We start from the raw sequence: 70,492 nt of genomic DNA, 5'->3' as shown, positions 1-70,492 counted from the left end.
GTTACCGCGTAGGCTGGTCCATCTTCCAGATGGCTGATGTCCAGTGATGAGCTCACAGACCAGTAAAGATGGAAGAGCTCTCACCACGTCCCACGCTGAACGGGACATTCCCCGCGCTTCAACATGTCCAGGACGTGTCCTATTGTTTGACGGGTCATGTCCACAGACGGCTCTTCCACTGGTTTGTCTTGATGTGAAAAGACCTGAACTCCTTCCTTCCCTGTTTATGATCAGAACCCCCCGATGCCCGGTTATTTAACACTAAACTCCAAAAACCATTTTCTGTACATCATGACCCAGGTTTGACCTCTGACGTTTTGACAGCAGTGATACTGTCCCAGTGTGGGTGAGGAGGTCCTGCAGGGTCTGAAGTCCCCCCTTTTGCCTTCTGCCCATCTTCAGCTCAGATTTTCACATTATTCCGTCCTCTTGGTGATGCTGATCCAGACCCCTGCTAAGTGCTAAACGGTCTGTGTTCTTGGTCTGCGTCTGGTGTCCGGCTGGTAGACCTCCCTGTGCTTCTGTTGGGAACAGAACATGTAGGTGTTGGCTGCTCCTTCGGCGAATTCATCCCTTCATGGCAGTTTCTCTTTTTTCTGCTCTTTAAAGTTTATTCTTTGCAGTTTTTTCTCCTGAAAATCCTTTTTCAGACATGTTTGAGGTGATGAGTTTCACTACACTCTTCCCAAACTGTCCATGATCGTTCACCGTTAATTCCACGTTGATGCAGAAGCAGAGGATCCAGATTCTGATGTGACTGAAGTTCAAACGGGCTTTAATTACCTCTGAAAAACTGCAGGTCTGTGTCAAACCCCTCTGCTGGGCTGAAGGCTGCAAAAGGCTCTGTGACTAGCACTGAGCACATACTCATGTGACGTCACGTAATTCTGTTAAATACTCATTTGTTTATAAGTTTCATTCTTAAACTAATCTTGTCACAAATTTTTTATAGTAGCAACATTAAGAATTAATACATTACAAAAGACAGTTTGACCCAAAAATGTATGAAACTGTCAAAAATTACTTCTCTTTTTTTCCAATTTCTATTTTTTAGGTAAAGAAAAATCTACTATTTAATTGTCTTTTGGTTTTTACCATAAATGTTAATTATGAATGAGCAGAGCACATGTTGGTTTATCAGGCGGTTGGTCAGACGGACTGATGGGAAGTTTTTCTCATGAACTGACTTGTTCATGTTTTCCTCTTTTCTCTGTAATAATCAGACTTTACAAAGAGAACAAAAATGAACAACTTTAACAAAAAATCTCAAGGTGAAGTTGGAGCACATAAAACTATACTCTCACTTTTTTAGTTCATAACAGTAAAGTACAGCATGTATCACTCCACCAGGCTCTGACCACAGTACCCACAATGCACCAACAATCCATCAAGCAGTGCAGCTTTGTAGTTTGCCAAAGTCATACAGAAATATTTTCTGTTCCACAGAAAAGCGGTTCCAGGTCAGAGAAGCGACCTTTAAACATGAGGAGCTCCGTGGATTTGAAATGTTCCTTCAAATACGGAAAAACATTTCCATTTGTCTTGGTTTACTGCACTCAACGTTTTTGGGAAAATCCTTTCACTCTTTACCGTCTTGTCATGTTAAGCACTTCCATTTTTTATGTAAGGTGCTATGCAAATGGATTGCCTGACCTTTGACCCCTGCAGGTTAGATGCAACTCCTACAGACCAGAAGCAGCACGTGAGCAGATCCAAAATGGAGCTCACAGTCCACCAAAGTACAGGTGAGCACACGCCAACCCGAACACGCGGGGCCTCCATCCGGCCTCCTGTAAACCGCCGCTGCTGCTGCCTGCAGGGTCATAGGAGCCATGAGTAACTACGAGGAGTTCCAGAAGGCCTTCAGATGTCCAGAGTCTTCTGTGATGAACCGCGGGTCGCAGTCCTGCAGGGTGTGGTGATCCCTCATCCCATCATGAACCAGAACGGGACCGGAGCTGCTGCCAGGATCCTCAAAGATGGAGATGCTGGACACAGATGAGGTTTCAATCCTGGGGGGTGTAAACATGTGTTCCCTTGGAAACCTTCTGGTCTCCAACCTGCAGCTGGAAGTTTAAAATGTTTCCATGGTTGTCCATGCAGTATTCCTGCATGTGTAGCAGCTAGTGGATAAAATGAATCCGTGTGAAGGACTACAGTTTAGAAACACTATTAAAAACAGTTTTCAGCTGTTTTTCTTTAAAAAACCTTCTGCAACATGTTCACCAAATTCCAATATTTAAGAACTTGTACAAACGTAACACTTGAAAATATCTGTTGCTATATTCAACATGGCTGTTAAAGGTGCATTTCAGACTTATATGCAAGTATAAAGAGGATCCAGGCATGAGGAAGAACTGTAGTCTTTACTTTGTGTAGTATTTTCAGTTACTGTGAAAATTCAACATTGATTCAGTACAATAACCTGCTGGATGAACTTCTGAGAATAAAACTTTTAAACAGACTAAACTGGCATCCCTGTTCTTAGACCCCCCCCCCCCCCCCCCCCCCCCCCGCGGTAAGGAAAAACTCCCCAAAAATAACGGATTTTGGAAAAAATGAAGAAACCTCGGGTTTCCACATGGAGGGATCCTCCCCCAGGAAGGAAGGATCTCTGCTCTTCCTGCTGATCAGCCGGTCTGTTCATTTTGGACCAGAACACCTCAGATCTTTTTTCAAATACCTAAACATTTATAAAAATCAAAGTTTTGTATCAAGCTTTCAATCAACAGTTTGCATCTTTGGAAACCGTTTCTCTGTTTGTCGTTGGTACATTTTTGCTTTAGTTCAGCATCTGACTGCTTTGGATCCTGACATCTGTTCTTGTTGGACGTCAAAGACCAGCAGTCAGTTCTTTTGGGTTGACTCTGGGGATTACCCATAATCCTCCTTTGTGACGGGCCTTGTCCTGATGTCGGGGCTCATCTGTTCCATTTAGATTCTACTCCCGACAGATTCCGTTCATGGGGGGGGGCAGAGTTGACATTAGTTTGGTCGAAGGTAAAACTTGGTGCAGACAAAGGTTCGCTTCATGTTTTGTTGGACCCTTTGTGTGCCGCGACTGTGGGATGTGATGCGTTCCATGTGTTCTGCAGAAGTTAGCATGTTTTATTAAGAACGTGTTCTTTAAAAATGTTCCTTTAGACATTTATGGCTCAAACACACATCACTGATTCACAGATGCAGTTACCATGGCAACTTGTTCTGTGGTGAAGGAGCCCCTGGAGTTGGGCGTGTGCGCTTGTAGGCATGATTCCAGGTCCTCTTACAGGTTGGGGGAGGGGGTATATTTGTGGAACCCTCCCCCCCAGCAGTTAGTCTTATTGATTCCAGAATGTGCTCTGGCCTAATATGCAGAAGAGACGGCGTTCCTTTAAGTTAAAAGAACTACAGATATACGATTGAGAGCCATCAGCTGGGGGTTCTTTAGTCCCGCCAGCCTTCACTGTGACAGGTGAACCTGCTGAAGAGGAGGGCTCCTCCCATCTGTACCTGTGATGTCACAAGGCCCTGAACATCAAACTGATCCTCCAGAGCTCCTCCAACCAGCACCAGACTGGAAGACTCAATCTGCAACAGGTAAGCAGCTCGGTGTGAAGAAATCATCACCTGTGGGGGCAATTATTAGGGGCAATTATTAGGAAATATAAGACCCGCAAGACCACTGAGAATTTCCCTCCACCTGGCCTCCCCTTAAGATCTCACTTCGTGGGGTCAGAATGATCACAAGAACGGTGAGCAAAGATCCCAGAACCCCACGGGGGACCTAGTGAATGACCTGCAGAGAGCTGGGACCAAAGCAACAAAGGCTACCATCAGTAACTCACTACACCACCAGGGACTCAAACCCTGCAGGGCCAGACGTGTCCCCCTGCTAAAGCCGGTACATGTGCAGGCCCGTCTACAGTCTGCTAGAGAGCATTTGGAGGATCCAGAAGAGGATTGGGAGAATGTCCTATGGTCAGATGAAACCACAATAGAACTTCTTAGTAAGAACTCTACTCGTCGTGTTTGGAGGAGAAAGAATGCTGAGTTGTATCCATAGAAAACACCATAGCTACTGTAAAGCATGGGGGTGGAAGCATCATGCTATGGGGCTGTTTTTCAGCAAAGGGACCAGGACGACTGATCCGTGTAAATGAAAGAATGAATGGGACCATGTATGGTCAGATTTGGAGTGAAAACCTCCTTCCATCAGCATTGAAGATGAAACGTGGCTGAGTCTTTTAGCACGACAGCCATCCCAAACACGTTGCCGGGGTAACGAAAGAGGGGCTTCATAAGACGCATTTCAAGGTCCTATAGTGGCCTAGCCAGTCTCCAGTAGCCACTCTCCAGATGTCAACCTTTTTGAAAATCTTTGGAGGGAGTTCAAAGTCTGTGTTACCCAACGACTGCCCCAAAACATCACTGCTGTAGAGGAGATCTGCATGGAGGAATGGGCCAAAATACCAGCAACAGTTTGTGAAAATCGTGTGAAATCTAACAGAAAATGTTTGACTGCTGTCATTGTCAACACAGGGTATAAAACAAAGTATTGAGTTGAACTTTTGTCATTGACCAAATACTTATTTTCCCCCACAATTTACAAATAAATCCTTTAAAATGTGATTTTCTGGATTTTGTTTTCTCAGTTTTTCTCCCATAGTTGATATGATGAAAATTACTGGCCTCTCATCTTTTTAAGTGGGAGAACTTGCTCATTTGGTGGCTGACTGCTTACTTTTTTACACCATTGTTAAAATATATTTATATATATATCTCTGTCCCCCTGATGCTGAAGTGAGCATGCTCCTCATGGTGTGGTTACAGGAGGAATGGGTCCTTGCTCCTTTCTCTTTTTTTCCCTGCTGTCAGGGAACTGAGGGGCGTCACTCAGACTCTACCAGCCAATCAGGAGTGTTATGTTTGCCGTCATTTGTAGTAAATGTATTTGTGACATGTTACCTTTTCATGATACACATGATCTGCTTCTGGAGCAGCATCAGAGCCAAAGTATCACACACGCTTTATAACCCACGGCGGTTTGTCAAATAAGACGCATGCTACCTACACGCTAACATGAGCTAATGCACTAACTGCCGACAGTCTTTATTGACTGCATATCTTTGCACCAACAGAATAGCCTGTAGACTTCTTTTCCTCCCGCCCTTCCCTTCTGGGGTCGGCACAGCTAATCAGCTTCCTGCATCTAGACCACCACGATAAAAATCTATGCTAACATTGGCTGCTCCATCCTTTTGTAAACGTCACTTTCTCTTTTCTTTCAATCCTCCTGACGTCATCATTGAATGGTTGCATGATAAAGACCGCCTAAGCACACCAACTAGTTGCCTGACCCTGTCTTCATCTAAAACAGGTTTTCAGACATCAGGAAGTGAATCTTTAGTGAAAATAAAAATTACTTTTTTCACAACAGCAGAGCTGCATTTTGAATTACATTATGTCAGTGAATTCAGCTGATCAAAGGGACGTTGGTGGAGACCCTGGAGCTACCACTGTTCAGTCTCTGCCTGGCCATCAATAATGATGTACTGTCTGGCTTTGTGCAGCAACGTCATTGAAACCTGGTCATTTCGCTGTAATGGCGGCTGTAAAAATGCCACCCAGGGTGATTAAACAGCTGATTTGTCCCCTGAATGATTTCCCATCAGGCACGACCAAAGGATGAGTAAACCTCTTAGCAGAGAGCTGCACATTCATCCCGAGAAAGTATTTAAATCAAATCAAAGCTTTCAGATGACCGTGATGTTCTAAACAATCAACACAACAGCTGATTGATGGCAGTAATAAAAATAATAATAATATATATATATTTTTTTTTTGACGGGTCAGGGTCTCCGCTAAGGCCATCGGCGGTTTCCCCGGCCGGTTGGCTGCCTCGGTCCCGTCGAGGCCTGACCAGAGCTCTTCTAGGGCCGGCGTTTGGGGGTGGGGGCCTGGGCTTGCTCCGGGGGGGGGGGGGACGCTTTCTGGCTCCTCTCTCTCTGTGTGGGGTGGGTGGTGCTGGGCCTGGGCTGTCGGCGCCTCCGGGGGTGGGGCCCCTGGGCTGGGTGGGCCTGGGTGGGCCCGTGGGGGGGGCGGGGGGACAGCTGTTTGACCGTCGGGGGACAGTCTGCCAGCTGTCCCCAACTTACCCCCTTCCTCATATAACCTCATATTAGGGTGAGGGGGTGGGGGGCTTAGCCTGCGATGGGCCTTGGGGGGGGGGGGGGTTACTAGGCAGTGGCCCCCCTCCTATGGTTGCCGTATGGAGTGGGCCCCCCCTCTTTCGGTTTTATTTGCACCTTAGACATGTAGGGCCCTTGGTAGGGGGGGTGCTCGGACATCTCTGCCAGCAAGCAGCAGATGTCCTCCTGGCACCCTACCCACCAATTTTAACCGCACCTTAGACATTTAGGGCCCCTTGGTGGGGAGGGTGAGGGGACGTCACTGTGAGTAATCAGGAGATGTCCCCTCAGTGCCCTACCCGCCAATTTTAACTGCACCGCCCTTAGTACATACACCCCTCCCCCCTCAATATATACATCCCAACATAAACACACACACATGCACACACACACCATCTCAAACACACATACACGCACACACATTTTGCAAGGAAGGTGGGACCTAGGACCATCTGTCCCCTACCTCTTCCCTGGTGGGGGTACGGGCCCCTTTGCAACGGCGGCCGTGTCCCCGGGGTGCCGGCTTCCTGGGCCCGGCGGTGCTCTCTCCGCGCGGTGGGGGGGTTCACATTACATCTGAGCCGGGGGTGTTCGTGTCCCTGGGGGGTGGGTTCTGGTCCCTGCTCCTGAGCGCTGGGCCCCGCCAAATTTCCAACTGTGGCCGAGCCTGGTCGGGCCATATTTACAACACCCCTTGTGGGCCCTCTTTTTTCCCCGGGGTTACCCCCTCCTGGGCGGGGGCGGCGGGCCCCTGCCTTGCTCCTCCCTGGACCAACCGTGGGCCGGGTGGGTGGCTGCCTGGAGTGCGGAGCGGGTCTCCCTTGGGGGGTCCTGGCTCGTACCTGGGGTTGGGGCGGGGGGATGCCCGGAACTCTCGTCTAGGGCTGTGGGCGTCCTTCTCCGGTGGGGCCCTGCGTTGGGCTCTCCCAGCGCGGCGGGGGGGCTGCTTTCCTGGTTGGGCTGGGGCGGCGCTCTCTTTCCCTCTGCGCCTCCCTGCTGTAGTATCGCTGGGTCTCGCGATACTACAGCATCACGCCTACTACAGCATCACGCTCCGCCCTTTTTGTACTACATTTGAACCTTACCATAATGATTAACAACCAGTAAACTTGTTGCTTTATGCTGCTTCATGGTCTTACCCCCTTCCCCTCCTATTATCACCCCCTACCCCCCCTCTCTCTAACGTCCCTCCCTCTTCTTCCCCTCTTTCCTTTTCCGTCCGGTCCAACACCAAAGATTTTCAAACATGTTTGAAATTAATAAAGTTTGGCCTCAATTACAAAAGGGGTTTATTCAGACATACCTTTGGTTTGTCTGAAGATTAATAACCCCTCTTGTAAAAGTAAAATATGTCCAACACAAGAGGCCCTCAGCTCTCATCTGTCTGCCTAGCTGTTGGACAGGACAATTTAAAAAAAAAAAAATTATAATAATACATTTTATTTAAAAGCGCCTTTCAAAACACCCAAGGTCACCGTACAAAGTTAGAGGTAAAACACAATAAAATCACGACATGTTAAAAACAATAAATAAATTGGATTCATCAGTAAAATCAGCTGACAGAAGATGAGAAATTGTGTTCCGGAAATGCGAGCTTAAACAGATAAGTTTTTAGTCTGGATTTAAAGATCAGAAAGGAGTCAGTGTTACGGAGGTCTGGGGGGAGAGAGTTCCAGAGTTTGGGAGCAGAGCGACTGAAGGCACGGCTCCCCATGGTGACCATACGGGCCGGAGGGACAGAGAGCTGAAGGGAGGAAGAAGACCGAAGAGAGCGAGAGGGAGTGTTAACATGGAGGAGATTAGAGAGATAGGAGGGAGCCAGGCTATGGAGGGCTTTGAAAGTGGAGAGAAGGAGCTTGAACTGAATCCTAAAGGCTACTGGAAGCCAGTGCAGTTGCTGGAGAACGGGAGTGATGTGATGGAAGGAGGGAGTTCTGGGGCCTCATTTCTAAAACTTTGCGTAGGATTTGCGTCAGAAGTGGCGTACGGATGAAACATAGGACGTGCGTACACACAGAAATATTCGGATTTATAAAACCGTGGGCACGCACATCCTACGCATCTTTCCCTTAATAAATCACAACCAATTCTAAATGCAGCGCAGCTTTTGCGGCCTCATGACACGCCCATAGTTGCCCATAAATAGTCCGTGAAACGCCCACAAATGAATATTCATTGATTACGAAACCTCCATGGCACACACCGAGAGGAAATGAAAAAAACGTAACTTCACTCAATGTGAAGTAGAAGTTATCGTTGGCGAGGTGGAAAAGAGGAGAAAAGTTTGGAGGGCACAGTGTGGCCTTACTAATGCCTAAAAGGCACGTGAGTGGCAAATGCCGTTAATGCTGTAGCCTCACAACCTCAGACCGTGGCCGAAATAAAAAAGAAATGGTCGGACATCAAAGTCGAGGCAAAAAAACGTCTAGCGCTCCATGGGGGGGGGCACCGGTGCGCCAGATGCACTGGGTGACACGCGTGGTTCCTCCGAGTGCTCCTCTGTAACGCCGGGCCAAAAAGACCGCAGAGGTCCAACAGGACGGCTGAGGAAGTCAGAACCGGCTCATAAGCCACTCGTCCTCGTTTGTCAGCAAGTCTTCTTACTGTCTAAAGATGCGTTCACTCAGAATTCTTCCATTTGCCACATCTTCTAAGAGTACAAGATCAGCCATTGTGCGTCATTACGCATTGTGATGGGGCATTTTATTTCCATCCATTTAATTACATCTGACAAGCTACAGATGTCGGTAATAATCCACGTGGAAATGGGAAATTGTTCAGCAAATGTAATTTCTTGTTGATTTCTGAATGGTTGAGACATACGCCATACATTGGTTTATCAAAAATAAAACAAACTAAAGGAATATGCATGAATTCCATAATTCCATAGCTTATGAAGAAATGTTTTACTATGAAAACAACTTTCCCCAGTGGACAATTAGTACGTCCGTCCGTCCGTCCGCACGCCCGCACCTATATCTGCTCCACCAGACGGACACACTGACTAGAATATCAGTTTTGTACATTATTTCGTTCTGTTAACTATATTATTTATGAGGAGGAATTGCACAACATGCCAATATTGCAGAACATATTTCACTTTTCATTTTGAAAATAAGTGTTCATTTGAATTTCTGTTGTAATTTTCGTTTGATTGTTTTTTGTTTGTTTCACTGCTGATCGATCAAACGGGTGTTTGTGTAGCTGTTAATTGTAAGACTTGCTTTGTGAAGTCTTCATGTTATTTCTGAGAGGCAGTATTGTCATTTTCACTTTCACGTGTTTCTTCCATCTGCCGACGGAGTCGCCGTTTCTCCTTTCACCCGTTTTTGTGCGTACGCCTGGGTCAGAGCGTGAAGGACCGCACATTTTCCCCTCAAGTTTGCTTTTTATAAATCTCAACTATTGCGTAGAGAGTGGCGCACGCCTTCTTTTGTGCGTACGCAACGTTTAGAAATGAGGCCTCTGGTGATGATGCGGGCAGCTGAATTCTGGACCAACTGAAGCTTATTTAGAGTTTTGTTGGGAAGACCAAAGAGAAGAGCATTACAATAGTCGAGACGAGAGGTGACCAGACTATGAACTAAAATGGAGGCGGGGTGGATTAATATTGCTAGATGAAAGTAGGCTGACCGAGTAATGCTATTGATGTGGGATTGAAATGATAATGTACTGTCAGTAGGATTTTAATCAGACTTGTTTGATCCATCATGTTTTTCTTGCTTCTAAAGAAAAAGCTGTGTTCTGGTCCCAGTATTTCCCTCAGTCTGACATGGTTCTAGATCAGCTTGGATCTGCTTTCGTGGTCCGGTTCCTGTGGAAACGTTGTGTTTCCTCGTATTGAAACCAGCATGTTAGTGGTGGATCCAGGTTGTTATTTTCCTGTTTGATGCCTTACAGAAGGAATTCTACTGGATATATTCCTGCTCAGTATTTCACACAAAGAACATTTGTGGTCAATCTGAACGGATGTTTTTGTGGACGTAACGCCTCATGAATGTGTTGGAGAACATCTGGATCACAACTCCTCCCCCAAAACGGACCTCTTCATGTGAATGAACAGATATTCTTCTCTGAGTCAGACCGTGAGGGACTAATGTCCTCATGATTAGAGCAAACAGGACCATATTAAAAAAAATCCCCAACCTGCCGAATGAAAAAACCCTCCATCGTTTGTTGGAGGTTTCAGAAAGACGATGGAGAAGAACCTTAGAGAAGCTCACCATCCATGGCGCTTCATGCTACACTCAATACTCCTGCTGTATGGCTGCACGTGTGAGGTTTCTGTCAAACACGCCTTCTTCTACACGTGTTCTGACATTCTGTGCCTGGTGGGTTTCAGCAGTAAAGCCTGCATAGAGGATCTGTTTTTATTCTGGCATCAGAGCTAAATTTAGCTCTCTGAGAAGTAAAAATAGCTCCCCTCACATTTCATCCTGACCTTTCATTCTGAAGGCTTCCCTCAGGCACCTTTCTCAGGATTTTGATAGGCTCCTTCAGTTTTACCTTCTGGCTCCTCGTCTATAAAAGGCAGCACGAGGAAAGAGCTCTTTATCTGCATCATCTGTGTCTGTCTCTGCTGCTTTTAGCTTGTTGCAGTAATCAGATTTTTGTGTGTCTGAGAGGCTGGAAGATGGCTGTAGAGAGTTTCCCCTCACGTGCCCTTCCTGTTGAACTCCCTCCTCGATCATCCTGCATCCTGCCTGGCTTTGCGCACTAATGTCCAAATGACATTTACACAACATGAATGCAGAGAAGACGCTGCTGCAGAATCACCAGACGGAAAGATCTGTCCTTGTTGCTGAAACAAAAAAGCCTTTGAAAGAAAACAGATTTCATTGTAACTGTAATGGTTCTGCTTTGTCTTTATGATAAACATTCATGTTATCCTCTGTGTATTATAATCGAACACAAGCTCAGGTCTGAAGGACAGCATGCTGGACCCCAGAGATCAGATTTAAGGTATGAGCACAAAAGTCAGATGATGCATTTCTTTGTACTGAGAAAAGCAGAGTCATCATGAAGGAAACATGGTGGAGACGTTCTGTGCTCTCTGTTTCATGTCCTCATATCCTCGTGACCGCATCTGCCGGGGCGAAGTGGTCATAGATGGGTAAATAAATAATACAGAGGGAGGGGAAATAGAAAATGAAAGGATGGACTCTTTATTAATGGATGTTTGCCCAAACAGACGGGTGGGGCTCTGGAGGACACAGTGAGGCATCATATTGGTCTCTTTAATAATGGAGAGCCCAACATGAGGCTGAAACACAAATGGACACTCAGCAGATGTCAGGCTGTCAATGGGGAAATCTTTGCTCCTCAGTTTCTTTGCTCTGATTTACTCGTCTTCTCAGTGTTTGACTGCAGAATTCTCCTCACCCAGACTCTGAAAGTGTGAAAAATAACCTGAAAAGGTTCCAAAAGTGAGAACTGCATCTATTCTCCTTCCATCTTTCACTGTTCTGATTTCTATTTATCATTCACAGACACTAATTAGTACCTGTGTTATCGGAAACGGCCTAAGCCCGGTGCATCTGCAGACCGTCATTTTCTATTCAGCTCCTCCTGGGGGGGCTCCGAGTCCGTCATTCCATCACCTCTCGTAGGGCTCTTCATTGGGATTAAGGGTTAATTGAAGCTTAATTGAATGATAGATTAGCATGTTGTACTGCTGTCCTGCTGGGAAAAACTGCAGGAATTCCTGAACTTCCTACTTCCACTGTTTGAAGTCCAAACTTGAAGACGTCTCGTCCCTCACTCAGTTTACTGTTTACGAGTTTATTTGGTTTGTTTGCAAATTTGCTGGGTTACTTTTCCGTTTACATGTTTATCCCTTGTGCTATCCTATGGGGTCCAGATGACCCCCCCTTTCCATTGAGGTGTTCTCCCTACCATGACAAAGGTGGATAAAGGTGGAAAGATTTCATGTAATCCATGGACACCAGTGAAGATCACAAATCATTGAAGAAAAAAGGTTCAGAGCACTGTCTAGTGGGTCTAGATGACCCAACTCCCAACGTTAAAGTCCCCTAGGATAGAACAAGGGTTACCAAGTTAGTTTACTGGGTTAGTTTACTAGTTTTATCAAAGCTCCGTCCCCTTTTGTCTTTTCACAGGCAGATGTCTTTGGTGTTTGAGCCGATACTGTGATGCTGACGCTTGGTTTAAAGGTGAGACTTTCTCTCCATGTGCCAATATTGATCATAAGTAAAACATTCCCATTTAGTTTTTTCACTCAATATATAGAAATGAAGTCAAGTTAAATATTTACACCAAATGTTTGGGAGGTTTTTAAGAATGAAAACTTTTCTGACCTCTGTATTGTTTCATTTGCTGCCTTTGTTTCATTTTTACTAATTTTGGTGTGACAGTTTGCAAATCTGTACCAGACTAGTTATTTGAACTGTGGTCTGCCAGAAAAGAGTCCTGGTTCACTTCCAAGTGAATCCTGGTTCGCTTCCCAACAGTGTGTATGCAAGCTGACCAAAGGAGTAAATGCCATAAACGGCAGGTATTTTTAGTAGAAAAAAGACCTCAGTCCAAAAACCAGCTAGGAATTAAAGTCTAAAAATGTCTGGAGGGTAAACCTGGTGTCATCAGGAGGTGAACGTGCTGATTGCCTTAGACTAGTGGATTTCAATTTTCTGTTGCAGGTCAGGGGTAATTTGAGGCAGCATCATAACTAAATCTCTTTGGTCTTAAATACAGATGTCTCCAGGACGTTTGGTCCACCTCAGTCTGCGGGTGTGTTCAGACTGGACACATTTGATCTGGTCTGTTCCATCAGCTCAAGCGTCCCTTCGTTGGATCCATTGTTTCTAGAGCGGGGTTCATCGGACATTGCTCAGGACTGTGGACTCCTACAAGCATCAGGCAGACAAAAACAGGAGACCAGCAACCGTGAACAGACAAGGTCAAAAGGTACGGCTATCCGTCTTCCGCTACGTGTGACCCATAGGAAACTGGCACCCCTTCCCTATAACCAAAGTCATTAACCCTGCTGCTGTGAGGTTAAAGTTGCCCCGGCTCATGCGGGTACACCCCACCTTCCATGTGTCCAAGCTCGAGCCTGTCCAGGAATCTGACCTGGTTGGCCCTGACAGATCCCCTCGCCCTGCTCGGTTCATCCATGGGGTTTCTGACTACACTGTCAGGGCTCCTCTCAAGTCGCGCCGCAGGGCAAGGGGGCTACCAGTATTTGGTGGACTGGGAGGGCTACGGTCCGGAGGAGCGGTCTTGGGTTCATCCCCTCCAGGTTCATTTTGGACCCTGTCCTAATTGCTCTGTTTCATCGGGATCACCCTGGGCAACCGGGTGGTCCGTCAGGAGACGGCCCTTAGGTGGGGGGCATGGTCAAGATTTGTCCTGGTTCTCCATTTCCGCCTTCCTCCCCACGCACCTGTTCACTGATCGCTGAGTTGCTTTAGCTGTGTCCCGGGTATCTTAGGTTGGTGTGTTTGCTCATTCTCTGCCAGTTGGTGGTTCCTCATCTCTTGTTGAATCCAGGTGTTGCTTCAAGTAATTCTTGTCTGTCTTGTTTCTACCGGCTTTCCCCCACTCAAGCATGAGTCTGTTTTGCTGTTGTGTGTCAGGTTTTGGTAATTTGTACCGGGATTTGTTGTCGGTTGTATCTTAAATGTAAACGTGTCTTGCACCTCTCGGCCACCGTAGCCGCACCTACCTCCCCACCACTCACGGGATTCCCCTCCATGTCAATGACGTCAGGCTTCCTCATATGCTCACCAGGACACCAGGCCCTTCAACGATTGGACCTTTGGACTCCCTAAATGAACTCCTTCTCAGCTGTGCAGGCCGTAACTTGGGTCTTCTCTCAAACATAAACAAAGGCTGCAAGATCACAGAAACATCCCCAAATTCTGGAGCTAAATCAGCAACTCTGAAATTTTTGAAAACTAAATCCTGGAAAACAAAACAAAATCTTCGCTGATTGGCCATGAGGCTGGTCAAAATCGGCGTAACGCCGGTGCTGAGCCTGCAGGGGCTTCATCCTGTGAGTCATCAAAATAATCTGTCTGGACAGATTTTCATTAGATCAGGGGCCCTACCCACCAGATTAGCATTACAGTTTAATCCAGCAGATTCTATAAAGTGGCGAAAGGCCAGAAAATGAGACAAACTCCCCCCCTTCTGATTTTCTAAAAACTGTGGTGACGGATTTTTTAAATCAAATCAATTTATAAAATGATCATTTTTTTGTAGGTGTTTTCCTCCAGAGTCCGTCTGCTTTGGTCTTTGTTTTAGATCAGCAGATCGGGAGTCAGCAGGTGTTTCTGATTGGGGGGGGGGGGGGGTCCTCATTGCCATAGGAACTACTTTGAACGGTTTCCATGGCAACGATCTACAAAACAGTGAAGGGAGCCCCTCCAGCAAATGTAAGTTTGTGAGGAAGATGAGGAAAGTTTACGCGGCGCTGCGGCTGCTGGTGAAGCTGCCTTCCAGGAAGTCACCGGAACTGCCCGGTGAGGCTCCGGTCCTCCGCATCACGGCAGCACAGAGAGAGGCGGGGCAGATGAACGGGATCCGCGAGCAGGGAGAGGCAGAGACGCTCAGTCCCTGGTAATTATCAGCAGAAGGAGCGGGCGCTGGCCGTAGCGTCCTGCCGCTCGGTTTGACTCCCTCAGACAAACGCCGGTGTTCCCTGTGCGACGCCTCCAGTTCCACCCAGCGGGAGGTGCAGTGACTCGTTGATGCGGGGTGGATCTGGGCGCGCGGTGGGACCGGGCTGCACACGCCCCTCCGCCTGCAGCGCAGCGCCGCGCGCACAACTTAGTTTTTGAAGGATGTGCACAGAGAGGCGCGAGCTGCTGCGCGCATCAGGTCTGCGCAGGCGTCTCCGTCTGGTCATCCTGGTTCGTTCACCTGTGGCCGAAGGAGGCCCGGTGACCTCCCGGACTCAGTGAGCCTCGGAGCCCGCCCATGACAGCCCCCGATGCTCAGCAGCGCTCCTGGGCTTTCCGGTCGGTGGGAGAGGCTCGAGCCGCGGCCGCGCGCTAGGATGCTGCGCCAGGTGTTGCACGCGGGCCTGAGGACTTCGTTCCGCGCGCTCGGCCGGTTCGTGGCGAGCCACGCGGTGTTCTTCGCCTCCGCGCCCATGCTCCTGTCCGTGCTGCTGGGGGCCAGCTTCAGCCGGTACCGCGTGGAGGATGACGTAGAGAGCCTGCTCGCGCCCAAACACAGCCTGGCCAAGATAGAGGGGAGCCTCGTGGAGAGCCTGTTCCCGGTCAACCGCTCCAGGCACGCGCTCTACTCCGACCTGCAGACACCGGGACGCTACGGGCGCGTGATCATCGCCGCGCGGAAGGGGAGCCTGCTGGAAGCCTTTCATCTGGACTCGGTTCTAGCGGTAAAACGGATTTGCTTTGATTTCCAGACACGTCATCAGGTAAAGGTGACAAACCTCCGTTTCACTTCAGGAATTCAAAGAAGAACAAACGGAGATAAAACAGGAGGAGACTTAAAAACAAAACGATTTTCAAAGAAAACGAGTGAAATCAGAGATTTACAGTAAACTAGAACGAAACAATTGGTGGGAATTCTAAGGATCTTTATTAGTTGTAAAGAAAATAAAACTGAAAATGTTAAAGCTCAAAAACTGAACAGTTGAAAATTTGTGTCATAAAAACTGATGGAATCAATAAATTAGTCAGGCAGCAGTTACTCCAAAAAACTTTGATAAAGACTAGAAATGACCAAACTTTTTAACTCAATCTAAAAAAAACCTCCGAAAATCTACTTTGAACAGGTAACATTTTAAGTCGTGCAAACATGTTCAAATGTGACAAAACTATCTTCAAAAAGTAGGAAAACTGTTCTCACTGTTACCCCAACAATAGTGAAGTCGAGTAAAATCTGTCCAACACAGCTGTGATCTGCTTGATCAAGTAGATTAGATTAGATCAACTTTATTCACCCACACTGGGGAAATTCTCTTATTTTCAGCAAAAAAAGACATTCAGAAGTCCAAACAGCAAAAGAATTGGCATAGCCAGAGGATAAAGTGACCTTCAGAACAACATTAGAGATAAGTTACATTATAAAACAACACTAGAGATACCCTATAACAAAGTCAATTAGATTTAAACAAAAATAACTAAGTAAAAGCTGAAGCAACTGTTAAAGAATAAAAAAACAACTGAAAAAAGACAATAACAGTTTGCAAAAATAAATAAAATGAGTGACTGCAATAAAAACCCTGTGGGACTGTGGAGTGAGTGTCACTGTAACACGGTGTTGTACAGTCTGATGGCTGGGGGGGGGGGGGGTATGACCTGCAGCAGCACCTTCTTGCACTGTGGGGGTAACAGTCTGGTGCTGAAGGAGCTGGTCAGCGCCTCTACATTTTGGTGTAGGGGGTGGGAGGGGTTATCCATGATGGATGTTAGCTTAGCTAACATCCTCCTGTCCGCCACCTCCTCAATGGACTCAAGTGTGCAGCCCAGGACAGAGCCGGCCCTCCTAACCAGTTTGTTAAGCCTCTTCAAGTCTCTGCCTGCACTGCCCCCCGCTCAGCACACAATTCCATAAAGGACCACTGAGGCCCCCACAGTGTCGTAAAAGGTCCTCAGCAGCTGTCTGCACACGCCAAAGGACCTCAGTCTCCTCAGCAGGTGAAGGCGACTCTGGCCCCTCCTGTACAGAGCATCCGTGTTGTTGGACCAGTCCAGTCTGTTGTTCAGGTGAACACCCAGGTATTTAAATGTGTCCACGACCTCAATGTCTGAACCCTGGATGTTCACCGGTGACTGTGATGGTGAGGACCTCCTGAAGTCCAGGATCAGCTCCTTTGTCTTGCTGGTGTTAAGCAGCAGGTGGTTAATTTCACACCAGCTAACAAAGTCAGTGATGACCCCCCTGTACTCCTGCTCATCCCCCCCTGATACACAGCCCACAATGGCACTGTCGTCTGAGAACTTCTGCAGATGACAGTGGTGGGAGTTGTAGGTGAAGTCTGATGTGTACAGGGTAAACAGGAATGGGGAGAGCACAGTCCCTTGAGGTGCCCCCGTGCTGCAGACCACCACATCAGACACACAGTCACGCAGCCTCACAAACTGTGGCCTGTCTGTGAGGTAGTTGATGGTCCAAGCAACCAGATGTTGGTCCACACCTGCAACCTCCAGCTTCCTCCTCAGCAGTGATGGCTGAATTGTGTTGAAAGCACTGGAGAAATCAAAAAACATGACTCTCACAGGGCTCCCAGGGGCCTCCAGGTGAGACAGGGCCCGATGCTGCAGGTAGATGATGGCGTCATCCACCCCGATGCCTGGTCGATATGCAAACTGCAGCGGGTCCAGTGCTGAGCTCACCTGGGTGCGGAGATGGCTGAGGATGATCCTCTCCATAGCCTTCATCAGGTGGGAAGTCAAGGCGACTGGTCTGAAGTGGTTCGGTTCTGTAGGACGAGATACTTTTGGAACTGGAACCAGGCAGGAAGTCTTCCAGAGGACTGGTACCTTCTCCAGTCTGAGACTCATATTAAATAAGAACTGCCCCCCCTCACAGAGCTGGTCTGCACACTCCCTGAGGAGCCTGGAGCTGATGTTGTCAGGGCCTGTTAACTCCATTCTAACCTGAGGCAGGGTGAGGCAGAGGGGGGTGGGGTACTCTACAGACAAGGAAAAAAAGTGTAGTTAGTCTTTTTGGGGGTGGCTATAAAACGTCTAAGCCAGCAGTAACCTTAGAAGACTGGCTGCTGCAGACCCTGCAACGGACTGGCAACCTGTCCAGGGTGTCCCCTGCCTTCACCCATAAGTGGCCTGGATAGGCTCCAGCAGCCCCGTGACCCGAATGGGACAAACGGAAGAAGATAAATGAAGGACTGGCTGCTGCAGTGGTTTACTTTTATACTGTATATAAACCTTAAACATGGCTGAAAGCTGCTGCAGTTATAATTATGGCTTAGCAAAAGTTAATTTAACCCCTTATGTCCTGAAATCTCTGATTGTAAAAAATCATCTGCCCCAAGGGAGGGACAGCCGGCACCGAGGTTTACTACACCAGGTACTTGCAGCAGGTACTTGCAGCAGGTAGTACCTAAGCAGCCATTTTTTACCAGTTAGAAACTCTGCTTGTTTGGATTTGGAACCCCTGTCATTTAAAGCTATATAAAGCTATAAAATGAACAGAAACTGTTAAAAATCTGATGTCAGCAACACGGTTAAATATAGAATCTAAGCTGCACAGAACATAGCTGTTTTTCTTTTGCAGACTTCACAGAGCTGAAATAGAGCTGGAAGACAGCGTCATTGGCAAAAGTCCTTAAGCGTCTTGCAAGTTGGCCTTTTCCCTGCATCTCTGTGTAGAAGACCCCCTTGTGAAGCAGAAGAGGTTATGTTGTGATAATGTTCAGTCCAGCAGACGGAACCAGCTTCACTGGAAAGGCAGAACAGCTGAAAGGCAATGGCAAAAGGAGTTTTGGCTCAGATATATAAATAAACCACAGCTGGACTCTTAGAGGACTTATTCACAGCTTTTCATTGCTAAAGAAATAAACAGGTAACACTAATTTCACAAAATGTTGTTCTTTCTCATCAGTAGAAAGATTCAAACTTCTCTGGTGTTTAACAGGTTATAAAAGATTATCTGGATACATTTGGAGGAAACTGTGTTTGCTAGCTTGAAGCAGAACGGTTTACTGTGAAGGCAGACCAATTAAAATCCAAAGACCACAGTGACCCTTTTGTTCTAGTAGAGACCAGCATGTGTCCACAGAGCTGCAGATTTCCTGACTAACGGGCAGGACAAAGAGCCCCCCATGGACGCATCAATCCTGTTACATAACCTGACTGCATCTGCAGGACGGAGCTCTTGCTTTTCTTGCGCCTCTGCTTAGTCTGGCTCAGGCTTCTACATGTGAGGTCCAACGTCCTCTAATTAGCCTTCTCCATCCCTCGGAGAGCTGGCCTGAAACTGTTGCCGGCTTGGAGATACCGGTAGTTTGTTGGATGATCTGTGGCAGAAGAACAGTTGTTAGCTCCTCAGCCTTTTCCCGTTTTCTGGATGGAACCAGAGGGATGGAGGAACGTACCCGAGTCCATCATTTCCTGTAGACTTTCACATGGAGACATGGGTCTTCTCCAGCGACCACTGAACAGGATGGTCAGACTTTTCTCTTTAGCTTCTTCAGGGCTGGATTTGATGTTTTAGTCCACAGAATTCCTCTTTGGTAAATCTGCTAAAGTACTCAACCTTTTAACAAGTTCATCATTCAATTCTGTTTATCACTTAGTTTCCATTTTCTTTCTAGATTTCATTCAAAATCTATTTTACTTGGTGATAAAAACATTTTTATCTGTTGGAACTTTAAAAAAATCGTAATATCGTACATTGAAAAAGTAAATGCATTGTTATAAATGAAAACAAAAAGAAGAAAAATCAATGACAGGATTTGATGAATGGAATTGTTAGTTTTTCTGGAATTAATGATCTGATCAATATCAATTCATTTATTCCTTTTTATCCTCGGCCCAGGATTTGGGATAGAAAGCCTCAAACACCTTAGCAGAAACATCTAAGTGTGTGAATGTCCTGGTTTCTATGTAAGAGGAGCGGAATCGTCACTACGTTGATTTCCATCCAGGTCACGGCCGTTCCCCTGCATCACATGATATTTATGCCTCACTGAGTTTTGCAGCTCATTCATATTACGCTGGACGCTACTGTTTAGAGATGTCGAATGAACTTATGCTTCTAAATAATTCAAACCTGCTCATAAATGTTCAAAACTGAGGCTTTTAAGGTTTAACCTGAACATTGACTGATAATCTACCATTATAATTCATAAGCACAGCAGATATTACAACTGGCCTCTAAAGTAGTCCTCTTTGTTTTTCCTCCAGAGGTTTGTAGATTCATTCTTCTCTGTACTCAGATTCATGTTCAGCGGGTGAAAACCTGAAGTGACTTTTGATTTTCTCATTTCTGTTCAGTGATGAGAGTAAAGAGGATCAGGACTCGTAAGTTCCTAACAAGAGTTCTAAATCCAAAAGGTTTTAGACGTAGAGAAACGCTTCTTTCATGGACAAACATCTTCCAGGCTTTGGAAGTTAAAGGTTAACCACCACAAACTGAAACAGCTACAAAAATGTGAACAATCACAGAAAAGGCAAAAGAGAACAGATGTTTGACTTTTCTAGAAGAGGCCATAGAGGAACTCCCAGGTTTCGGCTTCTTTTAACCAGATAAAAAAAGTCAAGTTCTAAGTTTCAACACAAACTCTGAAAAGTCTAAGGATGCACCAAAATACCATAAAAAACCTGATCATTAATCATAATCATAACCATTAATAAAAGTAGAGAAGCTGTAGGTTTCAGGCAGACGAGGATGAAAGAAAAGTTCATGAGATTCGGATCAGAGATAACCTGAAGGAGCTTCATTCAGACAGACAGCTCTCCTTCACTATTACAAGATCTTAAAACCAAAAATCCAAGCTTTAAGAAAGACTGCAGTGTGTCCATCATGTGACATCGTTCAGCAGCATTCTCAGGGTTTGTCATCACATCATAACCCGGATGAAGGTCCTGGATTGTCTCCGGGATCTTCCTCAGAACACGTGAGACGGGGTCCAGCAGATGTGGGAGAACAAAAATGATCAGATTTAGTGAATCACAAGAATGAATTGGGAGCTGCGTGTTCTAGAACCGCACTGGCACTGTGAAGAACTGAAAGTGTCAGAGTCCAGGTTTTCTGTCACTGTATGTAGCCTTGACTTGAGAAAGAGGAGGAATCTGAAAATGAGCTGCTGCTGGATTGAACCTGTCTCACCTTCCAGCTGTCTCACTTTTCCTGGCAGCTCTGCTACAGAAAAGCAGAAAAATGATGCTAAATGAGATTCCAGCCAAAAAGCATCCATGATGTGTTAAATGTGCGGCGGTAGAGGACTTGTTCCTCTGGATTTCTGTGTCAAACTATGAAAGCTATTGCTGTCGGCGATGCTCCTGCAGCCCTCTGAGCTCCGTGCGTATCGTGGCAGAGACTGGCATCAGGCCTGTTGCCTAGCAACCAGCACTGTGGAAGCTGGCACTGTAGTGTCTTTGCTATAGAAACGGAGAAGATCCTGACAGAACTATTGTTACCATGTTGAGTTAGACGTGCACCCCCGCACGTCTCTGCTCGTTTTGAACACAAACTGAAACTTCTGCAGGCGGCGCTCGGCGGCTCTTCACTGAAAGCATCTCTGTCTCCTCGCAGCTTCACAGGAACATCTACCAGATGCAGGTGATGTTTCCAGCCACGGGCCTCAGCAGCTTCAACTACTCCTTCTCCTACCTCTGTCTCCCAGACGACAAGAATGTCTGCATCGTCGATGACATCATCCGGGCCTTGGAAGAGATCCAGGCAGCCCGAGCCTCCAACCGCACTGTACCGGTCCTGCACTATCCCATCACGCAGCTGGCGGACGGACGACGGGCCTACATCGGTCACCAGCTGGGCGGCGTGCAGGGCTGGGGCCCCGGTGGGACGGTGCGAGCTCAGGGTACTGGAGGCAGGGGGGAAGGCGTGCGCTCTGCCAGGGCGTTGCAGCTCACCTACTACCTGCAGGTCCGTGGCGAGCTGATGGAGCAGGTGGCCGGCCTGTGGGAGAAAGCCTTCTGTTCTGAGCTCAAGCAGTTTGCAGCCTCACACTCCAAGTTGGGGATCTACCCCTCCACCTCGTCTTCTCTAAGGACTGACTTCCAGTTCTCCTCTGTGTTGGCCCACCGCCCTCTGCTGGCCAGCCTAGGCGTTTGCGGGGTGCTGGCCATCCTGTGTTGCTCCATGCAGGACTGTGTGAGGTCCAAACCCTGGTTGGGACCCTTGGCACTGCTGTCAATCACACTGTCTGGCCTTTCTGCTGCTGGAATCCTCAACCTGACTGGGGCCACATACAACTCCACTTACCTGGGCATCCCGTTCGTCATGCTTGGTAGGTGCACAGCCGTTTACCTGCATCTGTCAGAGTCCAAGCTGAGTGTAGGAGAGGCTCACCAACAACAGTAAAGAACAATCTTCTCCTTGTAGAGAAAGCTATCAAAGAAAAGATTGAATTTCTCTGCCAGAGAACATGACTGCATTCGGTTACCAAAAAACATAAAGGAGGAGTTTATGAAGGCTGCATCAGATGTTTAAGAGAACGGATTGTGAATTATTCACAAAAAACACGTGAAGAAACTATTAAAAGCTTCAGTTCAAGAATTAAATTCAAATAAAATAAAAAACTGCAACCCTGGAAGAAGTCTGACGTTCTAAAATTAATGAAAGAGAGGGACCGAGCACGGAAACAAAAAAGAAATCTCATAGTCTAAAATATCAATTTACAACATTAAGAAATAAAGTGGTAAAAAGCAAACAGAAGGCCAAAGCAGATTTTTTCTTGACAATTATTAAGAATGCCAAAGAGGATTCCAAAAGAAATTCAAGGAAACGACACAAAACGTAAAAAAGGTGTAGAAATAAAGGCAAAAGGACAAACTTCTAATGATCCAGATCCAGTTGCAGATGCCTTCAATAGATTTTTTATTGGATCTGTTTTCCAGTTGTTTCTAATGTAATGATTTGCATGTTTGTCCCATAAATGCAAAAGAGCCTCTATTTAGCTTAATGACTGGCACTGAAACTGAAGTCTCACAAACATTCAGGTCACTTAAAACAAGCAGAACAAAAGACATATTTGGAATGGATACTTTTGTGCTCAAAGAACTCAGCTCTACCTTAACATCTCCCTTAACCATTACTCTCCATCAATCATCTCTGAATCAATATTTCCTAATGCATGGAAGTCATCAGTGATTCTAATCTACAACAACAGAAACTCCATGTTGCTTTCAAATAACAGCCCAATCAAGATCGTAGAAAAGCTTATTCCCCAACAAATCATTTCACACCTCAACAATTCCTCTTTTTCTCTTCATCCAATGCAGTTTTAGAGCTCAGCACTCAACAGAGACAGCTAACTGCTTTTTCATAGAAAACATTAAACATCTATTAGATAAGGCTGGGGTAGTTGGGGCTGTGTTTCTCGACCTAAAAAAAAGCTTTTAAAACAATAAATCATAAAAAACTTCTGACTAAACTAACCACATTCAATTTCTTCTTGAACACTATAAAATGGATAGAACCATATTTATCAAATAGATCTCAGTCAGGATAAATCATCATCATCATCCTCCTCTCCACATCTCTACAGGTGTTCTGCGAGGTTCCATTCTAGGGCCTCCAATTGTCTCTGTCTACATGAATAACCTCCCTTCTGTTTGTTCAAATGTCTTCATTTAGATGTATGCTGATGACACTGTCATTTATGCAAATGGAAAAAACCCATCTGAGGTGGCAGAGAGTCTCTCTAAAACAATGGGACATGTTACAGAATGGTTGGAACAGTCGAGTTTAAGTCTAAATGTGAACAAAACAGTTGCAATGATCTTTTCCAAAACAAACCGTGAAAATATTCTGTCTGATGTTTTTGTGGCAGGAAAGAAAATTGAAGTTGTTGAAGAATGTGAATATCTGGCATTTTAATTGATAGAACATTCAATTTTAAATGTCAAATCCAAAAAGTATGTAACTGTGTTAAGTTGAACGTGTCTAATTTTAGATTTGTTTGGACAAATCTTTCACTGCAAGCTGCTGCAATGTTCATGAATGCAATGATCATGTCACACATGACATACTGTCTGGTCGCAGCCAAACAAATCAGCATTAAAACCTCTGGAGTCACTTTACAAACAAAACAAATGCTCGATAAAAAACCATTAAGACTGTGACGTTTTACAAAACACAAACTGTTAAGATGGGAGAAGATGATTAAGTATACAAAACTATGGCTGTTTTATCAAACCATCAATGGTCTGACATCCCCTCCACTCAGTCAGTTTGTTGAAATTAGATCCTTCTCCCAAAGAGACGCGAGTTTTACAGGATTTTATGAGAACTTGATTGACGCTTCGGATCGTCCAATGCTTTGACTAAAATTATGGGATTTTATTTGACAGGTTGACATGTTTGACTCTTTGTAGTGTTTACAAGTGCAGTAAATCATAAATGTAGTATGTAAAAAGAAAAGAGATCCTACCAGCTGCAGATGACAAACTCACACACTGTGAGTACAGAATTTGAAAGTAGCTCTACCTGTCCCATGGATGAAGATCATCATAACAAATAATCTGTTCCATCATACTTGAGAAACAGCTCAGCCTTTAAAAGCCTTTTTCAAGTAGATGATCTGTTAAAAAGTGTTGTGTTTAAAATTTGGATATAAAGTATAGTTTGTATGCATCATCTGGTCATGAGGGAGCATGTCCAGTCTGTCTGATTTACAATCACTGATGGAAAACCTCCAGCAGAGCAACATATCATCTGCATAAAACGGACACTTCCGTCTCTGTTCTGTAGTTTTCGCCTTTTCAGGCTTTTAACTTTCTAAATTACCTTATTTTATTTTTTTTGGTCTGAAGTATCACTCAGACCGTGGTCAGAATGTGAAGAACAATCATTTGCCCTCTGGATCTTTTCTTTTCATTCTGTTAAACATGATGATAGAAAGGATTCTGTTTAATATCCTTTATACCGAGTGAATACTCGATTCTGATTGGCTGATGGGTGTGCATTAAAAAGTGATAAACCACAGTGATAATGCACACCCGAAAAAGTAGTTCTGGTCACATAGCCTACATGTTCTGTATCACTGTGCTAGCTTCTTGTAAACAAACTTTATCTTCATCATCTGGACAAAAACAAGCGGGAAGAGGAGAACTTTCTCTCTTCTGTGATGCTTTATTTAACACATCGTGACGACCAGCATAGATATCGCTTTCCTTTGCTGCCGCAGTTATGACTGAGATGGCGCCGCACCACGTAACAAATACAAAAATAACAAGAATAAAGTACTAAAAACTGATTGAATATTTATTAATTGTGTTAGTGGCATAAGTGGGTAAACGGCCTTCCAAGTGTCCATGATCAGAAATGAACGCGCTTCGCTCCGCGTCAGACGGTTCAGGCTTCCACAGCGTGCGTTAATGTCTGATAATGTACAATTTCATGGGCCATTAACCCTTACTTAATACTTTCCATTCAAAACTAGCGATGCTAGAGGATGAGTGAATCAACTGTCCTGAGGTCGTCCTGCAGAGGGGATCTGGATGTGATCTCTGGAGCTGCAGAGACACTGATTAACATCAAATATTTCAGTTATGTTTGAGTTTTTTTGATGTTTAAGGGTAGGGTTTCTGAAGTTGCAGGAGTCTGTTGGGTTCATTAACGTTTTTATGTTTTTGCAGTTGTTTTTTGGGCTTCATGGACCTGAAAGATGTTTCTGGAAAAACCTTCAGAATTTTTTTAAGTCTTCTTTGTGTTGTTCTGCCGTTCTATGGAGTGATATTTCTGCCACCACGTTGCACACAAGTTGCAGGTGAAAATATTAAATATTTTATTATATATTATAATATATATTATATATGACTGTCACTGGCATCGCCAAAAAGAAATTCGCATACGTTGTGTGTCATCTCACTTTTTTCCTATCTTTGCTGAGTTAAGTTTCGGTTTGACGTGAGCAAAAGCTGCCATTAAACAACTGCTGATTGGTCCAGATTCTAACCAATCAAGTGTCTCTGTCTCAGATTGACGGTACTCTGAGTCAGACTTGGACTTTGGACTTTGTGTCGGTTCTGTTCTAACAGGGTTCTGCCGTTTTCAACCCTTCTGGCCCGTTTTTCTCAGAGTGAAACCCAGAAGGAGCAGCAAAGCAGCTAAAATCAAACAGAGTTTTGTATTTATTCATGTCTGTGTAGAGACCAACGTGTTTAAAACGTCTGCAGCAGGAAAAAAACGTCCGAGCTCCGACTCCGTCCAGTCAGAAGAAGTTAAACTTTTTAAGATTTTATCTGAACTATTGTTTTATTTTAATCAATAATTTTTGAAATATTAAGAGAAAATAGCATTTTTATGACTAATATTTTTTAACTTTAGACAAACGCTCACAAGTTCTAAAACATGAGACACTGTGAAAATGATAATAAAAGTTAAAAATGCTTCTTCTGCTAAATACATTTAGTCTGCTGTGGTGAGCCATCAATCTTTTGCTCATTATTGCTGTTCATCTAATATCCCAAACACGTGTGCAGCATTAAATAATATGTGCTTTAAATCTTTTATGGTTTTGTTTTAACTAACAGATCATAAAGAAAATTACTTTTCACTAATAATTTGCTCTGCAGGATTCACAGATCACACAGACCTGTTGATTTAATGTCAGCAGATAAACTTTACAGTTTATTTTACAGTTTCAGCCATAAATTCACAAATCTGACTTAATAAAAATCAACCAATGCTAAAAAAAGAAAGTATGAATTATTATAATTTATTATTAAAAAATGAAAACGTCTTCATCCAAAAAGACAAAAATGAGGGTAAAAAGAGCTGCTTCAGCCTCTGAGCCTCGGCAGCAGACACATGTTAGATTCATATGGCAATTTGATTGGTTAGAATCTGGACCAATCAGCAGCTGTTTAATGGACGTCAAACCGAAACTTAACTTAGCAAAGATAGGAAAAAAGTGAGATGACACACAACGCATGCGAATTTCTTTTTGGCGATGCCAGTGGCAGTCATATCACGCTAAGTCGCGCTCAAAGTAGTCAGCAAAATCAAAGATAGGACAAAAGCGAGATTTGACACAACGCACGCAAAAACATGTTTTGCAAACGCAAAAAACGTTATTGAAAGCAAAAAAAAATTGAAAGCAAAAAATATATATCAAAGCAGAATAATAAATGATTAAAAAACAAAAATTTAATATTTTCACCTGCAACTTAGACAGTTTTTTGTGCAACGTGGTGGCAGAAATATCACTCCTCACCGTTCAGGAATCCTGCAGAACCATAGAACGTTGTGCATTTAAACCCATCCACTATTGTTCTGAAGTCCAAGAGCTGAGATGTTTTTAAAGAGCAAATGACGGAAAACTTTCAGTCGTCTGGTGAAGAAGGAAAACCTGTTGTAACGCAAACTGCATTTTTAACCCCTAAACTCTGGAAAGAATGGGCTCAGTGAGCATGTGCTGTGTTTTCTCCTGTCTGCTCCGTTAGGTCACGGGCTCTTTGGCTCCTTCGAAATGCTGTCGTCATGGAGACGCACGCGGGAGGACCAGCACGTTAAGGAGCGAGTGGCGAGCGTCTTTGAGGACGTCATGCTGCGATTCTCCGGCTCCACGATGCTCCACCTGATGACTCTGGGCCTGGCTGCCTCGCCGCTCACCAACATGGAGGCCGTCCGGCTCTTCTGCCGCACCGCCGCCCTGGCAGTGACCGTCAGCTACATCTACATGCTCTCCTTCTACAGCTCGTGTCTGGTGTTTACGGGGTACCTGGAGACCGGCTACCGGCACGGCTGCTTCTGCCGGCGCGTCCCCAAACCGGACAGGCTGAGCTGTAAACCAGCCTGGTATCGATGCTTGATGTTCACCCGGTACCAGGATGAGACGCAGACCACCAACCCTCAGCTCGACCCGTCTCACACTCATATACCAAATTCAGACTTGACCCAGACGCGCACAACCATCAGCACGGGCGTGCACGCACATGTGGGTAACTGCACACACTTGCACCCACAGGCCAATGTCTCTGCGAGCACAGACCCCCAGGACTCGCACCTGTTGCTGGGGTGTGTGAGGCGTTGCTATGGAAACTGGATCACCAACACTTATGTGAAACCTTTTGTGGTCCTTCTCTACCTGGTTTACATCTCCTTCGGTTTGATGGGATTTCTCCAGGTGAGATGCCGTCACACAAACCAGCACCTCACAACTGGTGTGAGCTTTGCAGCTTAACACACTGTTTCTGTTCAGGTCACCCAGGGCTCTGATCCCAGTGCAGTGGTTGCCATGGATACAGCGACAGTCCTGTACACACGGGCGCAGCAACGTTACTTCAGCTCCTATTCGCCTGTGATTGGATTCTACATCTATGAGAGCGCCCCCTACTGGAATGCGTCTGTGCAGCGGGACCTGCTGGAGTACGCCAAAGGCTTCCAGAGGATCAGCTGGCTGGAAGCTTACCTGAACTACCTGTCAGACCACAACCAGTCCACCAGCCTGCCAAGGGAGAACTTCACCTACACGCTGCGCCACTCTTTCCTCCGCGATCCACAGTTTGCACACTTTGCAGACGACATCATCTTTGCAGAGCGTGGTCAAGGGGAGGAGCCAGATCTGGCAGCTTCTCGCATCTTCCTGGTCGCTAAGACGACGGAAAACAAGCGCGAGGAGATGTCAGTTCTGCTGGACACGCTGCGGCGCCTGTCCCTTACCTCTCGAGTTCGCTTTCTGATTTTTAACCCCTCGTTTGTGTACTTGGACCGATATGCAGCTGCGGTCAGCTCCCCGCTCAGACACTCCCTGCTGGCCGTGCTTTTCCTCCTGGGTCTGTCCTCTCTGGCCATCGTGGAGCCGCTGGTCTCTGTGTGGTTGGGCCTCACCTTACTTTCCGTCCAGTTCGGGGTGCTGGGGTTCATGACCCTGTGGGGCGTGGAGCTGGACTGCATGTCTGTTTTGTGTCTCATCTCGGCTTTGGGGCACTCGGCGGACTGCAGTGGGCCGCTCCTGTGCGGTTTTGCCTCAGGCCAAGGGGAAAGCAGGACTCGCTGGGTGAGAGCGGCGCTTGAGAGACACGGCGTTCCGTCTCTGCAGACGCTCATCTGCTACAGCGCGGCGCTGCTACCGCTCGGCTCCGTGCGCTCCAACCTCACGCAGACGATGTTTCGCTGCCTCACTCTCACGGCCAGCTGCTCGGCCCTGCACACCTTAGCCTTCCTGCCCGCCCTCCTCACCTTCCTGCCCCCCTCCAAGAACCGAGGCCTCCGACCTGCGGGGGAGAACCAGAGACAGGGGGTGGAGTGCGTCGAGATGAATGACAGCACCAGAGTCGTTGATCAAATCACCACCGTTTGAGGACGGAACACCTTCTCATCCGAACCTGCTGGAGCCGGGTGGGGGCGGAGTCATGGTGGTGGTGGGGTCCTCAGAGCACAACTCCACCCACATGAGGAGAGCCAGGAAAGGCAGCAGAATAAAGCTGGGCATTAATGATTTCAGTGTGTCGTTTCCATGGTTACCTCCCTGACGCTGAATGAAGTTTGACTCATTCACAACTTAAGTACCTGCCCACATAGGACCCCTAAAGAAGCTCCACCCCTTCACCCTCCACATGTGCTTTAGACCTTTATCACTCTGTTTGCCTTCTGCTGCCAGCCGACCATTACGAGCTGCAGAGCTGAGAGCCAAGACTCTATGATTTCTACTTTGATGCTGACCAAATAAAACAATGAAAGAAACTGCTTCTGTGGGTGTGTTGTTGATAGAAAACAGGAAGGAGCATGGAAGGTATGGAAACAACACAATAGGTTTAAAAAGTTCCATGGATTTAGTCTTTCAGGTTGAGGCTGTTTGCCTCTAACCAAAGACCTGACTGCTCTGGATCACATAGACCTCAGAAAACCCGCTGAGGGTTGAGAGGAGTCTACAGCAGTCCTTTATCCTCGCCCAAAGCAGGCGGCGTGTGCACGTTAGCGCGTGCAAAAGACTCACCAGGTGTCGAATGTTTCTCATGTCGCCTCGGCAAAAATCTTCCTCTTGAAAAAAATCATTTATTTGAACAACAGAAGTTCGGAAGGTTTGCAGTTTCAAAAACGCTTTTCCTTCTCACTGTCCCCAAAAACTAAGAGCTACACCTGAAGGCCCGTACACACCGGGACGAATATTCGCCAGCGTTATTCGCCACGTTTTTTGTGTTCACACCCAGGCGATTTTCGCTGACGATGAGCCGAGCGAACATACAATTTCATTCCCTGACATTAGATGGCGCTTGATGTAAAACAGAAATACTCCTGTACACAAGGTGGCGCTGCGCAACTTTACGCTTCTTAAAGTCGCTTTTCACTCAGAAGAAGAGAGTAAGTATTTACGCGCTTGTCAGAATCATACAAAGAAAACATGAATATTTCAAGCACCAGTAGCTCCAACTGCTGCTTGGTTCGGGGATATTTTAGAATGTCCGTCATTATTTCTTCGCGGCTGTGTAGACGCTACTTGGCGTCTATCTTCTTCGCTGGTATGTGTGTTCAGAAAGGCAGTTTTGTGTTTGAGCGCCCCCAAGTTGTGTTTTACTGTAACTTCAGAGGCTCCAGACACGTGTGCAAAAGCGCCATTCTCATTGGTCGAATAGATTTCGACGCAAGGCGTCAAAAAAAATAAATGAACCCGAGGCGGTTTTTTTTTGACGCTTTGACGCGTGGCGTTTTTTCGCGTCGGTGTGCACACTCTCATTGGTGCCCTTTGTTTAGTCACGAGGCGTTAAACGTCGGCGAAAATCGCCGGCGAAATTCGTCCCGGTGTGAACGGGCCTTTAGGCTGCAGGTGAGCACAGATTGCAAGAGAGGAGGAGGAAATAACAAATCCAAATCCATTTTTATATGAAAACAAAGGAGCTGTCATATTATGGCCTGGAGAACATCAGCCTCTCAGACACAGTGGAGGTATTATAGTGGTTTGGGCTGCTTTGCGGTTACATAAAAGGAAGGATATGCTGTAATTTATAAAAAGATCTGCTGCTTAGCTGAACATATGTTGCACTCAGAAACCTGATCATTGCAGGAAAGTTGCACAGTTCAGCATTTAGTAGAGAGGCATCCATCCATCGGTCCAGCCATCTTCTAAACCTGCTTTTTGTCTTTTGGAGTCACAAGGTTGCTGGAGCCTATCCCAGCTCCTGATTGGTGAGTGTGGGGTCCATCACAGAGACACACTCACATCACACTTAAATGGTAAATAGCGTATGCTACTAAAGTGGGCTTTAGTGTCTTGCCCAAGGACACATGGGCAGGCAAGGCAGCAATTGAACCTGCAAAGTTCCAATCAGAGTTGGACCACTGTACCTCTGTACCAGGCCGCCCCAAAGGAGAATTTGGAATGACCAGTTAACCTTTGTGGTATGTGTTTATCCTAAAAGCAGCAGTCAGAGGTTCAGTTCTGGTCCACACCAACTCAAATGTGTTCATCAGGACCAGCCAACGAAAACAGCAGCAGGAGCGTCGTTGCACCGCCCTCTACTGGTGGGTGAGCACACTTACCCAGACGTGACAACTTTCTGAAAGACAACGGGACAAAAGTTTGATTAAAACCATGTTAATAGATGTCTAAAACCCTGCAGCCACTCCATCCTGACCCTTTAGATCAGCTGTTGATGATAAAAGAGAAAACTGATTTAGGACACAGATCAACAGGAAGTGAAGCTAAATGGAGTTCTAAAGAAAGAAGATAGTTGTATGTTTGTTTCTTTTCCACAATAGCAATTGTATTTATGCATAGATGAAAGAATAAAAATCCTTCCTGTTAGCAGTGAACTCCTTCAAGGGTCTCTGCTTCCGAATTTTTTTAATGAAGAAATGATGAATAAAATTCAGAAAAAGACTGACAGAGGTCGGCCCTCAGTCTCTGTTTTTGGGGCAAAAGGCTGTATATTCGGCCCTCAGTCTCCTCTGTTTTTGGGGCGTAAGGCCGTAGATTCGGCCCTCAGTCTCCTCTGTTTTTGGGGTGTGAGGCTGTATATTCGGCCCTCAGTGTCCTCTCTTTTAGGGGCATAAGGCCGTAGATTCGGCCCTCAGTCTCCTCTCTTTTTGGGGCGTAAGGCTGTATATTCGGCCCTCAGTCTCCTCTGTTTTTGGGGCGTAAGGCTGTATATTCGGCCCTCAGTCTCCTCTGTTTTTGGGGTGTGAGGCTGTATATTCGGCCCTCAGTCTCCTCTCTTTTTGGGGCGTAAGGCTGTATATTCGGCCCTCAGTCTCCTCTGTTTTTGGGGCGTAAGGCTGTATATTCGGCCCTCAGTCTCCTCTGTTTTTGGGGTGTGAGGCTGTATATTCGGCCCTCAGTCTCCTCTGTTTTTGGGGTGTAAGGCCGTAGATTCGGCCCTCAGTCTCCTCTGTTTTTGGGGTGTAATGCTGTATATTCGGCTCTCAGTCTCCTCTGTTTTTGGGGTGTAAGGTCGTAGATTTGGCCCTCAGTCTCCTCTGTTTTTGGGGCGTAAGGCTGTATATTCGGCTCTCAGTCTCCTCTGTTTTTGGGGTGTAAGGCCGTAGATTCGGCCCTCAGTCTCCTCTGTTTTTGGGGTGTAAGGCCGTAGATTCGGCCCTCAGTCTCCTCTGTTTTTGGGGTGTAAGGCCGTAGATTTGGCCCTCAGTCTCCTCTGTTTTTGGGGTGTAATGCTGTATATTCGGCCCTCAGTCTCCTCTGTTTTTGGGGTGTAAGGCCGTAGATTCGGCCCTCAGTCTCCTCTGTTTTTGGGGCGTAAGGCTGTATATTCGGCCCTCAGTCTCCTCTGTTTTTGGGGTGTGAGGCTGTATATTCGGCCCTCAGTCTCCTCTGTTTTTGGGGCGTAAGGCTGTATATTCGGCCCTCAGTCTCCTCTGTTTTTGGGGCATAAGGCTGTATATTCGGCCCTCAGTCTCCTCTGTTTTTGGGGGGTAAGGCTGTATATTCGGCCCTCAGTCTCCTCTGTTTTTGGGGTGTGAGGCTGTGTATTCGACCCTCAGTCTCCTCTGTTTTTGGGGCGTAAGGCTGTATATTCGGCCCTCAGTCTCCTCTGTTTTTGGGGCGTAAGGCTGTATATTCGGCCCTCAGTCTCCTCTGTTTTTGGGGTCTGAGGCTGTATATTCGGCCCTCAGTCTCCTCTGTTTTTGGGGCGTAAGGCTGTATATTCGGCCCTCAGTCTCCTCTGTTTTTGGGGTGTGAGGCTGTATATTCGGCCCTCAGTCTCCTCTGTTTTTGGGGCGTAAGGCTGTATATTCGGCCCTCAGTCTCCTCTGTTTTTGGGGCGTAAGGCTGTATATTCGGCCCTCAGTCTCCTCTGTTTTTGGGGCGTAAGGCTGTATATTCGGCCCTCAGTCTCCTCTGTTTTTGGGGTGTAATGCCGTAGATTCGCCCCTCAGTCTCCTCTGTTTTTGGGGCGTAAGGCTGTATATTCGGCTCTCAGTCTCCTCTGTTTTTGGGGTGTAATGCCGTAGATTCGCCCCTCAGTCTCCTCTGTTTTTGGGGCGTAAGGCCGTAGATTCGGCCCTCAGTCTCCTCTGTTTTTGGGGCGTAAGGCCGTAGATTCGGCCCTCAGTCTCCTCTGTTTTTGGGGTGTAATGCCGTAGATTCGCCCCTCAGTCTCCTCTGTTTTTGGGGCGTAAGGCCGTAGATTCGGCCCTCAGTCTACTCTGTTTTTGGGGCGTAAGGCCGTAGATTCGGCCCTCAGTCTCCTCTGTTTTTGGGGTGTAAGGCCCTAGATTCACAGAAGTTCTGTCTTTTTGTCCTGCACTGCGTCCACATGGAGGAGAAGAAGAACGGCTGCAGTCAGGCTCTGCTCCACTGCTTCGACACCGTGCTGTTCCTCTTCACTAAAATCTAACAAAGGCCTGACACTGGATACAGTGGAAAACACCCCTCTGCTGCCCTCTTGTGGAGGGTAACACTGTCGCCCTCAGGCTGCTCCGCTCCTGTTGGATTAATTTGGCGTCTGACGGCAAACATCATTCCTGACGTTCCTGCTGCGTAGAGGACAGACGCATGAAGTTAGACTGGTTTGTCAACATTAATTCACCGTTTCACACTTGGTATTGTTTATCTCTGCCTTTCCCCACTGATAACTCACACAAGTGTGAACTAGCAGAGACGCACAAAGACAGCAGGTCCAGACTGTGAGAAGGAACTGCCTGGCCCCTGGATCCGGTACTACCAGCTGCTGCTTCCTTGGTGAGCCTTTAAACCGAGATCAACAGAAAAGGACAGAAAAAAGAGTAGAACTTTTGTAATCTCCTGCTCCTTTGTTGGTACGTGTTCTCGTGTGCATACAATGTCCTGCAGGCTTTGCATGGCAGTTTGTGATTTCCTGACACTCATAGAAACACGCCTTTCTTTTATGAAACAGGCGTGACGTGAAAGCTCAGCGTGAGAGCAGCCAAGTCAGGCAGCCAAAAGACGAGAAAGAAGCTCTGGAAGGATGGAACCACAAGTTCAGAGCACAGAGAAGATGACATGTCCTCCTCCGTAGGATTCCCACGCCCGTCATCAGCCGATGCTCCAAACAGGCATCAGGTGAGTTCCCTAAACACATCACTCTTTACAAAAAGTAACACATTCAAACAGAAAACCCGAGCGTGGGAGAGTGACACCGCAGGTACAAGCTTCTCATAGATTTTATTTTTGCCTTGATGTGTTTAACCAGAAAAGTTCTGGAAGTTTCTGACTAAAGTGAGCAGATCTGAGGGAAACGCTGGAACAAAACACCTCTATGGATCAACAACAGTAGAAAGTACAGCCTCAACAATGCCGAGAGATGACAAGGTTCCACACTCTGTCAGCTTAACTGAAGATGAAAATGCTTCATCATTTGGTCCAAAAGGAACTAGTTTGTAAAAGTTTCAACCAAATAAATCTGCTCTGAAACATTTCTTTTCTGTTTTTTTCTTAGAGCTCAGGCAGGAATTGTTGAGAAAAAGTTTTCATTTAAAGAACAAAAATGAAATTTGGTTCAAAATTGGGATGTCTTTCTTGTTTCTTTATGACAAAGTTACAGCTGAATTTCAGCTCAAGTCTTTGTAATTATTTCAAAAACGTCGACGTAAACTTTCTGAAACTAAATTCCTTGACATCATTATTCCATCAAACGAACTGAGAACAAAGCAGAACAGCGCAGTAATGACCGGCTTCATCCTTTGGGGAACCTGTTTGTTGCTAAAAAATCCTTTTACCAGTTAGTGTTCATTAACTAGTTAGCTTTACCCACCTTTCTTTTTACGTTTTGAGGAACTAATAAATGTCTAAAAAAGCCAAAACAGGCTTCATTTAAGAACATGTGTTATGTCTTTTGTCTGACGTTACAGTTTAAACAAATATGTTTCTGTGACAGTGAAATAAATGGGGCTAAAATCCTCAAACGCTCATCTTTTTGATTATGTGGATGGTTTTCGGAGCTGAATGAAGGACGCTGATTAAAGAGTGGAAATGAGAGCGCGAGTCTCCTCTGGGCGTCGTTCTGTTATTCAAACCTGAAGGAACAGATATGGGATCATCGTCTTTCTCATTCATCGGGTTCGGGCTGGGCTCTGTTCTTCCTTCACACGATTCAGAAGTAATGAAAAGGACGTTTCTTCTGCCTGTGGCTGTAAAACAACTATCTGTCCTTCAGTTACTTTGATGGATGTGTATATTATGTTTTCCCCTCCGTTTCTTAAAAGTTCTCCAGCGGGTTTGAATGTATTTCTATAAGCAGTTTATGTAAAGGAGCTGTTCTTCTGAGATACAGATCAGATGATTGTTTCTCTGGTTAAAACACAGATGTGCTGATGGCGTGTTGGGGAATGCGTCTGCTGAAGTGAGGCCATGTGATGCTCACACAGAGAAGGTTTTTTAGGCGCATAGAGTCTGATGTAACTTCACCCACAGGTCTGCTCCTCCCTGCTCCTCCGTCCATTCCTGCATTACTCATCTTTGCTCGGTTTAATTTACAAACGAAGACTTTCAATCCTGGCTGAGATTGGAGGAGAAAGTCACTTTTACTGTACCTGTTTTACATGAGCTCTCATTTTTCATTTATGATTTTAATATTGACATTTTTATTGTAAATGTAATTTATTGTTTCCCCCCTAGCCAGGACTCCTTCGAAAAAGAGATTCTTAATCTCAATGGGACAATTCCTGTGTAAATAAAAGTTAAATAAAAAAAAACAAAAAACGAAGACTTTGTCTGGGTTCCACAGCTGTTCCAGTAAATGCAGTGGCTTGAAAATCCATCCTAGGATGAAACATTGTGGGTCCTAATAAGACCAGAAAGCTGCCAGACATCCCAAATCAGCTGTTCCCTTCCACTGCTTTTGCACTCATGACTGTAAAAAAAAAAAAAAAAAAAAAAAGCAGAAAACTGAAGGAATTTTGTGTTTTCAGGATGATGTTTGGCCTTTGGTTCCAGGGAAATTGCAGATGGAAACCTCATTTCCTCCAGTTGGTCTGGACTTTTCTGCTGGCAGTGGCTCCTCTCACAGGTAAACAGGTTCACTTATTTTTTGTTGTTTGGTCGGGCTGCCGCTGAAACTGTGGAGCTCTGCGGCTGAAACTGTGGAGCTCTGCGGCTGAAACTGTGGAGCTCTGCGGCTGAAACTGTGGAGCTCTGCGGCTGAAACTGTGGAGCTCTGCGGCTGAAACTGTGGAGCTCTGTCGCTGAAACTGTGGAGCTCTGTCGCTGAAACTGTGGAGCTCTGCGGCTGAAACTGTGGAGCTCTGCGGCTGAAACTGTGGAGCTCTGCGGCTGAAACTGTGGAGCTCTGCGGCTGAAACTGTGGAGCTCTGTCGCTGAAACTGTGGAGCTCTGCGGCTGAAACTGTGGAGCTCTGTCGCTGAAACTGTGGAGCTCTGTGGCTGAAACTGTGGAGCTCTGCGGCTGAAACTGTGGAGCTCTGCGGCTGAAACTGTGGAGCTCTGCGGCTGAAACTGTGGAGCTCTGCGGCTGAAACTGTGGAGCTCTGCGGCTGAAACTGTGGAGCTCTGTCGCTGAAACTGTGGAGCTCTCCGGCTGAAACTGTGGAGCTCTGCGGCTGAAACTGTGGAGCTCTGTCGCTGAAACTGTGGAGCTCTGTCGCTGAAACTGTGGAGCTCTGCGGCTGAAACTGTGGAGCTCTGCGGCTGAAACTGTGGAGCTCTGCGGCTGAAACTGTGGAGCTCTGCGGCTGAAACTGTGGAGCTCTGCGGCTGAAACTGTGGAGCTCTGCGGCTGAAACTGTGGAGCTCTGCGGCTGAAACTGTGGAGCTCTGTCGCTGAAACTGTGGAGCTCTCCGGCTGAAACTGTGGAGCTCTGCGGCTGAAACTGTGGAGCTCTGTCGCTGAAACTGTGGAGCTCTGTCGCTGAAACTGTGGAGCTCTGCGGCTGAAACTGTGGAGCTCTGCGGCTGAAACTGTGGAGCTCTGCGGCTGAAACTGTGGAGCTCTGCTGCTGAAACTGTGGAGCTCTGCGGCTGAAACTGTGGAGCTCTGCGGCTGAAACTGTGGAGCTCTGCGGCTGAAACTGTGGAGCTCTGCGGCTGAAACTGTGGAGCTCTGTCGCTGAAACTGTGGAGCTCTGTCGCTGAAACTGTGGAGCTCTGCGGCTGAAACTGTGGAGCTCTGTCGCTGAAACTGTGGAGCTCTGCGGCTGAAACTGTGGAGCTCTGCGGCTGAAACTGTGGAGCTCTGCGGCTGAAACTGTGGAGCTCTGCGGCTGAAACTGTGGAGCTCTGCGGCTGAAACTGTGGAGCTCTGTCGCTGAAACTGTGGAGCTCTGTCGCTGAAACTGTGGAGCTCTCCGGCTGAAACTGTGGAGCTCTGCGGCTGAAACTGTGGAGCTCTGTCGCTGAAACTGTGGAGCTCTGTCGCTGAAACTGTGGAGCTCTGCGGCTGAAACTGTGGAGCTCTGTCGCTGAAACTGTGGAGCTCTGCTGCTGAAACTGTGGAGCTCTGCGGCTGAAACTGTGGAGCTCTGCGGCTGAAACTGTGGAGCTCTGCGGCTGAAACTGTGGAGCTCTGCGGCTGAAACTGTGGAGCTCTGCGGCTGAAACTGTGGAGCTCTGCGGCTGAAACTGTGGAGCTCTGTCGCTGAAACTGTGGAGCTCTGTCGCTGAAACTGTGGAGCTCTCCGGCTGAAACTGTGGAGCTCTGTCGCTGAAACTGTGGAGCTCTGCGGCTGAAACTGTGGAGCTCTGCGGCTGAAACTGTGGAGCTCTGTCGCTGAAACTGTGGAGCTCTGCGGCTGAAACTGTGGAGCTCTGCGGCTGAAACTGTGGAGCTCTGTCGCTGAAACTGTGGAGCGCTGCTGCTAAAACTGTGGAGCTCTGCGGCTGAAACTGTGGAGCTCTGCGGCTGAAACTGTGGAGCTCTGCGGCTGAAACTGTGGAGCTCTGTCGCTGAAACTGTGGAGCTCTGTCGCTGAAACTGTGGAGCTCTGCGGCTGAAACTGTGGAGCTCTGCGGCTGAAACTGTGGAGCTCTGTCGCTGAAACTGTGGAGCTCTGCGGCTGAAACTGTGGAGCTCTGCGGCTGAAACTGTGGAGCTCTGTCGCTGAAACTGTGGAGCGCTGCTGCTAAAACTGTGGAGCTCTGCGGCTGAAACTGTGGAGCTCTGCGGCTGAAACTGTGGAGCTCTGCGGCTGAAACTGTGGAGCTCTGTCGCTGAAACTGTGGAGCTCTGTCGCTGAAACTGTGGAGCTCTGCGGCTGAAACTGTGGAGCTCTGCGGCTGAAACTGTGGAGCTCTGTCGCTGAAACTGTGGAGCGCTGCTGCTAAAACTGTGGAGCTCTGCGGCTGAAACTGTGGAGCTCTGCGGCTGAAACTGTGGAGCTCTGTCGCTGAAACTGTGGAGCTCTGTCGCTGAAACTGTGGAGCTCTGCCGCTGAAACTGTGGAGCTCTCCGGCTGAAATTGTGGAGCTCTGCCGTTGATTTGACATGCTGAGGGAGATGCTTTTCTAGTCTTCCTTTGTGTGGATGTTTTTTTTTAACATATTTTCTAAAGTTCTTATTTCTAAGTTTCTCCTGGCGGTCTGGGAAAGTGATGAAGACGTATTATCTGGCTCAGCCCACAGATGCAGAGCGCAGCTCAATGATCCAACTAAAGCCCAAACTTCCTCTTTTGTCCATTGCAGCGGTGGGATATTTCCTGGGAGATACCAAAGCAGTACTAAATGGATGTCAGGACCAGTGGACCCTGCAGAGCGCCGTGACCATGCCCAGGCTTTTCCAGATAACGGTGTGTGTGGACGTTCACGTGGTCGTCCCTGGAGCCTGGGTCGCCTTCCTGTACACCTCGGTCCGCGGTCCCAATCCTGACTTAGGCCTGGAAGGAGATGCTACGGCAGTATACGGATGGCTACTCCAAGTCCGACACAGATTTCCTCTGCAGCTAGCTCCAATGCAGTGGCACAGAGTGTGTCTGAGGCGCGACGCAGAGGGCAACACCTTCAGCCTGGAGGTAACGCTGTGCAGTGTCATGTTGTACCGGTCTGCTGCATGTAACCATCCAGCCATTCACAGCATGAGGTCTATTAGTCAACAGTCTATTAGTTAACAGTGGGGTTCCACTGGGCTCTGTCTTTAGCTCTCTGTTGTTTCCCTTCAGTTTTTATGCCGTTATCCCCGCAGGCATCCTAAAACCGTGAGCTGTCATTCATGACGATGTGTTTCGGTTCAGGACTGACGCTCCAGCTGAGCTGCTGCATGATGTTGTTGGAGGATTTTGGAATAAAAAAGGAAAATGTTTTTTTAAAAACAAACTGCACATTAGAACAGTGACCGCTCATCTAAGGAGACTTTTAACCGAAACATCTGAATGAAGACTTTTCCAGACATGCAGGACTGCTGCAGTTATAGTGCAGTCATTTAACAGAAGCTGCAGACTCAAACTCTGGTTTGTTGAGGAATATTTACTGGAATAAAGTGTTAAAATGAAGGAAATAATAATTTTAGACAGAAAAGGTGAGTCGCACATTAAGTTACATGTTGGAACTAATGATGGAGTTTCTAACCTGGAAACTGAACCTTTGGGTTTCCTTTTTTGTTTTTTATTTACATCTAGGCCTAAGGAATTTTAAGAACATCAACTTTAAGGAGAAGCTTTAATAATATTAACATTAATATTAAGGATAATATTCTTAAAACTTAACAGAGATCACAAACCAGGCATAAAGAAGGAGAATTTGTGCCCAACATGACACAGTTGTCAGTAGGCATTACCCAGGGTTCAGTGTTGGGGCCTCTGTAGTTTAATTTTAGTTTTGAAGCCCGATCGCCTGCAAACGAGGGCGTGTACCCCCCCCCCCCCCCCACAGGTCCAGGTGGATGCAGAACATTTCAATAATGTCCTTCAGTGACCTCCAGCAGAGATTTAAAGGTTAAAGAAAGTGGAGAGTAAATTTTTATGGAAATTAAGAAATGTCCCATGTCCATTTTCCTGTGGGTCTACCTTCCATACCTGTGCAGGTAACCCCAACCCTACAGGATGACATTAAGACACCATGTTACCCTTCGTCTTAGGATGTGGGTCAGGGTTAGGGAGCCTTCTGTGCAGAGTTGGTCACGGACGGAGCTGTGTTCCAGGTCAATGGGCGCATGGAGGCGGAGAGGACGGTGATCGCTCAGGCCATCCCTCCGTCTGGCACCCTGTGGCTGGGCTGCCACCCCAGACTGCAGCCCCCGGGGGTTCCGCAGGGGAAGGTGGAGCTTTACCTGTTTCGCATGTGGGCGGATCTGAACAGCCATGGTTTCTGTGAGGATGGCACTGTGATTGGCTGGGACTCCCAATTCTGGAGTGTGACCAGTTCCAAAGCCAAAGAGAAGGACCCGTACCTGCTGTGTGGTGAGAGCTGCTTTAGATTACTCTGCATGTTCAGAAACGTCCTGTTCCCTCTGAAACATAGAGCAGCATGTGTGCTGTATGTTTCCCAGCATGCACCTCTTTCTGCTGTCAATGATCTTTCACTGAAACCTGTGAACTTGAGAGACCAAACCCTGGAAGAAGTCACGCAAACATCCTGTTGATTCAGAAATGGATCACATTGAAGTTATAGAAATGACCGTTTGTTTGTCATGTCATTTATTGCAGTTTCAAAGTGAAAAATCAATCATGAGACGATTGTTTTTTAAACTCAGAACAGAATACTCAAAAAAAAGTGTTTCCTCGTCGTAAACCTTTATAAACTATAATCCAAAGACGACATTTTCACTTGATTGCATTTTTCTAAAGAAATGAAACAATTAATGATCCAAAATTTCAAATGTTGTGACCGTTTTCAGCCCAACTTTTAAAACAAGGCGGTTTTACAGTCAGTAAAGAAACCATGAACGACCACATGATGGACGCTGACCACATCAGCTCTGGCGTCATCTGCTGGATCTGTACGGCAACGATGAAGCTGGAAGTGGGGTGGCCCCTGACTACAGGTTACTCCAGCCACCTCAGCAACAACCAGGCGCTGCATAAAACCCCTGTTAAGTCCACCCACCTGCCAATCAAACGAATATGGGCAAACTTGAGTTTTGTTCTAAATGACTATGAATGTTAATGTTTAGAGTAAAATTGGACTTTTAACGTGAAGCAGCAGAAAACCGCTTCCTTTGGAAACCTTCCTCTCGAGGTCTTTGGAGGAGCTGCATGAGGGAACGGATTCCCAAAGACAAAGCTGAGAACAAATGAAGAATTTGAGTTCAACTTTGCAAAAGTATCATGGTTTTAGGTTTGACATGTCTGTCTGGAATACATGTTAAACGTAAATCTAAATGTATTTACATTCTGTGCAAAGTTTTGTCTTTCTGCATCCGTTTCTTTTTGACAGGTATCCCGTAAAAGTGCAACTTTCTGGGTTTGTGTCAGATTCTGGGATGGCTCGAAAACATATCATAGACTGAACAAAAGAACATTTATCATTCCCTTTAGCCTGTAAATGTGGTCCTTAAGAATCTGACCAGTCTACAGTCACTTTGTCTTACTGCTGAGGAAAAGCAAACCCACATTTCTGTGAGGTTCAAACAGGAAGTCGATGAACGCTCTGCTCATGCCACACCTCCTCTTGTCCAGCAGTGCATGTCCTTAGAGCATGTTACATGTTGAGTATTGCATGTCTCTGTTTGTCTTGTAGAAATAAAACGCTTTCGGCGGGAAGCAGGAAGCCACCAGAGTTCAGGTGCGGTTCTACCTTTCATACATGCTCTACAGCTCACTTTGCCTTAAAGAACAGAAAATCTAAAGCATTTTCACCTCAGTAGTTTCATTTTGCTTAAATCTGAAGTATTGTTGACATGACCACCTGTAGCAGCATAAAACCAGTTTTAATTGACTATTTCAGGAGCTACAATTGGTCCATGGACTGGTCCTGGAATATCTCGGGTTTTTTCTCCAGGTAAGAAAGACTGGTTACTCTAAACCAGTGTTTTTCAACCAGTGTGCCGCGGCACACTAGTGTGCCGTGGGAGATGGTCAAGTGTGCCGTGGGAAATTGCCCTCATTAACTGATCTAAAAACATTTCCCATCTCCAGGATTTCAGTTCTTTGTTTATCCCAACAGGCCCTGATAAAACACTAAGAAATTGGGAATATGAAAGATCATAAAATACTTTTTTCTTTGTGTTTATTTGATTCTATTCAATACATTTTGATAAGGATGACGATACCGCGATTTAGCCGCAGCTTTAGCTGTTAGGAAATGTTCCGCCCCTTTAACTGTCTCCACCAATCATTCTTGGGATCTTAATCACATGTCATCAGTCTGACCAATCAGAAGTGGTTAAAGTCTTCACTTCCTTGTTCTGAATTCTGCTGAAAATTCGCTCAGTTCTAACAAAAATACCAGCTAGAGCTCGTCTTTAGCGGTGTAGTTTTCCACAGAATCCGGTGTCGGACCGTGGAACAAGTGAACAAAACAATGAAGCTCAGAGACGCTAGTCTGTCTGCGTTCGGCGGATTATTGAACTACATCTCCCATGATGCATTTGGTTATTAAAGTGACAGTGTGAGCGTCTGGGTGCACGACTATCTCCTCTTAACGTCGTGAAACCACAACGACCACAAATCAAACGGTTTTTAAATCTTTTAACTTAACTTTTATTACATCTTTAAAAAAACAGCTGCAGCTTCCAGCTTTTTCTGCCACAATTATCACAAAAATGCATGTGAGATCATGAAGGGACTGTAGATCAATACAGACTACGAGTTTCTCCTTTTTTTTTTTCTTTTTTTTTTTTGAATGCCGGTGTGCCGCGGGATTTTTGTCGAGGTTGAAGTGTGCCGTGGCTCACAAAAGGTTGAAAAACACTGCTCTAAACTGACTCATATACCTGAAGCTTCAAATCTGCAGATGTAAGCTCCTTTAGAAAGGCTTCCTTCCAGAAGTTTCTACAGGTTTGTGACCTGCAGTGGCTATTTTAGCAGGTGCATCTGATGATGGGATGTTTCTGTAAAGACATGGAGGACTTCCATCCACCAGCAGTAAATTGGTAACATGTGACGTTAGATCAGGGACACAGGGTTTTTATCATGGCAATCTTTGCATGGAAAGCTCTTACGGTTAGAATATGAGAGATATTTGAAGGAAAGTTTGATGGATCCTGCAGATTCACGTGCTAACAGGCGGATTCTGGTTTCATGGTTCCTGTAGCGTTTTCCTGCACATCCTGGCAGATCCTGGAAACATTACACACAGGTGAAGGCTGGGCCGTGTTTTAGAAAGACCAGGGGCCTCATTTATAAACGTTGCGTACGCACAAAAGAAGGCGTGCGCCACTCTCTACGCCAGAGGTGGGCACTGAGGGCCGCATTCCTGCACGTTTTCCAGCATACCCTGCTCTGGCATGTTCTAATTGGATGGACACACCTGAAACAGGTAATCAGCCATGAGTAGGGCAAGACTATCTGGAAATCATGCAGACACACCGGCCCTCGAGGCCTGGAATTGCCCACCCCTGTTCTACGCAATAGTTGAGATTTATAAAAAGCAAACTTGACGGGAAAATGTGCGGTCCTTCAAGCTCTGACCCAGGCGTACGCACAAAAACGGGTGAAAGGAGAAACGGCGACGCCGTCGGCAGATGGAACAAACGCGTGAAAGTGAAAATGACAATACTGCCTCTCAGAAATAACATGAAGACTTCACAAAGCAAGTCTGACAATTAACAGCTACACCAACAGCCGTTTGATCGATCAGCAGTGGGAAAAAAAATCAATCAAACGAAAATTACAACTTCATTAATTCAAATGAAGACTTATTTTCAAAAAGAAAAGTGAAATATGTTCTGCAATATTGGCATGTTGTGCAATTCATCCTCATAAATAATATAGTTAACAGAACGAAATAATGTACAAAACTGATATTCTCGTCAATGTGTCCGTCTGGCGGAGCAGGAATAGGTGCGGGCGTGCGGACGGACGGACAGATGTGCTAATTGTCGACTGGGGAAAGTTGTTTTCATAGTAAAACATTTCTTCATAAGCTACAGAATTATGGTATTCATACATACACCATACAATGTCTGGCGTATGTATGCATGTCTGAATGTGACATACAGCAACAAGAAATTACATTTGCTGATCAATTTCCCATTTCCACGTGGATTATTATCGACATCTGTAGCTTGTCAGATGTAATTAAATGGAGGGAAATAAAATGCCCCATCACAATGCGTAATGACACACAATGGCTGATCTGGCGCTCTTAGAAGATGTGGCAAATGGAAGAATTCAGAGTGAACGCATCTTTAGACAGCAAGAAGACTTGCTGACAAACGAGGACGAGTGGTTTATGAGCCGGTTCTGACTTCCTCGAGCCGTCCTGTTGGACCTCTGCGGGCTTTTGGGGGGGTGTCACCCGGTGCATCTGGCGCGTCGGCGTCCCCCTCCGCCTCAGTCACCACTCCACTTAAAAGGGATTCCCCAATTCTTGCCGCTTGTCTCTCATCAAGAGGGGTCAGCTTCCCCCCCGTGGCAGAGACACTCTGGCGATGCAGCGCCAGACGTTTTTTTGCCTCGACTTTGATGTCCGACCATTTCTTTTTTATTTCGGCCACGCTCCGAGGTTGTGAGGCTACAGCATTAACGGCGTTTGCCACTCACGTAGCTTTTCGGCATTAGTAATGCCCACACTGTGCCCTCCAAACAACACTTTTCTCCTCTTTTCCACCTCGCCAACGATAACTTCAACTTCACATTGAGTGAAGTTAAGTTTTTTTGATTTCCTCTCGGTGTTTGCCATGGTTTCGCAATCAATGAATATTCATTTGTGGGCGTTTCACGGACTATTTATGGGCAACTATGGGCGTGTCATGAGGCCGCAAAAGCTGCGCTGCATTTAGAATTGGTTGTGATTTATTAAGGGAAAGATGCGTAGGATGTGCGTGCCCACGGTTTTATAAATCCGAATATTTCTGTGCGTTCGCACGTCCTATGTTTCATCCGTACGCCACTTCTGACGCAAATCCTACGCAAAGTTTTAGAAATGAGGCCCCAGGTCTTCACCAGAGAAGGAAGCAAATCCAAAAGCTGCTGCAGCGTTTCTGAAGAGTTATGCCTTCATAAAAACGCAGAGACGCTTTCAGACACGATGGAAATCCTTTTATGGGCTGCTTTTCTTCTGAATTACAGCGTCCTGCCAAAACATGGCAGAATGACGGCAGAAACTCAGGAACGCTGTCAGGAAATGGCCTTCTGCTTTATGCTGCAGACTTCTTATTGATCTGTCTGCTGCAACTGGATACTTCCAAAACCTTTAATCATCTGAGTAAATGGGTCATTTTGTCACTAAATATGGAAAGGTTCATTGTTTATGAGAGAAATCCTCAGGTTATGAAAACCCATGCAAAAGAGTCATTCAAGGAAATATTAGGTTTTGTTATGGCATAAAAACGTTGCTTGTGGATTCTGGTTTTGTGCAGAGCGACACTAAACGGTAGAAGCAGGAAAGTCCAAACACGGAAGGGGAATTCTCAGAATATAAGACTATATGATCAAATCAGCAGACAGAGCAGAAACAGCTGAGGAGTTGAAAACCTGGAAAGAGAACGTAAGAAAAATGATGGAAACACCTGAGGAAGAAACCAACGATCCTCTCAGGTGATGATCCGGGACCAACCAAAGCCCGAGAACCTCAGAACAGATCCAAAGATTCAGATGAAACGACGGGAGGTGGGGTCAGGATTCGGATGTGGAACAGATGATGTCACCACAACCAGTAGGGGGTTTGAGAGGAGGGGGGCAATTACTTTTCAACTTAATGCCACTTTAATGGTTTCTCCCTATGCAGTGAAATGTCCTGATCTGGTTTCTGTGTTTCTTCTGTTAATGCGTGATGCTTTTAAATGTCTAATAATCACATGTGTGTGGGGGGACAAAGACTTTTTATTTCCTAACTCTGACCTTACTCCACTCTGAAGCAAGGAAAGACAACAGGAAGTCTGACCCACAACGCTGCTTTGCTTTCAGACTGGAAATCCACACCCAGCACACCCAACCAGTCATCTACAGCCAGGTTAACCACGCCCCCCATCACAACTGCAGCCAATCAGCTTGCCTCGAGCACACACATCAGTCCAAGCATGAGTGCAGCTGCCAAACAAAATGCCGCTGATGGATCTGTGAATTCAGGTTTGTCTGCATACTGCAGATAGTTTCTAAATGCAGGAGATGGAAGAACAAAACCTTCATCCAGTCACTGCTTCAGTGACGTTCCCCTCACCCGTTTCCCTGACCCTTTCCCGTCACCCGATCCCCTCACCCGTTTCCCTCACCCGTTTCCCTGACCCTTTCCCGTCACCCGATCCCCTCACCCGTTTCCCTGACCCTTTCCCGTCACCCGTTTCCCTCACCCGTTTCCCTGACCCTTTCCCGTCACCCGATCCCCTCACTCGATCCCCTCAACCGATCCCCTCACCCGTTCCCCTGACCCTTTCCCGTCACCCGATCCCCTCACCCGTTCCCCTCACCCGATCCCCTCACCCGATCCCCTCACCCGTTTCCCTCACCCGTTCCCCTCACCCAATCCCCTCACCCGTTCCCCTCACCCGTTCCCCTCACCCGATCCCCTCACCCGATCCCCTCACCCTTTCCCGTCACCCGATCCCCTCACCCGTTCCCCTCACCCGATCCCCTCACCCGATCCCCTCACCCGTTTCCCTCACCCGTTCCCCTCACCCGATCCCCTCACCCGATCCCCTCACCCATTCCCCTCACCCGATCCCCTCACCCGATCCCCTCACCCGTTTCCCTCACCCGTTCCCCTCACCCGTTTCCCTCGCCCGTTCCCCTCGCCCGTTCCCCTCACCCGTTCCCCTCACCCGTTTCCCTCACCCGTTTCCCTGACCCTTTCCCGTCACCCGATCCCCTCACCCGATCCCCTCACCCATTTCCCTCACCCGTTTCCCTGACCCTTTCCCCTCACCCGATCCCCTCGCCCGTTCCCCTCACCCGTTCCCCTCACCCGTTTCCCTGACCCTTTCCCGTCACCCGATCCCCTCACCCGATCCCCTCACCCGATCCCCTCACCCGTTTCCCTGACCCGTTCCCCTCACCCTATCCCCTCACCCGATCCCCTCGCCCGTTCCCCTCACCCGTTCCCCTCACCCGATCCCCTCACCCGATCCCCTCGCCTGTTCCCCTCACCCGATCCCCTCACCCGTTCCCCTCGCCCGTTCCCCTCACCCGTTCCCCTCACCCGTTCCCCTCACCCTTTCCCGTCACCCGATCCCCTCACCCGTTCCCCTCACCCGTTTCCCTGACCCTTTCCCGTCACCCGATCCCCTCACCCGTTCCCCTCACCCGTTTCCCTGACCCTTTCCCGTCACCCGATCCCCTCACCCGTTCCCCTCACCCGTTCTCTTCTGTTACAGATCCACCTGTGCTGAAGTGTGACACGCGGCAGCTCTGCTCAAATGACAGTAAATCTGACCCCTTTTTGTCCAATCAGAGCTTGTGTACAGGTGTGCGTGCTGATTTCAGCTGTGTTCTCCTCACAGGTGCTTATTTTTGGATGTCTGTCACTGCGCAGGCCGAAGCACATGGAAATCTTCAGGACGTGGTGGGTGTGGCCTTTTCTCCTTTGATGTGTTTCTGTCAGACTTTCTGTATTTAAATCTTAGCTCCAAACTCGTTTAGCAGGTGTGAGAATGAGGAGCAGCATTCCACCCTGTGGTTCCTCATAGAGGTTTCAATGGAAGCTTAGCAGAAGTTCTGACAGCTCGGGTCATCCGACCTGCTCTGGTTCTGGTTCGTTTTAGCAGCCCCACCCCCATAGAGACCTCTCTTACTGGCTGATCATCGGCTTCTTCAAAAGTGAAAAAAACTTTTATTCCGTTTATATCCTTGTTTATTTTGAATGACATTCGTCGCCACCAGCTAATGTTTACAACCATAACCAAAGTTTTGTTGACCTTTCACCTCGGAAAGAGGTCACTATTTTGAATAAAAAAAACACCCTTCTGACCTTAACAAATAAAAACCCCTCAAGATTTGGATCTATGGCCTCCTAAATCCTCGAGCGTCATTGGGAAGCTACTTGGGAACAGTATTGGTTTGAAAGTTTAAAGGTTTTAACTGCGTTAGCATAACGAGCTACGAAAGTGATGGGCGTGTAGCAGCCGCTTAGCCAGTGAGGGCGGGTCAGGAGATGGCCATGGCGGGGGCGGGTCAGGAGATGGCCATGGCGGGAGCGGGTCAGGAGATGGCCATGGCGGGGGCGGGTCAGGAGATGGCCATGGCGGGTCAGGAGATGGCCATGGGGGGGGCGGGTCAGGAGATGGCCATGGCGGGGACGGGTCAGGAGATGGCCATGGCGGGGGCGGGTCAGGAGATGGCCATGGCGGGAGCGGGTCAGGAGATGGCCATGGCGGGGGCGGGTCAGGAGATGGCCATGGCGGGTCAGGAGATGGCCATGGGGGGGGGCGGGTCAGGAGATGGCCATGGCGGGGACGGGTCAGGAGATGGCCATGGCGGGGGCGGGTCAGGAAATGGCCATGGCGGGGGCGGGTCAGGAGATGGCCATGGCGGGGGCGGGTCAGGAGATGGCCACGGCGGGGGGGGGTCAGGAGATGGCCATGGCGGGGGGGGGTCAGGAGATGGCCATGGCGGGGACGGGTCAGGAGATGGCCATGGCGGGGGCGGGTCAGGAGATGGCCATGGCGGGGGCGGGTCAGGAGATGGCCATGGCGGGGGTGGGTCAGGAGATGGCCACGGGGGGGGGCGGGTCAGGAGATGGCCACGGCGGGGGCGGGTCAGGAGATGGCCATGGGGGGGGTGGGTCAGGAGATGGCCATGGCGGGGACGGGTCAGGAGATGGCCACGGCGGGGGCGGGTCAGGAGATGGCCACGGCGGGGGGGGGTCAGGAGATGGCCATGGGGGGGGTGGGTCAGGAGATGGCCACGGCGGGGGGGGGTCAGGAGATGGCCATGGGGGGGGTGGGTCAGGAGATGGCCATGGCGGGGACGGGTCAGGAGATGGCCATGGCGGGGGCGGTTTGCAGGCCGCACAACGCCACACGTGGCTTTAATGTCAACTCTTGTTCATGTAACTGAGGCTTTTTATTTTTAACATCAGATAACTTTGGCAACTTGAAGGTATTTTGAGGTTGTAAAAAATTATAAACTGGTTAGTTTCCACGTAAAACAGGACAGAAGCACTTCTGTGACCTTTCTAGTGATATTTTATTTGTTCCTTTAAAACCCGATTTACTGAGAGGCGATAATAAACTCTGACATCCTTTAATGTTTCCATGATGTTACCAGGCAAGAGTAAATGCTTTACATCACCAAGACAGTGTTAACAACACACCCACACACACCCAGACACACACACACACACACACACACACACACACAGAACCATCCTCTCCGCTTGCATTAAATGATTTAACTCATGACTTTGTCTATAAAATATCTTCTATTTGAATTAACTGAAAGATACTGAAGGAAATATCTGGATTTTTCTCTGACATTTAGGTTTGTAAGACCTTTGTTTGTGATCAAGCCACCAACACACAGCCAACGAACTTCACAGATTTCTGTCGGGGCGGCGGGAACATCCAGGTCAGCCTTTAAAATGTTCCCACCTCCAGTTCCTGCCATCAGGAAGCGTTAACTCTGTCTGCTTGCAGGTGTTGAACGTGTCCTGCTCATCTTCAAATGCTGGCGTCAGGTAAAAGGAGGGCTTCTCTCTGGCTTCACAGGTATGTCACATGACCTTTTCCTCACAGTCATGCACACGCTTTCAGAACAACCTGCGGCGTCCTGTTGCTGCTCAATGGCACTATGTCAGCATGCGACCTGCAGCTCATTGGAGAGTCTGCCCTGCAGCAATCGGCACGACCGATGATGTCAAACATCACAGTTGAGGTGGAGCGAGTCGGTGAGTCAGTTTCTCCTAAATTCCCTGGAAATCCATTTGCAGCTTCATCTGCGTTCCAATGACCATCTGTTGCTTGATGTTCCATTTGCCCGTACAGAACTGGGAAAAAAGGCTTTTGTCTTTTCTGCCCCCCCCCACATGGAGCACTCTACAAAAGAGCTGGAAATTAAAAGAACTCATTCCTCTGAATATTTTTATATCTAGGCTGAGATTGGAGGAGAAAGTCACTTCTAACTTAAACTTTATTTTATGTTTTTAATGTTAACATTTTTATTGTAAATGTAATTTTTTGTTTCCCCCCTAGCCAGGACTGCCTTGAAAATGAGATTCTTAATCTCAATGGGACAATTCCTGGGTAAATAAAGGTTAAATAAAAATAAAATAAAATAAGGAAAAGTGTAACACGTGGACGCTAACCCTACAGACACTTAGAATAGATGTACGTTGCTTTGCATCACATGGCAAAGAGACACCAGTGAGTTTGATAGGTGGCTTTGTGATTTGCATATTGTTTTTTTCAAAGTAAAAATGTTAAATGAAAATGTCCCAATCCCCCGTTGGCAGGTTCCCACAGAGCAGACAAAGTTCTCTCAGCAAAAGAAATAAAACTTAACAAGAAGGCAGAAGCTCCAGTCACCTGCAGGTTCAAAGCCAGGTCTCAAAACTCCAGTTTAAGTCCTTCTGAGTCCTTAAACGTCACATTTAACAGGTTCAAACAAAATGCCCTGTCAGTGTCGGCATATCCGAGCTGCAGACTGCAGCTTTGCATGATAGTGAGACAGAAACCTCCACAGCTCCGGCTTTAGTTTACGTCTGAGCTGCTCCAACGCCAGTTTTCGCACACAAACTACTGTTTGCTGTCTGTTTGTGATACAATAGGGAAACTCTTCTCATCTTATTTGCATCCAGCGAATATGATGTAAGAACAGGGATCAGGCATGCAAACACATGCAGAGTGGATTCAGCTGGAATTCAGTCAAAATCATGTTAAAACAACCAAGTGATTGAAAAAAGGAAACCGGTTCAGTCCGTTTACACTGTTTTCTTTGGTTCCAGGTCAGAATCTTTGTAAGGGTTTGTCGCCATCTACAGGCAGATTTGTGACATGCATGTCCACGTCTTCTCTGGAAGACATCTGTCGCTCCAACGCTCACTCCAGCATCACATGGTGAGCAGAAAACCTTTGCTTTTTTAACCTGTATTATAGGATTTTGTCAGGCTAATCAGGTGGGTTGTCATGGTTACCGACATTGTAAGGTTGTTGGTAGGACTATAAACAAGGCAAGTGTTGGCCCGTGAGGTAAAAGAGATCTTTCTGATGGCATACGTTCTGCTTTTGTTTAGTTGAGCATTTTCTCAAGTGTTGACGGAATCAGCTGTGTAAATAACAGAAGCGTCCACTTCCTGTGGATTAAACATGCAGGATTACTGCAGGTCTTTGTTAGGCATGAATACGACCCATCGGCTCCTCCAAGCATCTTCTGCCAAAAGCTGCAGCTGCTTCATGTGTGTGCTTCCATTACGAAGGACTGGAAAAACGTTATATACATATCTAATCAATTTAGAGTAAAACATACACTGGATGGGAAAAAAGAAATAAACAAGTTCATAAAAAGTATAGTTCTTTATGCTGACATGTATTTAAATTCATGTTTGGCTGTATTTCTGCCTCCGGCTGAATCATTGATTACTATATAATTGAACTGTGTTCTGATCAGCATTGGATCTTTTTTCTGTCTTGTTAAAAAACCTTGCTAACTTCAGACGAGATGGATCCCTCACAGACCCATGATCCCAGATTCACAGATCCATGATCCCAGATCCCAGATTCACAGATCTGTGATCCCAGATTCACAGATCCATGATCCCAGATCCCAGATTCACAGATCTGTGATCCCAGATTCACAGATCTGTGATCCCAGATTCACAGATCCATGATCCCAGATTCACAGATCCATGATCCCAGATTCACAGATCCATGATCCCAGATTCACAGATCCATGATCTATAATCACAAATTGTCAGATTTTCACTTTTATGGAGCTGAATTCTTGGAAAAGCTTTGGATACAGTTACTGATCAACATTCACAGCTGGCTTTGCAGAAATGATCCACCAGAGATCACTGTTGTCTGGTTGAGATCAAACTTTGCCAACATTTAGTGAATGTACTCAGTCTGATCACAAACCATCATTATTATACAGAACAAAGTAGGGTGTGAAAAAGTAAAATTATGGTAAAAAATAGTCACAAAAACAAATATTTATGTGATAAAATACATTTTATGAGTTAAAGATAAAACGCAGTAGATCAACAGAAACATGCTGAAAAAAGACATACATTAATATAGTTATTATTGGATGTTTGGTGTAATTTACATGCGTTTGGCTGTCAATCATCTCAACCTGAACGACATGTGTTCTGCAGCTCCGTCCTGGAGCCGGACTTTCAGCCGCTCTCTAAACCCGGGTCCTCCTCCTGCAGTAGTATGTATCTGACCCCCCCCCCCCCCCCCCCCCCTTGATCCCTAATCTCAGATGAATGCATTTCTGTAAACCTGTCGTCTGTGCCTTAGAGCCTGCGCCTCGCTTCTGTGACTGCGCTGCTTTCTGCAAATCTACAAGTAAGAAAAAAAACAGCACAAAAACGTCCTGAAGCTGCAAACTCAGGTCATATATGACTTTTTTACTTTGCCTTTAGGTCATTTTTATGCCATGAAACTCAACATTAGCAAAGAAAATCTCACGGTTGAGACCCTCAAAGAAATGGTTAGTCTATCTTAATGAACACATTTCTTTTGAATAGAGAGAAATACAACATGTAGTGTGACTGACTTTGTTTCTGCAGTTCTTACAGCCTCCTCTGGCCGGTTCGTGTTCATCTCTGTCACCGTAAGTCTCTAAATGATTTATGCACTAATATAATTGTTGTTAGACATGCTAAATCATTTGGCATCTTAATGTTAAATATGAAATAAATGTGAGAACCTTCTTGTCCTCAGGTGCCATATGATGCTGAAATACCAGGTAAATTGGACCGATTTCAGGATTAAGCTGTGAACTGACCTGTTATTTATGGGCAATTTTTCCTTATCTAGGCCATTCGATTGGAATGTCATGGAACATCGGAAAGGTACGAGTCCTGTTCTGTCTTTCTATGGGCTCATGAGCAAAAGGGCTTTATTCTGAAATCTTCAGCGCAGTTTAAAGGAGCAGCATTAAAGGGCCCCCGTCTGCTCTCCAGGTTACACAGCTGCATGGTGACTGTGGAGATGTCTGGACCGGTGGACGAATGCGCCCTCAAACAGACTGTGCAGACAATCATGGACAAACAAAACCTTCAGATTGAAATGCCCCTCACTCGCATGAGTTAGTCAGCATGTTTTCCCCATTAGACCCCTAAGGTATTTGCCGCTGACTGGGTTGTCTGTGCCCCCTCAGTGGTGTGCGGTCCTGCTGGTTCGTCTCTGCAAACATTACTGGAGTCCAACTACACCTGGGTGACCAGTGACCTGCAGTCCTCAGACATGTGCCAGGCCGACCCCACCCTGCCTCTGTGGTAAAACTCTGAACAAAGTCTGCCTTTTTCTTGAGAAAAAGGTTTTTGCTGCTTTACCTCAATGACTGACAGTGTGAGTTTTCCCGTCAGCGTGTCTCTGTCACTGACGGCGATTCCAGGATGATGAATGGCTGTTTTTGGTCGAAAAATGACCTCCGTCTGTTTTAAGTTCAGAATCCTGGCAGGTCATTCCAATACCTTAATTTTTCTGGAAACTGTTGGCATTTAAGAGGTTTTAAGGTTACACATTTGACCTGAACTACATTAAAGGTTTAAAGTAACAAATAGATATTCCACGTTGTCAGCTGCAAAGGCAAATGCAGTTTAAAATCTATGGAAAAAGTGCATTCAAAGTGGTCCTAGAATTGATCCTTGTGGTACACCTTTGGTAATGGAAAGAATAAAATTTGCCTAACAGATGATCTTTCCTAGCATGGCAACACATCCCAACAAATGCCGATTCCACACACATGAACAGCTCTGATCTGAGGATCTGCTGTTGTATTTCACTGGGCTGCAGCCACTAACTGTTGGTGGCTCTATGTTCTGGGAGTAGAACCTCAGTTTAGTTTGTGTGGATCAGAATATCCTTATCAAAGAGAAATTAGTTGTCAGTGGGAAAATACAAACATAGGAGCTTTAATATTTTTAAAATAATCACAAATTAGTTGCACCCCTAGCCAAACTCTGCAAAAAGACCTTTGAATTTTCATTCTGGAAAAAACTGTATTTTGTGTGTGTTGTTTTACTTCCAAACTGGTTCCACTTCCACAAATGGCCGATCTGTTTATGGCGTTGCTCAAGAACCCGTTACCAAGCAAAGGAATGGAGAGTATGTTTGAGGAAATACAATCTGTCAAATTCGATTTATGACACATTTACAGCCACCAACCTGACAGACGTGCTTCTTCACTGCGGTCCATCAAATCGCTGGTGTTCATCAAGCACCGTCTTTAAGAGCCAGCAGCTGGTGTTAAGTGACGGAAGGAAAATATCTGGTTCTAAGATCCAAGATCCGAGCTAGAAGTGGAACCAGCTGAGTAGAAAAGGGTTAGTCAGTGTCGGCAGGAGGCTGCTGACCTAGAAAGCTACAGTGTGGGAGATCAAGACAAAGAGACGAAGGGAAGAATCTGGCAGATGAAGGGTTAATGTTTGTAACTCTGGGCAAGTTTTAACCCAGATTCTGCTAATAAGTTGAGGAACATTTGTGCAGCACCGGTTTAGCTTGTTTCCGTGTAACATTTAGTGCTAACTCACATGTTTGAGACAAAAGCTGCTGTTGTTTGTTCTTGTGGATGTGGTGCTTTGGCTGGGTACTGTTTCATTCTCTGAGGACATGTTCCTCAGTTCCCTCTGTGTCAAAACAGGAAGATAAAAACTGATCCCTCAGAACAGCCCTGGCCTGGAGGGATTACCGCTTTCAGGGGTGTGGGGGTCTTTGTGTCTGTTCTTTCTCGGTTCTTGACGCCCAAGTTTGTTATTTCCACGGAGGCTGTTGACCGACCTGTGATCTTCAGTATCAGTTATCAGTTTGATAACTTTAAAATAAACCAATCCTTTGTGAAATTTGAATCAAGACTTAAAAGGAGCGACACCGCAGGTCGTTTCTACCTTCTGCCATCAGACTTCACAACCTTAGCTGCTCCCAGTGAACCACGTTAATCAACATCGTCGACTCTGTCCTATCTTACCCTGTGCAATAACCGATCATATGATCATCCTGTGCAATATTTTGGAATGTATGCGTATATATTGTGTATACAGTGATCCCTTGATTATCGCGGGGGTTACGTTCCAAATAGAACCCGTGATAAGCGAAACCCGTGAAGTGGAAACCTTTATTTTTTTTACAATTATTATACAATGAAATTCACTATTATACATTGAAAAGAAAGAACAAACCATTTAACAGGCTAAATCAATTGTTTTTTAAAAAATAAAAGTACTTTAGAAACGTTTTTTCAACAAATAACTTGTGTAGTGTGCTGTCAAATAATAATTTCAATCATCGATAAAAACAAAAGGCTTTAAATTGCGGAGATTAGCCCCGCCCACCGCGACCCGAGTGGATTAAACGGAGGAAAATTTAAAATGATTATGAAAAAAATAAAAAAGTACAGTGGGACAGAGTGACTCCGGTCTTCTTTTTCACTGCTCTTCATACTGAGCCGCTGCATCCTCTGCAGCGTTTTTTCCTTTTGAAGCCCGCGGTGCAGCTGCAGGTGTGTTTGTTCGGGAGAGGAACATAGTGATAGGCAGTTGTTGTCGCTCTTTTTTCTTCTTTGCTAAAGACCCTCTTACACCGACATGCCCCTATCGATTATGTTGGAGAACTGTAATGAACGGCTCATCAAAGGGTCCCATTCTTGAGCTACTCGCTGAGTGACTTTTTAGCCAATCAGAATGCAGAACACAATGCACAATCCAAATCCGTGAAGTAGCGAAACCGTGAAAAGTAAACCGTGATATAGCAAGGGATCACTGTATAGGTGTTTATACTTACTCCATAGTCTTTTTCTTCAGACACAAATCAGACACAGCTGGTCGTCTCGAAGACCAGGAGAAAACTGAGAGGTGACGGAGCCTTCTCAGTCTTCGGACCAAATATCTGGAACGAATTGCCCCTGTACCTCAGACAGATAGACTCACTTAGTATTTTTAAATCTGCTCTTAAAACATATTTTTTCACTTTGGCTTTTAACTGAGTTGGAATCCGGACCTATTTTATGTGTTTTATGCTTTATATTTTCATGTGCTTTTATTAATTTTTGTGTTGTTCAGCACTTCGGTGAACCTTGTTCTGTTTAAAGTACTTTATAAATAAAGTTGAGTTGAGTTGAGTTCTTTTACATACTGCTCTCTGTTCCTGTACTGCTGCCGCAATAAGGAAATTTCCCCATCGTGGGACTAATAAAGGATTATCTTATCTTATCTTATCTTATCTTAAAATTATGATGTTATTTTTAAAAATGATAGTGTCGGAAAATTGTCGGTAGATTGGCCACAAAAGCAATAATTGTATATATTTTTAAGAACGGTGCTCTTGGAGCAGCTGTAAGTTCTAGTTTATATATATTTTACATTTTTATTTAAAAGTATGTTTGTTAGGATAGGCTCCGCGACCCCGTGACCCCTAAAGGGCTGTTACAGGTTCAGAAATGGATGGACAGTTTGTTTGTTACCCAAAGTGAGTTGTAACCTTTGTTCTTCTGCAGTGAGGCTGGAGAGACACTGGCTGTTCTCCTGACTGACATTTGCCCTCCACAGCTACACAAAACACAACCTCCAAGTCAGAGCACCACATCTCCTGAACCCACACTGAACAACACAACAAACACACAGACCACGACCCTTTCAACACATCTGACCTCTAAACCATCAGCAACATCACAACCAGTCCTGCAAACAAACACAGACAGCATCCCAACAGCACATAAAAATGTAGCTAACACTACTCCTCTGCCCCCCCCACACACACCAACCACAGATGAAGGCTTAACCAAAACTCCTAATCAAACAACTGTGTCACAATCAACAAGAGAACACAATAAACAGTCACAAACAATTGCTGATTCAACTGCTGATATCAACACAACAGATCCAAACGACTTCACAACAGGGGACAAGACCAGCTCTTCCGTAGAAACTGGACCTATTTTGTCTCAACATTACACAACACAAAGTACTATCCCATCTCTGAATAACAACTACACAACAGAAAAAAATGAGATGACAACAAGCAAGGATTACACACAACATAAGAATGTAACACAAACCAGCAACAATTCCCAAATATTCAGTACAACTAAAACCAGCAACGAGTCAACAGAAGAGCACACTGCAGCTGCTGCCACAAGCAAACACACAACAATAGGAAATGCTGCCACGCAAGCTAACAATGATTTAGTTCACACCACAGCTACACCCAGCAACATGAACACAACACCCTACAGTACAACACCCAGCAACACGAACACAACACTCTACAGTACAACACCCAGCAACATGAACACAACACCCTACAGTGCAATACCCGGCAACATGAACACAACACCCTACAGTACAACACCGAGCAACATGAACACAACACCCTACAGTACAACACCCAGCAACAAGAACACAACACCCTACAGTGCAACACCCGGCAACATAAACACAACACCCTACAGTACAACACTGAGCAACATGAACACAACACCCTACAGTACAACACCCAGCAACAAGAACACAACACCCTACAGTACAACACCCGGCAACATGAACACAACACCCTACAGTACAACACCAAGCAACATGAACACAACACCCTACAGTGCAACACCCGGCAACATAAACACAACACCCTACAGTGCAACACCAAGCAACATGAACACAACACCCTACAGTGCAACACCCGGCAACATGAACACAACTCCCTACAGTACAACACCGAACAACAATGAAACATCATCAAAAGGTACAACACAAAGCAACAATGACACAACACTTTACACTAAAACACACGGAAAGAATAACACAATTAATGCAACAACAGCTCTTGAGAGAAGTGCCTCCACAGTCCCTGTTGCATCAACAACTAGTATTATTAATGGTACTATTCACCCAACAGTCACAAAAAGTTACACAATGCCACAAAGTAGCTCAGGAGCAACTGAAACAGCAACTACCACACTCGTCCCCCTGGCCAGTTATACACATTCACAACAATCCACTTCAACAAAAGTACCCTTTAATCGCACAGGTGTGTACAACAAAACTGAAAGCTACACAACAAATGGTCCTTTTACCCCTCGCAGTCACACAACACAAAATGACACCTCCACTACTAATATTAGTTACACAGGAGTCCAATTTCTAACTACAACAATCAGAAATTCCTCAACATTACATGGAACTACAACCAAAATGTACAACACAACTAAAAATTCATCTGAAATCACTGATGAATACATAAAACCTAGCAACGCAACGCCACCAAACAACAACTCTCTATCAGAACCCACAAGCCCACCACCGGATTACAAATCGACAACAGAATATAATTATACAACCCTGAATAAAACACCTAATACCATAACAGCTTACACAACTGCATACCCTGAAACAACAGCCACACAAAATCACACAACTGTCCACAATTTTACAAACCATAGCAACAATAGTGCACTATACAGCAATTTAGTAACAGCAGAAAAAATTAGTACACTCGCCCCAACAGCCAGTCACACAGACTCACAACAGATGGGTGACAATTACACACAAGAGAACAATGGAAAAACCAGCAAATACACAACTGGAGTTTCAACCCCTCCAAACTCGACAAAACACAATAATGTAACTAGCTTTAACAGCTACACAACAGTAAACAATTTAACTATAAAACATGACATTTCCATCACAACTAGCCAAATCAGTACAGTGACACACAACACTACCACATTTATTAACAAGTACACAACAACTGAAAGTCCTACATCCATAAGCAAAAACCTTAACACTGAAAGCAATACCACTACACCAAGAAACATTTACACAAAAGGGTACTACACAACAGGAAACAATGACACAACACCCAGTAACAATCTTACAACTTATGTTACAACACTCAGCAGCAACTACACAACAGGGGACAGCACAATGCTCGACAGTGATAACACAATTTTTGATAGTAAAACAACAGGAATACAAAATTACACAACAGCTCACAATTTCAGCAATGTCAGCAACGAACGTGCACTATACACTACACTCACCCCAACACGCAGTTACACAGACTCAGAACACACTACTTTAATAAGTACCAATTACACACAAGAGTATAATGAAAGTAAAGAAACAAGCAAATACACAACAGAGTCCATTACAACACCCAACAGTGATACTTCAACTTTTAACAATGACCCAACAGCAACACAAAATTACACAACAGCTCACAATTTCAGCAATGCCGGTAACTCAAGTGTACTATACAACACTTCAACAACTGAAACAATAAGTACTACACTCACCCCAACAACAAGTTACACAGACTCAAAACACACTACTTTATTGAGTACCAATTACACACAAGAGTATAATGAAAGTAGAGAAGCTAGCAAGTACACAACATCCAACAGCGATACCACAACTTTTAACAGTGACCCAACAGCAACACAAAATAACACAACAGCTCACAATTTCAGCAATGCCAGTAACAAAAGCGCACTATACAACAGTTCAACAACTGAAACAATAAGTTCTACACTCACCCCAACAACCAGTTACACAGACTCACAACACACTACTTTTTTGAGTACCAATTACACACAAGAGTATAATGGAAGTCAAGACACAAGCAGCTACACAACAATTAATTCATTTACAACTGAGAATGACCCAAAACAAAATGTTTCAACTCCTTTAAACAGCTACACAACAGTAAATGTTGCAATCCAAAGACAAAACCCCACAACAACTTACAATACAACCACAAACTACAACAATTTCACAAAACCTGCAAATCTAACTTTAATCAGCAAAAATGTCCCCACTGATGATACGACAAGAAACAGTTCGACAACCAAATATGACACAACAGGAAAAAGTAACACAACAGTATATGCTACAACACCTAGTAATAACCTTACAACAAGAAATCATACACTGGACAGCAGTCCCCTAACACACAGTACAACAAGAGCCAGTAGCAGTTACACAATAGTATACAACACAACAACCACCAACAATCCTCCAACTACATATGAGACAACAACACACACACACAGCAGTAACTCCACAGTCAACAACACAACAACAGCATTTCTTGGCAGCGATGACACAGCTGACAATGAGACAATGGCCAACAGCGGTTACACGACCCCTGCACCTGCTCTTACTTCTGATTGTCCAAATAAGACAATCACTTGCAGTCAAACGGTTGCACCCACCAGTACACCACAGCACTTCACAAAAACAGTCAGCATCAACACAACTGTGTCCCCAGCTGCTACACAGAAGTTTGAAACCATGCCTACAAAAGACTCCAATGTAGACATTTTGAAGTCCAATCATACAACTGAGCCCCCCCAGGTTTCAATGAGTAAGCAAACCACCGACACAACCACAGTCAACACAAACATGTACTTCACAATAAATGGAGGGAGCATTCACAAAACCACAAAAACAGGAGTCAACGCACCTCTAACAACTACAATCACCACCAATCCAGCCACAGCAAGCACAACCACGGCAAAAGCTGCAAATGCTGTTACATCTAGTACGTAAAATGAAGACATTTCTTTGTTTTGTTTCCAAAGTGAAAAAATAAAACCTAAATTTTGAGATGGATGTTCTTTATTGACTCATCAAGATACACCCAGTAAAGAAGAGGCCCAACTAAATACTCTGTCAAACATTACTAAAGATCCTTCTCAGCTCAACGTCTCTCAGGTAAAGTGTCTGCAAAGCTAAGAGATTCAAATGAGGTTTGTCAATTTTAGTTTTGCTTTGTGACTAATCTTTTTTTTTTTAGATCTCTGATGTGGTGAAGGCCCTGGATGAAGCCCTGAAGGGCCCTTCTATCTCCAAAGCCATTGGACAAAAGGCTCTTGAAGTCATTAGCAACCTTCTGGATGCTAATTTATCAGCTCTTTCTGGATCCTCTAACAGGTGTGAAGAGAGTTCACAGCATCACACACAAAGCTGGCTTGGTTTGTGATTCCTTTAGCTCCTGATTACAGGTTAATTAGGATGGTGGAGAGGCTCGGTGTTGTGCTGGAAGTCAGTGGAGACACAGAAACCCTCTCAACATCGTCACTAGAGCTGACGGTCAGAACCGTGGATGGGACAAACTTTGTGGAAACGTCTTTTCAGGTAACTGACCTTTGGTGCTGTCAGGTCTGTGTGCTGCCCTATGAAGAGACTTCTTTCATCCACAAACAGTTTTTGGTAAATGCTGCGGCATTGTTGGCTACATCCGTGAACACCGACCTGTCCATCACTATGGGCAGGTTGTCCTTTGTGCCATGCAGTCAGTCAGTAATTACAGGCTGTTTAACCAATCACAGCACTCATGTAAATGCGTGTTTAGTGTGAGACTAATATTCCTTCAAAGTCTTGGTTTGTGGAACCATTCTGACATCATTTTTATTTTAAATGAGTACAGGAGGGTTGTTTTTTTCTTCCACGATTATTGAACCCTTGACGGCGACTGATGCAAATATGCATCAAACAGCTTCTGTTCCAAACCAAACTTAATTTAGCATCGACATCAAACTAAAAACATAATTGACATTTTTATTTTTATAACTGGAATTAAATTCAGGCGTCAACGGGAGGCAAGTTGGTGTTTGTCATCAAGTTGCAGTTTTTGCAAAAAAAAAGGCAACCTGAAACATCACATCACAAACCAGCACAGCAAAAACCAACAACATTCAGAGCAAAAGTCTGCAGGTAAATTTTACCAGGCCACTGCAGAAAAGCAAGGCAGCAATCAAGGAAATGTTCTGTAGGAATCAGTATTTGGTCAAAGAAGAGTTTGGGGTATATATTATATTTCAACCGTCTTCTGGTGTTTTTGTGCCTTCAGTTCACCCCCAGCAGCATCCGGTCCAAGAGGGCCGCCTCCTTGCCGGGGTCGGTGTTTCTGCCCAGCTCCCTCACATCTGGTCTCACTCCTAAAGAGCAGCTGAATGCCAACAGGGTCCAGTTCATGTTCTATACCAAAAACTCCTTCTTTCAGGTACATGACATCATTCATTTAATTCACTTTTACATTTTTTTAAGCTTTGAAGCATGTTATGGCTCTTATGTTTTATCATCTGTACATTTTTATCCTTTCTATCTTTTAGTCTACTCAGTGCCTTCTCAGGCTATTCACCACAGTGTTTCTGACCACCGTATATTCATCTTTGAATGTTTTTTTTTAGTCTGTTGTATTGTCTAACCAAATGTTTGAGCATTATTTGTCAAGCACCTTGTGTTCTTTACATGTCGATAAAAGGAGCACTACAAATGAAGTCCTTGCTTGGTTGTTTGTTTGGTTGTTTGGTTGGCTGGTTGTTTAGATGGTTGGTTGTTTAGTTGGTTGGTTGTTTAGTTGGTTGTTTAGATGGTTGTTTGTTTGGTTGTTTGGTTGGCTGGTTGTTTAGTTGTATGTTTGGCTGGTTGTTTACTTGGTTGGTTGTTTAGTTGGTTGTTTAGATGGTTGGTTGGTTGGTTGGTTGGTTGGTTGTATGTTTGGTTGGTTGTTTAGTTGGTCGGTTGTTTAGTTGGTTGGTTGTTTAGTTGGTTGGTTGTTTGGTTGGTTGGTTGTTTAGTTGGCTGGTTGGTTATGTAGTTGGTTGGTTGTATGTTTGGCTGGTTGGTTGTTTGGTTGGTTGGTTATGTAGTTGGTTGGTTGGTTGTTTAGTTGGTTGGTTGATTATGTAATTGGTTGGTTGTATGTTTGGCTGGTTGGTTGGTTGGTTGTTTGGTTGGTTGTTTAGTTGGTCGGTTATGTAGTTGGTTGGTTGGTTGTATGTTTGGCTGGTTGGTTGGTTGGTTGTTTAGTTGGTTGGTTGTTTAGTTGGTTGGTTGGTTGGTTATGTAGTTGGTTGGTTGTTTGGTTGGTTGGTTGGTTATGTAGTTGGTTGGTTGTATGTTTGGCTGGTTATTTATTTGGTTCGTTGGTTGTATGTTTGGCTGGTTGGTTGGTTGGTAGTTTGGTTGGTTGCTTATGTAGTTAGTTGGTTGATTGGTTGGTTGTTTAGTTGGTTGGTTGGTTATGTAGTTGGTTGGTTGTATGTTTGGCTGGTTGGTTGGTTGTTTGGTTGGTTGGTTATGTAGTTGGTTGGTTGGTTGTATGTTTGGCTGGCTGATTGGTTGGTTGGTTGGTTATTTAGTTGGTTGGTTGTTTGGTTGGTCGGTTGGTTTGTTGGTTGTTTGGCTGGCTGGTTGTTTGGTTGGTTGATTCCAACTACATGAGCTTCTAATGCTGCATTTACTGACCAAAGGCCTCTTTATCTTCTGCTTTCTGGTTTTCCAGGACATTCTTTTGAATAATCAGACCACTGTCAGTCAAATTCTGGGAACCAGTGTGGCCAACCTGTCAATAAGCAACTTGAAAGACAATATTAGTTTTACCATCAGTAACCCCAAAAACCAAAACTTCACCCCACAGGTGAGTCTTTGCTTTTGGAAAACCAATAAACACATGAATGTTGTTCAGAATATCAGAATCATTTTATATTTAATTTAGTAACAGTAAAGGCCTACAATAGAATTGGCTCCTCTTTCAATTTGATTCCTTTTTAAAATTGCAGATAACCGACGTCACCTGTGTGTTCTGGGATTATACCCTGAATGGTGAGGGCCTGTCCTATTTGTCTTAGAGGTATGCAAACTGACAGTAATCATTCAAAAATGTTTTTTTTCTGTAAAGGTGAGAAAGGAGGCTGGAGATCCGACGGCTGCTTTGTGGTCAACGTCACAGACTCCTACACAATCTGTAGCTGCAACCACCTGACCTCATTTGCAGTCCTGCTGGTGAGTGTTGGTTCGCATGCTGGTGTTCGCACCACACTGACTCATTTGATGTTTCTCCTCTTCCTCCTTGAATGTCCACACAGGATTTGTCCAGACAAGGCATCATGGACAAGCAGCATGCAGAAATTCTGACCTACATCACTTACATCGGCTGTGGAATCTCTTCCATCTTTCTGAGCATCACCCTGCTGACGTATCTGTTGTTCCCGTAAGGATCTGGTCAAAGCTGACCGTTCTTTGAGGAACATGCAGACTCTGAGGCTCTTTTCTGTGCAGGATCCTGCTCCGGGACATTCCTGCTAAGATCCTGGTCCAGCTCTCCTTGTCCCTCCTCTTGCTCAACCTGGTTTTTTTGCTGAACAGCTGGCTGTCGCTTTTCGATGCAGTCGGGCTGTGCATTAGCACTGCCTTCTTCCTGCATTACTTCCTGCTCACATCCTTCACGTGGGCGGGACTTGAGGCGCTGCACATGTACCTGAGCATCATTCGAGTGTTCACACCGTACCTCAATAAATACATGCTGAAGTTCTCACTGATGGGATGGGGTAAGAGACCCTCCTGTTGGGCTTTTTTGGTTGCTTTCTTCCTGAAGCTGATGCTGTTTCTTTGCTGTGGTTTGCAGGCATCCCTCTGATTGTGGTGGTTGTTGTGATAGCTGTTGACAAAGATAACTATGGCCCTGTGGGATTTGACAAGTACACAAACGCAACCGGGAATGACTTGTAAGACTTCAAAATGAACTTCTTTTCTGCAGATGCTTGGATTTAGTATTTTAGTGACTTAGGTTCAATAATTGAATGAAGATTCACATTAAAAACTGTAAAAAATCAGAAGTTGTAAATAGAAACCAAACCAAACATGCGATTGTTTATTTCTAATGTAAAGAAAGAAAAACTACGGAGTCAGCAAATGTCAAACGAAATTAATCGTAATTTGAGATGTTTCACTCTGACTATTTCAGGAAGGATTTTTATTTTTGAGTAAATATTTGTTCATAATTCCAGTTTTTGCACCAAATGGGTCAAATTCTTCTCACGTTTAGGTTTTTGGAAGTGTATTGACAATTATGCCCTTTAAAAAACTGCACCCTAGTGAGATGTAACCCTTACCAAACAGCCTGGAGAACGCTAAATAAATCAGTTTAGGACTCCAGGAAATGCAGCAAAGGCTGTTGGGAAAATGTGGGTTCACACTGAAGAAAGTGTGGCTAAAATCTGACAGATGGGACAAACCCTCAGTTATTGATGTGAAATGAGGAATCATTCATTGCAGTTTCATCTCTCGTCCTCCAGCTGTTGGCTGCGTAATGAGACCGCCTTCTACGTGGGCGTGGTGGCCTACTTCCTGCTGGTCTTTGTTCTGTGCTTGCTGGTCTTCATCGTGGTCATGTACCAGCTGTCCCGCATCAAGAAGCAGAACCCCCAAAATCAGTCCCCCAACAGGAGCATGATGACGGACATGCGCAGCATCATCGGCCTCGTCCTGCTGCTCGGCCTCACCTGGGGCTTCGCTCTGTTCGCCTGGGGGCCGCTCCGCTTACCGTTCTTCTACCTGTTCTCCATCTTCAACTCCCTGCTGGGTGAGTTTGTTTCTGCAGCTTTTATCCGTATGTTTGTGCTTGTTTAACGGATGAATCTCTCTGCTGCAGGTTTCTTTCTTTTTGTTTTCCACTGTGCCGTGAAGGAGAATGTCCGCAGGCAGTGGAGAATATACTTCTGCTGTGGAAAACTGCGGCTGCCGGAGAACCAAGGTGGGTTTTCTGCGTTCTGTGTTTTCCCTCAGGCTGCATGTTTGGAAGGCAGACGATCAAAGCACCTGATTTCTGCGATTTGTGCTGTGTTCATGCAGCACCTTTGGGTGCTCAGCTGAATACAAACATGTTCACTATAAATAGACCTCCAAACCCATTAGAATATTCGGAAGATGCTCCATAAATGTTAAAGAAGTCACAGATTAATGAGCTAAGGTCTCATCTTCAGCAGCCGTTTGGATTCAGAGTAAAAGCTGTTTTATGAATGAGTGGGTGTCGCGTCAGACGGAGGGTGGACTTGGAGCCAGTTGTGTTCTAAAAGCTGTTCGTCTGGATCAGAACAGCTTTTTCTGTCATGTTTCTAATGAAAACAAGTTATTTGTCTGTAATTTAGAAACAGAGGAATTCTTCACAGAAATTCAACAACTGCAGTTTGATGTTGAATAAAATCAGAACCAACAGCTTAACAGAGTCTAAACTGCTGGCTGATGAGGTTCTAGCTCAGGGATGGGCAAACTTTTGGAGTCTTGGGCCACAAAGAGTTCTAAAATTTGTCACTAGGGCCGAACCAGAGGCGTGGTGTATTTTGGTAATCCACCTCATTAGAGAAAGACATAACATAGAATCTGGTTGAAGACACACTTTCATTTTGATTGAAAACTGATATACATTAAAACAGAACATTTTTGAGTTTTGATTTTTAAACTGTTTTATTGCCAATTGCATCAATAAGTCTATGTCAGTCATGAAAAAATGCAAACTTTCATGAGGTGTTGGAATTATTGGAAAAATGATTCTCCAACTCGGAAAATGCACATGACCATAAAAGAAAAACACATCTTCCAACACCCCATGAATGCAGAGTATCTTTCTGCACCCAGACAAAGGTCAGTTTATTTGTAGAGCACCATCTATGGGTAGACACCAACATTACAGGGAAAATCAAAAATTAATATGATTTAATCCAGTTTGGGGTGACAGATCAAATAGCTTGACGGGGCGCATATGGCCCCTGGGCTGTAGTTTACCCACCCTGTTCTAGCTGAATGCTGACCTCCAATGTCTAAAGTCCCGCTCCGATCGTCCTCTGATGCTTGTCCAAAGTGTTCCCAGTGCTCTTTAAATGATGATGATGCCGTTTGTAACTAAATTCTGAAAACCTGTGTCGTTTTCTAGAACATAATTTATGCAGAGCGGCAGGAGTTCTTTAAAAATTTACCTGTAAATAGTGTGCGGGACTATTGATGTGGATGGAGCAACCCCGCCCCCTTTCCCTGCCCCGTTACTGAGAGCATGGAGAAGGGAGTATTTTCTGCTCACAAATATAGACTTTTTTTTTTCAAATAGCATTTTTTCATTTGCTTCTGATTCACAATTTAAATAAAGAAATAATTTGAATGCTAATTTTCTTTATAAATGTTCTCCATAATCAGAAAAATGTTACAAGAACATGTTAAAAACCAAAAAACTGCATTTTCATCAGCGTGGGTCTTTGCAATTTCGTTGTACCATTGTACCTAGTGAGATTGTACAATGACAATAAAGCTTTATCTTATCTCAAGTGCTGATTCCAGTAACAACCAGGAAAATGTTTTCTTTTGGAGACTAGAAACGTTGTTGGTCAAGAAAGTGTCGAACAGTGTTTTTGTGTAAACACGGACCGTGCTTTGCATTGTTTGTGTCACAGATTGGAGCCGCAAAGCCACCAACAACAAAAAGAACACATCCGTGGCCACGGCAACCACCTCAAACCCCATGTCCACCTCTCGCGGTTCTGTCATCAGTGACGTCACCAACAGCAGCGGTAGGTCCTACAGCTATAGTCCCTTTCTGCTCATCTGCATGGAGCCTGATTCTCTTAACCCCCGCCCCCTCAGGGTCTGCGCCCGCAGACAGCGGCATCTCCGGCGGCTCCAACAACGACGTCCTCCTGAACGACATTCACACGACAAACCCGAACCCGCAGAGCGAAGCCTGACGACTTTCTTTGCTGGTTGCCTGCAGAATGAAAGGTCGACTTAGACTGAGCAAAGACACTCACATGTCTGACAAGATGAAGATTGTAGGACCATGAAGGACTGACATGAGACTGAAGACCTCTAGAGAAGGTTGTTCTACACACGCTAAGGAATAAGGAAGTAGGCGCCTTAGCAGACCTGCTTTCTGACTGAAGAAGCTAAAGAAGCTGAAACGTTTTGGTTTGTTACAAAGCAGTCAGTTGATGTGAGAAGATGAAAAAACAAACTAGATGACGACAAGAAAGACTCAACAAGAAAGACTCAATCAGTGTTGAAGAAGCTCTGCAGTAGCCCTGGAAGTCCAGAGATGCCTCAGTGTGGAGGCAACATGTGAGGGCAGAAGAGTACACGCCAAGAACACTGATCACGTATAGATCAGAGCATTCCAATGTGATCCCTGAGGGTAAACTTCTCTCTTTAAATGGATTTTTAGTTTTAGAGCAGGTGCAGTGCTGCTCATGAGCACTCTGTCAGTAACCTGGACTCTGTGGAGCCGCATGATCATCATTTAACTCAAAAACAGCTGAAACGTGGAACGCAGATGCTAAATGGCGTATACTTATATGGCGCTTTTCGACCGTCCTCGAAGGCCCAAAGCGCTTTATAGTCACACACACATTCACACACTGATGGCTCCGCTGCCCAACACTGGCACCAATCTTCCACCAGAGGCAAAGTGGGGTGCAGCGTCTTGCCCAAAGACACGTCGACAGGGGTGTGCAAGGCGGGAATCACACCTGCAACTTACGATCATGGGTCGACCGCCCTACCGCTGCACCATAGCCGCCCAGATCATGTCCGTTTGTGTGTCCTGAACGTGCAGGAGGACCGAGGACAGGAGAGACTCCTCCAGCACAACCGGACTCTGAGGCACACCCACCTGAGGTGGAGGCGGTACTCAGCGCCTTCAGCGTAGCAAAAGGGAGGAGCCACAGTCAGCCAATCCTATAGTTTCAGATTTATTAAAAATGCAGAACGTCAGTATTTCCAGTAAGATTGAAACATCTGGTGGAGTCTGGGGTACATCGTGGGACAGTTTAGAGCCGTTTCTTTCATGGACTGTTTTTCTGCATCACTCTTAGACAGCAAACTCTTTACTCATCCTAAAGGTCATTGTTTTTACCCTCCAGCACGTAGCCATCGTTTATCCGGTGCATAAAAACATACAGTTTGTCTAAAATACCCTAACAGCGTCCATCATGAGCAGGAAGACGCTTCCACTGCAGGAACACCAGCTTGGTGCCGTTTGAACCAAAAGTTCTCGTTGTTTACCCTCATCTTGCTCCTTTGTAATGAGGAAATGTTCAGAGATAAAAAATTAAAATATAATCTCCAAACCTTTCAGTGTTTGTTTCCAAATGTGTAACATCTAAAATCAGAGGAAATGGAGCATCCATCTGCATCAAGACCTGGACTTTTGCTTTATCACACAAATCATTTATTTCCTTTTTCAGTCTCACTAAAATCATTCAAATCATTTCCTGTTACCCGAAGGCGTCCGCTAGGGGTCAGTATAACCCCACCCCATCTGCAGGGCCTTCTGTGGGTTCATCCCAACAGAACCAGGATCCTGGAAGAAAACGTCTTTGTTTCATGTTTCAAATAATCGTGAAATAATCCAAATAAAACATGAGAAAGATCATCAAAGCTAAACATCAAATGTTCAGCATGAACTGCTGTCATTTAACTATTAATTGATTGTCTGGACCTTCAATGAACCGGCAACCTGTTCAGGGGGAACCGCACCAGAACCCGACAGTAGCTGGGTCAGCTCCAGACCCTGTGACCCATGAAGGGAGTAAATGGGTAAAGACGATGGATGGATGGATGGATGGATGGATGGATGGACGGATGGACGGATGGACGGGTGGACGGGTGGACGGGTGGACGGGTGGATGGACGGATGGATGGATGGATGGATGGACGGATGGACGGAAGGACGGACGGACGGACGGATGGATGGATGGTGAACCTTGCTGCCTGTTAAAAGAGACATTTTTATTTCATTTTTTACATATGAAACAAAGATGAAACTTTATTTTCTTGCAATTAGTTGAATTTTACCTTTCAGCTTGAAAGCAGGAAGTTCGTGTGGATTTTTTAAAATAAATTATAACTAAAGAAAAGAACAGCGAAGAACCTCCTGAAATAGAAGAGTACAGGTTGTTTTAATGTCAATTTGATAGTTAATGTATAAAAACACAGGAGTGATGGTTTAAAAGAGTCTTCTATGCTTCTGCAAGCTGAGCGGTGACCTATAAACCTTTATGGGGGGGCATCAATATGTAATCAAGGTCAGACTAAAGGTCGGCCTCTGTTGGGGGTGCAGCTTAGCACATTATTACTTTCATGGAAGCATCGTCTGCATGTGACATTTTTCTATATTTATTTTGTTTTAAAAATATTAAATATTAGTTTTTTCTCCAGTTTAGTGTCTGGGAAAAGCTCTTCAGTCCTGCTAAAGCTCGCTTATCTCAGCAGACTTTGACCCCGCCACAAGTCGACATCACAGTTCCCACCCCCCCCCACACACACACACCAGACTTAAGATCCAGTTATTAGTA

General features: G+C 45.6%; 3 protein-coding genes across 9 annotated transcripts in view; all 3 read left to right on the top strand.

Annotated features, from left to right (window-relative positions):
* The window catches only part of phex (phosphate regulating endopeptidase homolog X-linked), a 16,030-nt gene extending 13,561 nt beyond the window's left edge, over window positions 1-2,469 (top strand). For all 5 annotated transcript variants that reach the window (XM_011489129.3, XM_011489130.3, XM_011489128.3 and 2 more), the window contains 2 exons: window positions 1,669-1,745; window positions 1,820-2,469. In XM_011489129.3, coding sequence (XP_011487431.1) covers window positions 1,669-1,745; window positions 1,820-1,922 — 180 coding nt within the window. In that variant the 3' untranslated portion in view covers window positions 1,923-2,469. The remainder of the gene's footprint in view (window positions 1-1,668; window positions 1,746-1,819) is intronic.
* Window positions 2,470-14,536: 12,067 nt separating this feature from the next.
* ptchd1 (patched domain containing 1) lies at window positions 14,537-29,504 on the top strand. Of its 2 annotated transcripts, none has more exons than XM_020712756.2 (4): window positions 14,537-14,750; window positions 21,384-22,098; window positions 27,260-27,942; window positions 28,018-29,504. In XM_020712756.2, the coding sequence occupies exons 2-4, from the start codon at window positions 21,405-21,407 to the stop codon at window positions 29,116-29,118; spliced, it is 2,478 nt and encodes an 825-aa protein (XP_020568415.1). In that variant the 5' UTR covers window positions 14,537-14,750; window positions 21,384-21,404; the 3' UTR covers window positions 29,119-29,504. The 2 variants fall into 2 exon arrangements, with proteins under 2 accessions (XP_020568415.1, XP_011487428.1); XM_011489126.2 differs by lacking the exon at window positions 14,537-14,750 and adding an exon at window positions 14,757-15,537.
* Window positions 29,505-33,807: 4,303 nt separating this feature from the next.
* On the top strand, window positions 33,808-69,266 carry adgrg2 (adhesion G protein-coupled receptor G2). Of its 2 annotated transcripts, XM_023950251.1 has the most exons (37): window positions 33,808-33,954; window positions 34,130-34,296; window positions 36,144-36,241; window positions 38,868-39,193; window positions 40,318-40,576; window positions 41,856-41,900; window positions 42,063-42,116; window positions 46,187-46,348; window positions 47,590-47,637; window positions 47,716-47,777; window positions 49,694-49,780; window positions 49,849-49,889; window positions 49,966-50,099; window positions 51,156-51,267; window positions 52,527-52,585; window positions 52,675-52,722; window positions 52,800-52,867; window positions 52,947-52,990; window positions 53,101-53,125; window positions 53,197-53,231; window positions 53,343-53,467; window positions 53,540-53,657; window positions 56,873-60,912; window positions 61,006-61,085; window positions 61,168-61,304; window positions 61,376-61,508; window positions 62,224-62,376; window positions 63,661-63,795; window positions 63,938-63,980; window positions 64,057-64,160; window positions 64,244-64,368; window positions 64,437-64,705; window positions 64,783-64,882; window positions 65,453-65,739; window positions 65,809-65,910; window positions 67,598-67,714; window positions 67,788-69,266. In XM_023950251.1, the coding sequence occupies exons 2-37, from the start codon at window positions 34,277-34,279 to the stop codon at window positions 67,886-67,888; spliced, it is 7,896 nt and encodes a 2,631-aa protein (XP_023806019.1). In that variant the 5' UTR covers window positions 33,808-33,954; window positions 34,130-34,276; the 3' UTR covers window positions 67,889-69,266. The 2 variants fall into 2 exon arrangements, with proteins under 2 accessions (XP_023806019.1, XP_023806018.1); XM_023950250.1 differs by lacking the exons at window positions 33,808-33,954; window positions 34,130-34,296 and having other exon boundaries at window positions 35,894-36,241.
* The last annotated feature ends 1,226 nt before the right edge of the window (window positions 69,267-70,492 follow it).

Source organism: Oryzias latipes, chromosome 20 (genome assembly GCF_002234675.1).
Source record: "Oryzias latipes chromosome 20, ASM223467v1".
NCBI lineage: Eukaryota > Metazoa > Chordata > Actinopteri > Beloniformes > Adrianichthyidae > Oryzias > Oryzias latipes.
Note: the sequence above shows the minus strand (reverse complement) of the source record. Positions and strands in the feature narration are given on the sequence as shown.

What these genes read in the sequence shown, in the direction of transcription:
- adgrg2 (XM_023950250.1), top strand. Translation starts at nt 36,082, where the DNA reads ATGACTGTAAAAAAAAAAAAAAAAAAAAAAAGCAGAAAACTGAAGGAA. An exon ending in GCAACACCTTCAGCCTGGAG is followed by an intron (nt 39,194 to 40,317) that starts GTAACGCTGTGC and finishes GCTGTGTTCCAG; the next exon opens with GTCAATGGGCGCATGGAGGC. An exon ending in TGACGTCACCAACAGCAGCG is followed by an intron (nt 67,715 to 67,787) that starts GTAGGTCCTACA and finishes CCGCCCCCTCAG; the next exon opens with GGTCTGCGCCCGCAGACAGC.
- ptchd1 (XM_011489126.2), top strand. Translation starts at nt 15,124, where the DNA reads ATGCTCAGCAGCGCTCCTGGGCTTTCCGGTCGGTGGGAGAGGCTCGAG. An exon ending in ATCTGGACTCGGTTCTAGCG is followed by an intron (nt 15,538 to 21,383) that starts GTAAAACGGATT and finishes GTCTCCTCGCAG; the next exon opens with CTTCACAGGAACATCTACCA. An exon ending in CATCCCGTTCGTCATGCTTG is followed by an intron (nt 22,099 to 27,259) that starts GTAGGTGCACAG and finishes CTGCTCCGTTAG; the next exon opens with GTCACGGGCTCTTTGGCTCC.